We start from the raw sequence: 72,089 nt of genomic DNA on the forward strand, positions 1-72,089 counted from the left end.
GATTAGGGGTTAATAATATTTAACTAATGTTTTTTATGCTGGAGGGCGGCGGTTTAGGGGTTAATAGGTTAATAGGTTTGAAAGTAATTGTTTAGCATAATATTTATTTAACATATTAGAGAAGTGTCACAAATAATATTTCATTAAAGGGCCATAATACTCAAAAAAATTGGTGCTCTAATTCATTAGAACATTATATCAGCTTTACACTTAGAGCTAGAGAGCATTAGTTCATGTGTACCATATAGATAACGTGATCACTCCAGTGGAGTTACTTATGAATCAGCTCTGATTGGTTAAATGCAAGTCTGCCAAAAGAAATAAAAAAAGGGCAGTCTGCAGAGGCTAAGATACAAGGCAATAATAGAGGTAAAAAGTATATTACTATAACTGTGTTGATTATGCAAAACTGGGGAATGGGTAATAAAGGGAAATTCTGGAGTAGATTGTCTGTTTAACTGTGTTGAATAAAATTTACATATTAAAGGGACATGAAACCCAGATAGAACATGCAATTAAAAAAAACAAACCTTTCCAATGTATTTATATTATCTAATTTATTTGTTCTCTTGGTATGCTTTGTTTTTAAAACATATCTAGATAGGCTCAATAGCCTTCACCTCAGCTGTGCCATTGCTATGCAAACAGCTTGATTTTAAAAGCACCCCAGTCTTAATAAGAAAAAACAGACAGACCTTCACCTCAGCCGTGCCATTGCTATGCAAACAGCTTGATTTTAAAAGCACCCCAGTCTTAATAAGAAAAAACAGACAGACATTCACCTCAGCTGTGCCATTACTATGCAAACAGCTTGATTTTAAAAGCACCCCGGTCTTAATAAGAAAAAACAGACAGACATTCACCTCAGCTGTGCCATTGCTATGCAAACAGGTAGCCTGTGGAAGATAGTAATATCACTTTATTTTACCTACCCTGTTATTTTCTGATGTGTGTATTGCTATATATATATTTTTTTGTTATGTTTTTTTGTTTTTGCTAAGATAATTGTAAATGCATATTTTGTCACCATTATGTCTGACCATTATGTAAAAAGTTAGTTTAACCAGTTAAAGCCCTTATATATTTTTTGTACTTTGTTTAATGGTTTATTCCCCTGCATGAATGCCTCTGTCTTATCTCTGTAATTTTCAACTTTCCCTGTGTTTGCTTAAGACATAGTACCTCCCCATTCCTTTAAACTTTTGCAGGCCAATCTGACGCTAATATATCTTTTTCCTTCAGCTTGATTTTAAAAGCACCCCAGTCTTAATAAGAAAAAACAGACAGACATTCACCTCAGCTGTGCCATTGCTATGCAAACAGGTAGCAACAGGTAGCCTGTGGTAGATAGGCTCAGGAGCTTGGATTTAGCTGCTGATTGGTGTCTGAAAGTGTGTTCAGTTCGCTCCCAAGAGTGCATTGCTGCTTCTTTAATAAAAGATACCAACAGAATGAAGCAAAATTGATAATAGAAGTAAATTGGAAAATTGTTAAAAAATGTATATAATTATCTGAATCATGAATACAAAAATATTGGGTTTCATCTCCCTTAAAGTTTAATGTCTCTTTAAAAAGAACACTGATAATAGACGCTTGAAATATATTGAAACAGCATCTTTATTCCTTGTGGGTAGACTTGTGAGTATTTAGCATCTCTAACTATTGGAAATAATTGTCCACTTTGTAGTGGGGAAGTTTTGCAAGCAGTATGCACGCTTAAGAGAATCATATGCAGATATTACATTTTTATCTTTTACTTTAAATCATGACACTTCAGATAGTCAAATCAGCCAATAGAATTTCAGTAGCTCTCATCCTATTGACTGATTTGAATTTCAAAAATCAAATCAACCAATAGGAATGCAAGGGAGACACCATTTGGAAAAGGCTCCCTTGCATTGAAGATTCAGTATACGGCGGCGACAGTATGAAGAGGATGCTCCGCACCGGATTTCTTCAGGATGGACCCGCTCCTGGCCGCCAGGATGGCCTCTGGGATGAAGATAGAAGATGCCGCCTGGATGAAGATAGAAGATGCCGTCTGGATGGATGAAGACCTTCGCTGCCTGGATGAAGACTTCTCGCTGCCTGGATGTCAGGACTTTAGGAACTGTAAATGGATTGTCGGGGGTTAGTGTTAGGATTTTTTAAACTTTTTAAGTGTTTTTTTTTTTTTAGTTTAGGGTTTGGGCTTTTCTTAAAAGAGCTGAATGCTCTTTTCAGGGCAAGCAAAAGAGCTGAATGCCCTTTTAAGGGCAATGCCCATACAAATGCCCTTTTCAGGGCAATGGGTAGCTTAAGTTTTTGATAGAGTTAGGTCTATTATTTTGGTGGGTTGGTTGGGTGGTGGGTTTTACTGTTGGTGGTTCTTTGTGTTTTTTTACAGGTAAAAGAGCTGATTTATTTGGGGCAATGCCCCACAAAAGGCCCTTTTAAGGGCTATTGGTAGTTTATTATAGGCTAGGGTTTTTTTATTTTGGGTGGGCTTTTTTATTTGTATAGGGCTATTAGAATAGGTGTAATTCTTTTTTATTTTTGATAATTTCGTTTGTTATTTTTCATAATTTAGTATTTTTATTTTTTGTAATTAGATACTTTGTAATTTTTATAGTAGTGTTAGGATTTTTTTAATGTGTATTTTAGTTTTATTTAATTAGTTTATTTTTTGTTTAATAGTTATATTAGTTTAATTGCTAGTTTAAACTTAGTTTTTTCAATAAGACAGGTAAGTTTTAATTTAAGATAGGGAAATTGTAATTTTAATATAAAGTTAGGGGGGCATTAGGTTTAGGGGTTACTAGTTTAAATTAGTTTATTGTGATGTTGGGGCTTTCAGTTTAGGGGTTAATAGTTTAATTTAGTATATTTCATTGTGGGGGGCTTGCGGTTTAGGGGCTAATAGGTTTATTATAGTGGTGACGGTGTCGGGGAGCGGCGGAATAGGGGTTAATGAATTTTTGATGTTGGGAGCAGCATATTAGGGGTTAATAACATTATGTAGGTTTTGATGATGTAGGGGACGGCAGATTAGGGGTGTTTAGACGTGGTTTTTATGTTAGGGTGTTAGGTTTAAACGTAACTTTTTTCCCCATAGCCATCAATTGGCTGCGTTACGGAGCTTTTCATTCCGCAATCGCAGGTGTTAGTTTTTTCTAACATGATGTCTATGGAAAAAGTGTGCACGAGCACGTCAAAACAGCACTTGTTTTTTTTGGAGTATGGAGCTCAACGCAACCATATCGCACGCACAGGCCGGCTGTTTGAAAAAATAAAAAATAAAAAAACCCTAGCCTACAATAAAGTACCAATAGCCCTTAAAAGGGCCTTTTGTAGGGCATTGCCCTAAAGAAATCAGCTCTTTTACCTGTAAAAAAAATACAAAGACCCCCCCAACAGTAAAACCCACCACCAAACCAACCCCCCAAAATAAAATACCTAGCTCTAAAAAAAAAACTAAGCTACCCATTGCCCTGAAATTGGCATTTGTATGGGCATTGCCCTTAAAAGGGATTTCAGCTCTTTTTCTTGCCCTTAAAAGGGCATTCAGCTCTTTTTCAAATAGCCCAAACCCTAATCTAAAAAAAAAAAACACCCAAAAAAACTTAAAAAAACCTAACACTAACCCCTCTTTAGGTACTCACAGTTGCTGAAGTCCGGCTTGAACGATCTTCATCCCAGCGGCTCCATCTTCATCCAGGCAGATCCATCTTCATCAATCGCAGGACCGACATCTTCCTCATCCCTGCAGAGGCGTAGCGGTCGATGCACAGATGCGGAGGTCCAGGCGGAGGTCCAAGACGGAGGTCCAAGGCAGAGGTCCATCGATCCAACATCATGGGGGTCCTCTTCATGCGATCGTCCGCCGCACACTCAGGATTCAAATACAAGGTACCCCTTTTATACTGGGAGTATCCTTGCATTCCTATTGGCTGAAAAATTTAAAAACAGGCAATAGGAATTAGGGCTGCTAAAATTCTATTGGCTGTTCAAATCAACCAATAGTATTTAAGCAGCTCTCATTCCTATTGGCTGATTCGAATCAGCCAATAGGAATGAGAGCTCCTTAAATACTATTGGCTGATTTAAATTTTTCAGCTAATAGGAATGCAATGGTACCCCAGTATAAAAGGGGTACCATTGCATTTGAATCCTCAGTGTGCGGCGGATGATCCCATGAAGAGGACCTCCACGTCAGATCAATGGACCTCTGCCTGGACCTCCGCCTTGGACCTTCGGCTGGACCTCCATCTTGGACCTTCGCTTGGACTTCTGCCTTGGACCTTCTGCTGGACCTCCGCCTCCGCACATCGACCGCTTTGCCTCCGCAGAGATAAAGAAGATGCCGGTCCCGGGATGGATGAAGATGGATCCGCCTGGATGAAGATGGAGCCGCCTGGATGAAGATGGAGCCGCTGGGATGAAGATCGTTCAAGCCGGACTTCAGCAACTGTGAAAACCTAAAAAGGGGCTAGTGTTAGGGGTTTTTTTTAAGGTTTTTTTGGGTGTTTTTTTTTTAGATTAAGGTTTGGGCTTCTCTTAAAAGAGCTGAATGTCCTTTTAAGGGCAAGAAAAAGAACTGAATGCCCTTTTAAGGGGAATGCCCATACAAATGGCCTATTCAGGGCAATGGGTAGATTAGGTTTGTTTAGTTAGGTTTTTTTATCTAGTGGGTTTGAGGGGTGGGTGTTTGTAATGTTAGAGGGTGTTTGTTTTTATTTTTTAGAAAAAGAGCTGATTTCTTTAGGGTAATGCCCTACAAAAGGCACTTTTAAGGGCTATTGGTAGTTTATTATAGATTAGGGTTCTTTTATTTTGGGGTGGTTTTTTTTTTTAAACAGGGTATTAGAATAGGAATAATTATTTTGGATAATTTGTTTGTTATTTTGTGTAATGTTTTTTTTTTTTCTTTTTGGGGTGTTTTTTTTTTTAGAATAGCCATTTTATATTTTTAATGGTTAGCAAAAGAGTTTAATGCCCTTTTAAGGGCAATGCCCATACACATGCCCTTTTCAGGGCAATGGGTAGATTAGGTTTTACTTTATTATGGGGTTATAGTTAAAAACAATCAGGTACTTATATATGGCTGCTAGTATAAATATTGAGTCTAGAGTGTCCTTGAATCTAGTGTGATTCTAAAGGAGAACACTATAGTGCAATTAGACGTGATTCAATATTTGAACGTTCTATTAATAATTGTAGTTAAAGATGGTGTGTACCAATCTTGATATTATCAGGCTAGATATTATTATATCAATTATATAAGCTCCATAATCTTCTAATCTCATATAATACTATCTCTAATAAGGTTCAGTGTGCATGTAAAGTATGGTACATCCTATATGACTATAGTTATGTCAAGTTGCTTCCACGCTGTTCCAAGTGATGCACTGTTAATAAAATGAGTGATGGTTCTATGGGGCTTAAATAAACGTCACTGTGGAAGTCAAATTATTCATATGAATGTATGTGCTATGTGGCTTTATTCTGAAAACACAGTAGAGTATAGTATGGCATTAAGTAACTTATGCGAATCCAGCTTCACTCAATGTTATTTGAAGTTTCAGCTACTTGGTAAATAATTCTCAGCTGCTATTATACACATTTATCTTGGGGACAAGGAAATAATAGTAGCTTGTATCGACTATTGCTTATAGTCTTAAGTTGCTTTACTATTCGTCATATTGTGAAAATAATCAATGACGGTATCCCACTGAAACCGATTCTGCGGTGTGATTAGATCACTTGTGATGGTTTTGATTGGGCTGAGAATCTCTTGTAATTAGAGTTTACATCTTATACCTGTCAAACTATTTCTAACAGCAAATTGCAATAAAACAGTTATGATAAAACAGGCGATTGTATCAATTTAATCAACTCTGTACTTTTCTAATAGTGTGTGATACAGAATAGGCTCAGTGTGTTTGTTAAATATTGTGTGTACTATACGTTTGTAGCTCTAAATCAAGTTAGCAGATTACTCCACTTCCTCGAAATTCCAAATAATACACTGTAAGTGGGAAATATAGTAATTACATGACGCTTGAACACGCGTTATTTTTAAAGGTCTAATTCCCTAAGAAAATAACGGCTAGATTACGAGTTTTTGTCTGTAAGGCTGTGCGGTGCTAACGCTCCTTTTTTTCTCACCACTCACTTAAAGAGACACTGTACCCAAATTTTTTCTTTTGTGATTCAGATTGAGCATGACATTTTAAGCATCTTTCTAATTTACTCCTTTTATCAATTTTTCTTCATTCTCTTGGTATCTTTATTTGAAATGCAAGAATGTAAGTTTAGATGCCTGCCCATTTTTGTTGAACAACCTGGGTTGTCCTTGCTAATTGGTGGATAAAGTTGCTTAAAATTGCATGCTCTTTCTGAATTACAAAAGAAAATTTTAGGTACAGTGTCCCTTTAAGACAGTGCTAGTATTACGAGTTTTCTGCAAGCCGGCGTTAGCCTCAGAAAAGTGAGCGGAGAGCAAAATTTAGCTCCACATCTCACCTCAATACCAGCGCTGCTTACGGTAGCGGTAAGCTACATGCTCGTGCACGATTTCCCTATAGGAAATAATGGGGCTGAGATGGCTGAAAAAAACCCTAACAAAAAAGCAGCGTTCAGCTCTTAACACAGCCCATTGTTTCCTATGGGGAAAATACATTTATGTCTACACCTAACACCCTAACATGAACCCTGAGTCTAAACACCCCTAATCTTACACTTATTAACCCCTAATCTGCTGCCCCCGACATCGCCGATACCTACATTATATTATTAACCCCTAATCTGCTGCCCCCGACATTGCCGACACCTGCATTATATTATTAACCCTAATCTGCCGCTCCGGACACCGCCGCCACCTACATTATAGTTATGAACCCCTAATCTGTCACCCCTAACATCGCTGACACCTACATTATATTTATTAACCACTAATCTGCTGCCTCCAATGTCGCCACCACTATAATAAAGTTATTAACCCCTAAACCTAAGTCTAACCCTAACCCTAACACCCCCTAACTTAAATATAATTTAAATAAATCTAAATAAATATTCCTATCATTAAATAAATTATTCCTATTTAAAACGAAATACTTACCTATAAAATAAACTCTAAGCTAGCTACAATATAACTAATATTTACATTGTAGCTAGCTTAGGGTTTATTTTTATTTTACAGGCAACTTTGTATTTATTTTAACTAGGTACAATAGTTATTAAATAGTTATTAACTATTTAATAACTACCTAGCTAAAATAAATACAAATTTACCTGTAAAATAAACCCTAACCTAAGTTACAATTACACCTAACACTACACTACAATTAAATGAATTACCTAAACTAACTACAATTAAATACAATTAAATTAAATAAATTAAAGTACGAAAAACAACAAACACTAAATTACAAAAAATAAAAAAATAATTACTATTTTTTTAAACTAATTACACCTAATCTAATCCCCCTAATAAAATAAAAAGCCCCCCCCAAAAAATAAAATTCCCTACCCTATACTAAATTACAAATAGCCCTTAAAAGGCCTTTTTGCGGGGCATTGCCCCAAAGTAATCAGATCTTTTACCTGTAAAAAAAAATATACAATACCCCCCTAACATAAAAACTCACCACCCACACACCCAACCCTACTCTAAAACCCACCCAATCCCCCCCTTAATAAAACCTAACACTAACCCCTTGAAGATCACCCTACCTTGAGAAGTCTTCACCAAGCCGGGTCGAAGTCCTCCAAGAAGCCGGGCACAAGTGATCCTCCAGACGGCCAGAAGTCTTAATCCGATCCGGGCAGAAGAGGTCCTCAGAGGGGCAGAAGTCTTCATCCAGGTGGCATCTTCTATCTTCATCCTTCCGGAGCGGAGCGGGTCCATCTTCAATCCAGCCGATGCGGAGCATCCTCTTCCAACGAAGTCCACCAGACGAATGAAGGTTCCTTTGAATGACGTCATCCAAGATGGCGTCCCTTAAATTCTGATTGGCTGGATTCTATCAGCCAATCGGAATTAAGGTAGGAAAAATCCTATTGGCTGATGCAGGCGGGAGTGCGGTGGTTTAGGGGTTAATACATTTATTTAACTGGCGGCGATGTCCGGTCGGCAGATTAGGGGTTAAAAACTTTATTTAAGTGTTTGCGATGTGGGGGGGCTCGGTTTAGGGGTTAATAGGTAGTTTATGGGTGTTAGTGTACTTTTTAGCACTTTAGTTAAGAGTTTTATGTTATGGCGTTAGCCCATAAAACTCTTAACTACTGACTTTTAGGAGTCTAGACAGGAGAGGGTGTACCGCTCACTTTTTCAAGCAATCGTAATACCGGCATTAGGCAAATCCCATTGAAAAGATAGGATATGCAATTTACGTAAGTTGATTTGCGGTATGCTAAAATCGTGGAAAAAAAGTGAGCGGTACACCTGTACCTGCCAGACTCATAATACCAGCGGGCGTTAAAAAGCAGCGTTGGGACCCCTCAATGCTGCTTTTTAAGGCTAACGCAAGACTCGTAATCTAGGCGTATGTGTATTATGTGACTTTGTTTGGAAACCTAGGTACCGTTTAATTTGACATGAAGTAACTTGATTGAGTCAGGTTTCACTTGATATTATCCAAAATTACATCTGCTTTATAAATAATGCTCAACTCGTATTATTAACATTTATCTATAAGCAGAAAAACAGTATCTTTTATCAAGTCTTACTTATAGTTTTAAGTTACCTTACTCTTAGTCATATTGGAGTAATGATCCGTAATAGTATCACACTGAAGCTGCTTCTGCTTTTATGGATTTGAATGTACTGAAAATCTCTTATGATTGGATCCGCTTCTTCTATCTATCAAGCATTAGTTGCAATATTACAGAATGTTCTGTTCTTAAGTCATAGAGGAACTTGAGATTTAAAAATAAAAAGCTCCCACCACCCTCTCCTTTTCCCTTTACCGGCTTTATCAAAAAAGACTGATTTTGTAAATAATGCTATTCAATACTTAGCACCTAGAGTAAATACCACAAGAATAGTTAAATAAAGGCAAATCAATAAATTAATGCGGCAGTCTCCCTCATCATTGATAGCAGTAGTGCCATTGGTTTCTTATCATTCACGCCTCTGCATTTTGACAGTTTTTCTTAGCGCTAGTTCATGTGAGGTAAAAATATATTAATATAATCGTATTGGTTATGCAAAACTGGGGAATGGTAATAAAGGGGTTATTCAACAACAGAAAGTCTGGAGTAGACTGTCCCTTTAACAGAAGAGGTATTTACACAAGGGGGAGCTGTATGCACACAATAAAAGAAAAAAGACAGATATGACAATTATAGAGTCCTTAATTTCTTCAGATTTCCAGGCACTGTCAAATGAAGGCAGCTGATTCAAAACTGGCTGGGTAAAAGGAGTAAATTATTATTATTTTTAGTGTTATACTTTATTTATGAAGCGCCAACATATTCAGCAGCGCTGTCCTTAGGTACAATTAATTTAAATTAAACAATGATATAAGACTTTTAAGAGACAGGACAACATTTACAAAAACATACAGGAGGAATTGAGGTCCCTATTCCCGTGGGAACTTACAATCTAGAAGGGTAGGAGGTTGAGAAACAGGAGGTGAGGACTACAAGATTGAGAAAGATGTTAATGCAGAGTTAGGTGAGGGAAAAGTTGTTAGGTAAGTAAAATTAATTTATTATTGAGTTGGGTCGTAAATGAGTAAAATAAGATGTGCTTTATGGTGCATTAACAACCAAAGGGACAACGTATGTATCTGTCAACTTTATGCTCACAAACAGAAAGCACTGATCAGACTGGTTCCCCTAAATTTGCTGGAATATAAAGTTTTAAAATACCTATGGTGTTTAGTGTTACAGCACAAGGAGGAACCTTTTCTTTTTTTATTCTACTATTCTTTATCAGAAAATAAATGCAATAAAGGTATACTCATTATAAGATTTGTTTATTTTTACCTTTATGGAGATATGGGGGCCTATTTATCATGATGCGAGAGGACATGATCCGATATTGCGGAATATGTCCGCTGCACATCGATAAATGCAGACAGCATATGCTCTCGGCATTTAGCATTGCACCAGCAGTTCTGGTGAATTGCTTGTGCAATACCGCCCACCGGAAGATTTGCGGTAGCAGGGGGTGTCAATCAACCCGATCGTATTGGATCGGGTTGATTTCCGGGGATGTCTGTCCACCGCCTCAGAGCAGGCAGACAGGTTATGAGGCAGCTGTCTTTAGACCGCCGCTTCATAACTTGTGTTTCTGGCGAGGCTGAAGGCATCAAGCTCCATACGAAGCTAGATAAATAGGACCCAATGTCTCTAAAGGTCTCATCTCATCCCTACTGTGAGGTCCCTAAAATATTTTTATATTTAGCACACCAACAGGTTAGCACGTGTGCATAAGCCAGATTAAGGTTTTGTAGCACGCCCAATATAAGTCTATGAGGAGAGGGAGTTAGCACAGCCGCGCTATCCGACCTCCATGCATGCACTTCCCGTCTGATACCCGGCAGCTTTTAATTAATCACTTTTATTTTGCAAAAATATTTTTAATATGTTGCTGCTGCTCTTTTATATACATGTTAAAAAAAATGAGTAATATTTCCTTTTACATTCATAGTTAAAAAATAAAACAAAATGCTGAGAATAAAACTTTTGTAATTTGTGAAAGAAACAACAATTATCTACTTGACATAGCCATAGTAATTTTATAATATCATTTAAAGGCCTCTAGTTATCAAGCCATCAACCTCAAATACACTGGAATTCCGCAGCGTATTTGTGGCGAGGCTGATTCGCCTAAGTTATCAAGCCCTACACACCGGCAAAAGTAGAATTTTGTGACGTAAGCTACGATCCGCCAGACTCAGTCCGACACAGATCGATTCTTACGTCACTCCAGATGTGCCGAATGCAAGTTCGGCACAATCTGACTACTTTTGGAAGTTATCAAATGACTACCAGGTATGCTCGGCACTTTTCCGGCCCAGCGTACCTGGTTTTCAATCCGGCTCCCATAGGAATCAATGGGAGTCTGACCATAGCGAAAGTTCATGTTCGCTGCTGCCCGACATCCCATTGATTCCTATGGGAAATGTCTGCACCTAACACCCTAACATGTACCCCGAGTCTAAACACCCCTAATATGACCCCCTACACCACCACCACTTATATTAAACATGTTAACCCCTAAACCGCCGCTCCCGGAGCCCACCGCCACTCTAATAAACTTATTAACCCCTAAACCGCCGCTCCCGGAGCCCACCGCCTCTCTAATAAACTTATAAGATAAACTTATCAGATCAGCCAATATAATGCGAGCTCAATCTGATTGGCTGATTGGATCAGCCAATCGGATTGAACTTCAATCTGATTGGCCGATTGAATCAGCCAATCAGATTTTTCCTACCTTAATTCCGATTGGCTGATAGAATCCTATCAGCCAATCGGAATTCGAGGGACACCATCTTGGATGACGTCACTTAAAGGAATGTTCATTTGGCGAGTAGGCGTCTGTTGAAGAGGATGGATCCACGTCGGCTGCTTTGAAGATGGCTCCGTTCCGCTCCGGATGGATGAAGATTGAAGATGCCGCCTGAATGAAGACTTCTATCGGATGGAAGACCTCTTCAGCGCCCCTTGGATGAAGACTTCTATCGGATGGAAGACATCTTCAGCGCCCCTTGGATGAAGACTTCTATTGGATGGAAGACATCTTCAGCGCCCCTTGGATGATGACTTCGGCCCGGCTGGGTGAACACAACTCAAGGTAGGGAGATCTTCAGGGGGGTAGTGTTAGGTTTATTTGAGGGGTTTGGGTGGGTTAGAGTAGGGGTATGTGGGTGGTGGGTTTTAATATTGGGGGGGGTTGCATTTTTTTTTTACAGGCAAAATAGCTGATTACTTTGGGGCATGCCCCACAAAAAGCCCTTTTAAGGGCTGGTAAAAGAGCTGGTTACTTTGTAATGTAGTATAGGGTAGGGACTTTTATTATTTTGTTTTTATTTATTTTCTTAGGGGGCTTAAATTAGGTGTAATTAGTTTAAAAATCTTGTAATCTTTTTTTATTTTCTGTAATTTAGTGTTTCTTTTTTTTGTACTTTAGTTAGTTTATTTAATTGTATTTAATTGTAGCTACTTGTAGTTAATTAATTTAATTTATTTAATGATAATGTAGTGTTAGGTTTAATAGTAACTTAGGTTAAGATTTATTTTACAGGTAATTTTGTATTTCTTTTAGCTAGGTAGTTATTAAATAGTTAATAACTATTTAATAACTATTGTACCTAGTTAAAATAAATACAAAGTTGCCTGTAAAATAAATATAAATCCTAAGATAGCTACAATGTAATTATTAATTACATTGTAGCTATCTTAGGGTTTATTTTACAGGTAAGTATTTTGTTTTAAATAGGAATAATTTATTTAATGATAGTGTAGTGTTAGATGTAATTGTAACTTAGGTTAGTTTTTATTTTACAGGTAAATGTGTCTTTATTTTATCTAGGTAGTTATTAAATAGTTAATAACTATTTAATAGCTATTGTACCTAGTTAAAATAAATTTAAATTTGCCTGTAAAATAAAAATAAATCCTAAAATAGCTACAATGTAATTATTAGCTATATTGTAGCTATATTAGGGTTTATTTTATAGGTAAGTATTTAGTTTTAAATAGGAATAATTCATTTAATAAGAGTAATATTTATTTAGATTTATTTAATTAATATTTAAGTTAGGGGGTGTTAGGGTTATTGTTAGACTTAGGTTTAGGGGTTAATATCTTTATTATAGGTTGCGGCGGCATATGGGGGGCAGGATAGGGGTTAATTAGTTTAATATAGATGGCGGCAGTATGGGGGGGCAGGATAGGGGTTAATAACTTTATTATAGGTGGCGACAGTGTAGAGGGGGCAGATTAGGGGTTAATAAGTTTAATATAGGTGGTGGTGGGGTCCGGGAGTGGCGGTTTAGGGGTTAAACAATTTATTTAGTTGCGGCGGGGTCCGGGATCCGCAGTATAGGGGTTAATAACTTTATTATAGGTGGCGGCGGTATAGGGGGGCAGGATAGGGATTAATAGGTATTATGTAGGTGGCGGAGGGGTCCGGGAGCGGCGGTTTAGGGGTTAATACATTTATTATAGTTGCGGTTGGGTTTAGGAGCGGCGGTTTAGGGGTTAATAACTTTATTTAGTTGCGGGGGGCTCCGGGGGTGGTGATATAGGGGGTAGAATAGTATAGTATAGTGAGAGTGCTTTGTGACAGCTTATCAATAAAGCTGTAAAAAAGCCAAAGAGCAGCGAGATCGGATGAGTGATAACTATCACAGTCCGCTGCTCATTGCCCTTGGTGCGTGGCTTTTTGACAGCTTTTTTGATAACTTTTGCGAATGTATTCAGGTCCGTGGCGGCGATGTGAGGCGAGCTTAGGCGAGCGTATTAGGGCCGGCGAAGGCAGGTACGTACAGAGCTTGATAACTAGAGGCCAAAGTATGTTCTTTGGAAGTACATAGAGTATATTATTATAAGTATGAGACAATGTTAAAATAACATCACATTTTTTGTTCATCCTTATAGGAATACATTATTTTGCGCAAACAAAAATAATTTATCTGAAGTAATCTCCAAAGACTTTTAATACTTGCTTTTTATAAAACAATGTTGATGAGCTTTTCAGCTGGAGTGGTATGTATCCTATAGTTACTAAATGAATGAGTTAGATAGGCAATGCTGTGAACGATCAATGCACTGTTGGCATCATTTGTTTTACCCAGATCCTATACGTATGTGAAAAGGAAGCACTTAAAGATTTATAGCAGTTACTAGCTAATCTAAAAACTATTTAAAATCTCAGACTACTTCAATGACACACACAGATAACTTGTGTGGTTCACATATTATTGCTCATTACATGAATGGAATCAATCAGTGAACAATTAGTACTGGAAACACATTATACAAAATATATAGATTTTAAATTAGCCTATAATGCTGTTTGATTGAATGGTAATGAGTTTCCAATAAAACCTCTGATGTCTTTAATATAAAATCTCCTTACTGTAAGCAAACTTCTCCAGTAGGAATTGCAGTGTTGGTCAGTATGCTAAAGGTGTGCATGGTAACGTGCCAGCATCAGTAAATGTTACATATGCTGAAGGTGTGCATGGTAACGTGCCAGCATCAGTAAATGTTACATATGCTGAAGGTGTGCATGGTAACGTGCCAACATCAGTAAATGTTACATATGCTGAAGGTGTGCATGGTAACGTGCCAGCATCAGTAAATGTTACATATGCTGAAGGTGTGCATGGTAACGTGCCAGCATCAGTAAATGTTACACATGCTGAAGGTGTGCATGGTAATGTGCCAGCATCAGTAAATGTTACATATGCTGAAGGTGTGCATGGTAACGTGCCAACATCAGTAAATGTTTCATATGCTGAAGGTGTGCATGGTAACGTGCCAGCATCAGTAAATGTTACATAAGCTGAAGGTGTGCATGGTTATGTGCCAGCATTAGTAAATTTTACATATGCTGAATGTGTACATGGTAATGTGCCAGCATTAGTAAATGTTACATATGCTGAAGCTATGCATGGTAATGTGCCAGCATCAGTAAATGTTACACATGCTGAAGGTGTGCATGGTAATGTGCCAGCATTAGTAAATGTTACATATGCTGAAGGTGTGCATGGTAATGTGCCAGCATCAGTAAATGTTACATATGCTGAAGGTGTGCATGGTTATGTGCCAGCATTAGTAAATTTTACATATGCTGAAGGTGTACATGGTAATGTGCCAGCATTAGTAAATGTTACATATGCTGAAGGTGTGCATGGTAATGTGCCAGCATCAGTAAATGTTACATATGCTGAAGGTGTGCATGGTAATGTGCCAGCATCAGTAAATGTTACATATGCTGAAGGTGTGCATGGTAACGTGCCAGCATCAGTAAATGTTACATATGCTGAAGGTGTGCATGGTAACGTGCCAGCATCAGTAAATGTTACATAAGCTGAAGGTGTGCATGGTAATGTGCCAGCATCAGTAAATGTTACATATGCTGAAGGTGTGCATGGTAATGTTCCAGCATCAGTAAATGTTACATAAGCTGAAGGTGTGCATGGTAATGTGCCAGCATTAGTAAATTTTACATATGCTGAAGGTGTACATGGTAACATGCCAGCATCAGTAAATGTTACATATGCTGAAGGTGTGCATGGTAACGTGCCAGCATCAGTAAATGTTACATATGCTGAAGGTGTGCATGGTAATGTTCCAGCATCAGTAAATGTTACATATGCTGAAGGTGTGCATGGTAACGTGCCAGCATCAGTAAATGTTACATATGCTGAAGGTGTGCATGGTTATGTGCCAGCATCAGTAAATGCTACATAAGCTGAAGGTGTGCATGGTAATGTGCCAGCATCAGTAAATGCTACATAAGCTGAAGGTGTGCATGGTAACGTGCCAGCATCAGTAAATGTTAAATATGCTGAAGGTGTGCATGGTTATGTGCCAGCATTAGTAAATGTTACATAAGCTGAAGGTGTGCATTGTAATGTGCCAACATCAGTAAATGCTACATATGCTGAAGGTGTACATGGTCATGTGCCAGCATCAGTAAATGTTACATAAGCTGAAGGTGTGCATGGTCATGTGCCAGCATCAGTAAATGCTACATAAGCTGAAGGTGTGCATGGTAATGTGCCAGCATCAGTAAATGTTACATAAGCTGAAGGTGTGCATGGTAATTTGTGATGTTGCGAATTGGTCGCCGGAGAATAGTTCCCAGCGAACATAGCTTGTTCGCGTTCGCAACGGCGGGTGAACATATGCGATGTTCAATCCGCCCCCTATTCGTTGTCATTGAGTAAACTTTGACCCTGTATCTCACAGTCTGCAGACACATTCCAGCCAATCAGCAGCAGACCCTCCCTCCCAGACCCTCCCAGCTCCTGGACAGCAGCCATTTTAGATTCATTTGGAAGCTGCATTCTTAGTGAGAGGAGGGACAGTGTAGTTGCTGCTGATTTAATAGGGAAATTGATAGCTAGGCTAGTGTATTCAGTGTGCACTACAGTCCTGAAGGACTCATCTGATCTCTGTTGTAAGGACAGCACCCCAAAAAGCCCTTTTTAGGGCTAGAACATCAGTCTGTTTTTTTTCCCCCTGTGTATTCTAATTGCAGTTGCCTGCCTGCCAAGCCACTTGCCCAGTGCCACCACTCATATCTGGTGTAACAGTAGTGTAAATTTAAAAAAAAAAACTTTTTTGACTGTGAAACATCAGTCTGCTAGTGTAATCTAATTGCAGTTACCTGCCTGCCAGCGTGTGTGCCAGGCCCACTTGCCCAGTACCACCACTCATATATGGTGTAACAGTAGTCTAAATAAAAAAAAAAAAAAAAAAAAAATTTGACTGTGAAACATCAGTCTGCTAGTGTAATCTAATTGCAGTTGCCTGCCTGCCAGCGTGTGTGCCAGGCTCACAGTGTATACTGTGCCCAGTTGCCCAGTGCCACCATTCATATCTGGTGTAACAGTAGTGTAAATTTAAAAAAAAAAAAACTTTTTGACTGTGAAACATCAGTCTGCTTGTGTAATCTAATTGCAGTTGCCTGCCTGCCAGTGTGTGTGCCAGGCTCACAGTGTAAACTGTGCCCACTTGCCCAGTGCCACCATTCATATCTGGTGTAACAGTAGAGTAAATTTAAAAAAAAACTTTTTTGACTGTGAAACATCAGTCTGCTTGTGTAATCTAATTGCAGTTGCCTGCCTGCCAGAGTGTGTGCCAGGCTCACAGTGTATACTGTGCCCACTTGCCCAGTGCCACCACTCATATCTGGTGTAACAGTAGTGTAAATTTAAAAAAAAAACTTTTTTGACTGTGAAACATCAGTCTGCTTGTGTAATCTAATTGCAGTTGCCTGCCTGCCAGCGTGTATGCCAGGCTCACAGCGTATACTGGGCCCACTTGCCCAGTGCCACCACTCATATCTTGTTTAATAGTAGTGTAAGTGTACATTAAAAAAAAAACTTTTTTGACTGTGAAACATCAGTCTGCTTTCTTGTGTCAGGCTCACAGCGTATACTGTGCCCACTTGCCCAGTGGCACCACTGATATCTTGTTTAATAGTAGTGTAAGTGTACATTTTAAAAAAAAAACTTTTTGGACTGTGAAACATCAGTCTGCTTTTTTGTGTCAGGCTCACAGCGTATACTGTGCCTACTTGCCCAGTGCCACAACTCATATCTTGTTTAATAGTAGTGTAAGTGTACATTTAAAAAAAAAGAAACGTTTTGGACTGTGAAACATCAGTCTGCTTTCTGTATACTGTGCCCACTTGCCCAGTGGCACCACTCATATCTTGTTTAATAGTAGTTTAAGTGTACATTTAAAAAAAAAAAAACTTTTTGGACTGTGAAACATCAGTCTGCTTTTTTGTGTCAGGCTCACAGCGTATACTGTGCCCACTTGCCCAGTGGCACCACTAATATCTTGTTTAATAGTAGTGTAAGTGTACATTTAAAAAAAAATGACAGACAGAGGTAGGCCACCCCGCAGGTGCTGTCGTGGTCATGTTGTTGTGATTCCCTTTGGCCCTAGAATAATGCCCAGTGTTCAGAGGCCACGTACCATGAACTCGAAAAGTTCTGAGGACATAGTTAACTTTTTAACACAGGACACCCAATCTTCTATAGCTTCCGCTCTGAACCTTGACGCACCATCCTCCTCCAGCTTATCTTCGGGCACCTCTCAAGTTACCACTCGCCCGCCTGCCGGCACCACCAACACTAGCACCACAGCCGCTTCACTTGATCTGTCAGAGGAGTTTTTTACACATCAGTTTGAAGAAATGAGTGATGCGCAACCATCATTGACAGAGGATGTAGATAACAGTGATATGTCTCAGTCAGCATTACAGACATGGACGTATGGTGTGATGATGATGATGTTGTACCTGCTGCTGCTTCTTTTGTTGATTTGTCAGATACATAATATTCATGTTTCATATTTACCACATTGTAAAAACTATAAAAAAATAATCTTAAAAAACAACAGTATTAATAATGGTAAAGATCCCATCATGGGGCTAGTTTACCAGTGGAGAGCAAATCAGTTCTCTCTCTCCCTCTCTCTTTTGCTCTCTCTCTCTCTCCCCCCTCTCTTGCTCTCTCTTTCCCCCCTCTTTTGCACTCTCTCTCTCTCCTCTCTTTTGCTCTCTCTCTCTCTCCCCTCTATTTTGCTCTATCTTTCTCTATACCCCCTCTCTTTTGCTCTCCCCCTCTTTTGATTTCTCTCCCCTCTCTTTTGCTCTCTCTCCCCCTCTCTTTTGCTCTCTCTCCCCCTCTATTTTGCTGTCTCTCTCCCCCTCTCTTTTACTGCCTCTCCCCCTCTCTTTTGCTCTCCCCCTTCTCTTTTGCTCTCACTCTCTTTTGCTCTCTCTCTTTCCCCCTCTCTTTTGCTCTCACTCCCCATTCTCTTTTTCCCTCTCTCTTTCCCCCTCTCTTTTGCTCCCTCTCTCTCTCTCTCTCTCTCTCTCTCTCTCTCTCTCTCTCTCTCTCTCTCTCTCCCATCTCTTTTTCTCTGTCTCTCTCCTGCCCTCTCTTTTGCTCTCTCTCTCCCCCTCTCTTTTGCTCTCTCTCCCCTGGACACCTCTTTTCTGGGCTCTCTCTCTAATGGCCATGGACACTGCCGGCCCAGCCCCCATCATGCCCACCCCGCCCCATCACTCCCATCCCATCACACCTACTGTTCTTGCGGCCAACAGCGGATCAGGTGCCAGGTCTCTACTGTGCATGACAGCTTCAGACAAACACATACGAGTGGAGAGCAAATCAGTTCTCTCTCTCTCCTCCTTCTCTTTTGCTTTCTCTTTCTCCCCCTTTCTTGCTCTCTCTTTCCCCTCTCTTTTGCACTCTTTCTCTCGCCTTCTCTTTTGCTCTCTCTCTCCCCCTCTATTTTGCTCTCTCTTTCTCTATACCCCATCTCTTTTGCTTTCTCTCTCCCCCCTCTCTTTTGCTCTCTCTCTACCCTCTCTTTTGCTCTCTCTCCCCCTCTCTTTTGTTCTCTCTCTCTCCCCCTCTCTTTTGCTGTCTCTCTTCCTCCCTCTCTTTTACTGTCTCTCCCCCCTCTCTTTTGCTCTTCCCCCCTCTCTTTTGCTCTCTCCCCCTCGCCCCTCTCTTTTTCTCTCTCTCCCCTGGCCACTTCTTTATTGTGCTCTCTGTCTCTCGCAGCCACGGCCACTCCCGGCCCTGCCCCACCATGACCGACCCTTCCCTGACACGCCCGCCCCGTCACTCCTGTCCCACCCCACCATTCCTACTGTTCTTGTGGCAGACAGTGGATCTTTTATATTATAGGATAGTTAGGGCATTTACCATTTTATTGCATTATCCAATACATCCATGTTGGTAACAATGAATGAGGATGTTACCTGATGTAAATGTGTCAGTAAACAAATATACCAAAATGGTGAAACTCCTTTAAATTCTTATGTCAAGATAATTTGACACAATATTCATGTTTCATATTTACCACATTGTAAAAACTATAAAAAAAGAAACAACAACAGTATTAATAATGGTAAATATCCCATTATGGGGCAAATTTACGAGTGGAGAGCAAATCAGTTCTCTCTATCTCCCCCTCTCTTTTGCTCTCTCTCTCTCTCTCTCCCCCTATCTTGCTCTTTCTTTCCCCTATCTTTTGCGCTCTCTCTCCTCCTCTCTTTTGCTCTCTCTCTCTCCCCTCTATTTTGCTCTCTCTTTCTCTATACCCCCTCTCTTTTGCTCTCTCGCCCCCCTTTTGCTCTCTCACCCCCCTTTTGCTCTCTCTCCTCTCATTTGCTCTCTCTCCCCTCTCTTTTGCTCTCTCTCCCACTCTTTTTTGCTGTCTCTCTCCCCCCTCTCTTTTACTGTCTCTACCCCTCTCCATCTCTCTCTTGATCTCCCCCTCTCTTTTGCTGTCACTCCCCAATCTCTTTTGCTCTCTCTCTTTCCCCCTCTCCATTGCTCTCACTCCCCACTCTCTTTTGCTCTCTCTCTTTCCCCATCTCATTTGCTCTCTCTCTGTCCCCCCTCTCTTTTGCTCTGTCTCTCTCCTGCCCTCTCTTTTGCTCTCTCTCTCCCCCTCTCTTTTGCTCTCTCTCCCCTGGCCACCTCTTTTCTGCGCTCTCTCTCTCATGGCCACGGACGCTACCGGCCCTGCCCCAGCACGCCCACCCACCCGGCCCCGTCACTCCCGTCCCGTCACACCTACTGTTCTTGCGGCCAACTGCGGATCAGGTGCCAGTTCTTTACTGTGCATGACAGCTTCAGACAAACACAAATGAGTGGAGAGCAAATCAGTTCTCTCTCCCTCTCTTGTACTCTCTTTCCCATCTCTTTTGTACTCACTCTCTCCCCTTCTCTTTTCCTCTCTCTCTCCCCCTCTATCTTGCTCTCTCTTTCTCTATACCCTATATCTTTTGCTCTCTCCCCCTCTCTTTTGCTCTCTCTCTCCCCTCTATTTTGCTCTATCCCCCCTCTCTTTTGTTCTCTCTCTCTCCCCCTCTCTTTTGCTGTCTCTATTCCCCCTCTCTTTTACTGTCTTTCCCCCCTCTCCCCCCTCTCTTTTGCTCTCTCCCTCTCACCCCTCTCTTTTTCTCTCTCTCCCCTGGCCACCGCTTTATTGCGCTCTCTGTCTCTCATGGCCACGGCCACTCCCGGCCCCGCCCCACCATGACATGCCCTGCCCCATCACGCCCGCCCCGTCACTCCTGTCCCGCCATGCCTACTATTCTTGTGGCAGACAGCGGATCAGGTGCCAGGTCTCTACTGCGCATGACAGCTTCGGACAAACACACTTGGCCTTTTATATTATAGGATAGTTAGGGCATTTACAATTTTATTGCATTATCCAATACATCCATGTAGGTAGCAATGAATGAGGATGTTACCTGATGTAAATGTGTCCGTAAACAAATATACCAAAATGGTGAAACTCCTTTAAATTCTTTTGTCAAGGTAATTTGACAAAATATTCATGTTTCATATATACCACATTGTAAAAACTATCCGCTAGATTTAGAGTTTTGTTGGTAAAAACCTGCGTAGCTAACACTGCTTTTTTCCCAGCGCACCCTTCAAACAACGCTGGTATTTAGAGTTGTCTGAGGGGCTGCGTTAGGCTCAAAAAAGGATGCGTTGAGCCTAATTTAGCTCCCCTTCAACCCTCAATACCAGCGTTGCTTACAGTAGCGGTAAGCTGGAAAAGCGTGCTCATGCACGATATCACCATAGGAAACAATGGGGCAGTTTGGGCTGAAAAAAAACCTAACACCTGCAAAAAAGCAGCGTTCAGCTCCTAACGCAGCCCCATTGTTTCCTATGGGGAAACACTCTCTAAGTCTGCACCTAACACACTAACATGAACCCCGAGTCTAAACACCCCTAATCTTACACTTATTAACCCCTAATCTGCCGCCCCCGCTATCGCTGACACCTGCATTATATTATTAACCCCTAATCTGCCGCTCCGGACACCGCCGCAAACTACATTATCCCTATGAAACCCTAATCTGCTGCCCCTAACACCGCCGACCCCTAGATTATATTTATTAACCCCTAATCTGCCCCCCCAACATCACCGCTACCTTACCTACACTTATTAACCCCTAGTCTGCCGACCGGACCTCGCCGGCACTATAATAAATGTATTAACCCCTAAACCGCCGCACTACAACCTCTCAAACACTATAATAAACGTTATTAAACCCTAATCTGCCCTCCCTAACATCGCCGCCACCTACCTACAATTATTAACCCCTAATCTCCCGCCCCCACCGTCGACGCTACTATAATAAAGTTATTAACCCCTAAACCTAACTCTAACTCTAACCCTAACACCCCCTTAGCATAAATATAATTTAAATTAAACAAAATAATATTCCTATAATTAAATAAATTATTCCTATTTAAAACTAAATACTTACCTATAAAATAAACCCTAAGATAGCTACAATATAACTAATAATTGCATTGTAGCTATTTTAGGATTTATATTTATTTTACAGGCAACTTTGTATTTATTTTAACTAGGTACAATAGCTATTAAATAGTTAATAACTATTTAATAGCTACCTAGTTAAAATAAGTACAAAATTACCTGTAAAATAAATCCTAACCTAAGTTACACATACACCTAACACTACACTATCATTAAACTAATTAAATAAATTACTTACAATTAGCTAAACTAAAATACAATAAAATAAACTATTCTATAATACAAAAAACCCCCACTAATTTACAAAAAATAAAAAAGAATTACAATCTAAGCCCCCTAATAAAATAAAAAGCCCCCCAAAATAAAAAATTCCCTACCCTATTCTAAACTACCAAAGTAATCAGCTCTTTTACCAGCCCTTAAAAGGGCTTTTTGCGGGGCATTGCCCCAAAGTAATCAGCTCTTTTACCTGAAAATAAAAATACAATACCCCCCCAACATTACAACCCACCACCCACATACCCCTACTCTAACCCACACAAACCCCCCTTAAAAAAAACTATTGCTAACCCCCTGAAGATCATCCTACCTTGAGTCGTCTTCACCCAGCCAAGCACCAAGGTGCGCAGAGGAGGTCCTTGATCCAGTAGAAACCTTCATCCAAGCGGCAAAGAAGAGGTCCTCCATCTGGTAGAAGTGTTCATCCAGGCGGCGTCTTCAATCTTCATCCATCCGGAGCGGAGCGGAGCCATCTTCAACGGAGCCGACGCGAAGCCATCCTCTTCAACTGACGACTTCCCGAAGGAATGAAGGTTCCTTTAAGGGACGTCATCCAAGATGGCGTCCCTTCAATTTCGATTGGCTGATAGAATTCTATCAGCCAATCGAAAATTAAGGTAGAAAAAATCTGATTGGCTGATGCAATCAGCAAATCAGATTGAAGTTCAATCTGATTGGCTGATCCAATCAACCAATCGTATTGCACTCACATTCTATTGGCTGATCGGAACAGCCAATAGAATGCAAGTTCAATACGATTGGTTGATTGGATCAGCCAATCGGATTGAAGTAGTTAGCTCTTAACTACTGAATTTTTTTTGTCGGTAGGAGTCTTGTCGGTAGAGGGTCTACCGCTCACTTCTCCCAAGACTCCAAATACCGGCGTTAGGCAGATCCCATTGAAAAGATAGGATACGTAATTGGCGTAAGAGGATCTGCAGTAGCCTGGAGTCGCAGTAGGGAGGTGAGCATTAGACCCTTTCCTGTCTAAATACCAGTGGGCGGTAAAAAGCAGCGTTAGGACCCCTTAACGCTGCTTTTGACGGCTAACGCCAAACTCTAAATCTAGGTGTATAAGAATAAATCTTAAAAAGTAACAGTATTAATAATGGTAAAGATCCCATTATGGGGCTAGTTTATGAGTGGAGAGCAAATCAGTTCTCTCTATCTCCCCCTATCTTTTGCTCTCTCTCTCTCTCTCCCCCTCTCTTGCTCTCTCTTTTCCCTCTCTTTTGCACTCGCTCTCTCCTCCTCTATAATACAGGGAGTGCAGAATTATTAGGCAAGTTGTATTTTTGAGGATTAATTTTATTATTGAACAACAACCATGTTCTCAATGAACCCAAAAAAACTCATTAATATCAAAGCTGAATAGTTTTGGAAGTAGTTTTTAGTTTGTTTTTAGTTATAGCTATTTTAGGGGGATATCTGTGTGTGCAGGTGACTATTACTGTGCATAATTATTAGGCAACTTAACAAAAAACAAATATATACCCATTTCAATTATTTATTTTTACCAGTGAAACCAATATAACATCTCAACATTCACAAATATACATTTCTGACATTCAAAAACAAAACAAAAACAAATCAGTGACCAATATAGCCACCTTTCTTTGCAAGGACACTCAAAAGCCTGCCATCCATGGATTCTGTCAGAGTTTTGATCTGTTCACCATCAACATTGCGTGCAGCACCAACCACAGCCTCCCAGACACTGTTCAGAGAGGTGTACTGTTTTCCCTCCTTGTAAATCTCACATTTGATGATGGACCACAGGTTCTCAATGGGGTTCAGATCAGGTGAACAAGGAGGCCATGTCATTAGATTTTCTTCTTTTATACCCTTTCTTGCCAGCCACGCTGTGGAGTACTTGGAAGCATGTGATGGAGCATTGTCCTGCATGAAAATCATGTTTTTCTTGAAGGATGCAGACTTCTTCTTGTACCACTGCTTGAAGAAGTTGTCTTCCAGAAACTGGCAGTAGGACTGGGAGTTGAGCTTGACTCCATCCTCAACCCGAAAAGGCCCCACAAGCTCATCTTTGATGATACCAGCCCAAACCAGTACTCCACCTCCACCTTGCTGGTGTCTGAGTCGGACTGGAGCTCTCTGCCCTTTACCAATCCAGCCACGGGCCCATCCATCTGGCCCATCAAGACTCACTCTCATTTCATCAGTCCATAAAACCTTAGAAAAATCAGTCTTGAGATATTTCTTGGCCCAGTCTTGACGTTTCAGCTTGTGTGTCTTGTTCAGTGGTGGTCGTCTTTCAGCCTTTCTTACCTTGGCCATGTCTCTGAGTATTGCACACCTTGTGCTTTTGGGCACTCCAGTGATGTTGCAGCTCTGAAATATGGCCAAACTGGTGGCAAGTGGCATCTTGGCAGCTGCACGCTTGACTTTTCTCAGTTCATGGTTAGTTATTTTGCGCCTTGGTTTTTCCACACGCTTCTTGCGACCCTGTTGACTATTTTGAATGAAACGCTTGATTGTTCGATGATCACGCTTCAGAAGCTTTGCAATTTTAAGAGTGCTGCATCCCTCTGCAAGATATCTCACTATTTTTGACTTTTCTGAGCCTGTCAAGTCCTTCTTTTGACCCATTTTGCCAAAGGAAAGGAAGTTGCCTAATAATTATGCACACCTGATATAGGGTGTTGATGTCATTAGACCACACCCCTTCTCATTACAGAGATGCACATCACCTAATATGCTTAATTGGTAGTAGGCTTTCGAGCCTATACAGCTTGGAGTAAGACAACATGCATAAAGAGGATGATGTGGTCAAAATACTAATTTGCCTAATAATTCTGCACTCCCTGTAAACATATAAACCCCTAATCCGCCGCACTCCCTCATAGCAAACACTAGTTAAATATTATTAACCCCTAATCTGCCGACCCTAACATCGCCAACCTCCAATTTAATATACTAGACCTACCTAACATGGGCTCAGCCTCTAAATTCCATTGCACAGGCACATATATAACATACTTCCGCTATTAAGTTAACACTAAACCAAGGAGAGCTTACCTTGCACCTTTGAGCCTTTGCAAACGTTTGATTTGTTTTTTCATGATCTTTTTAAGTTCCTTGATTAATTTTAACCATTCTCCATTACTCACTACTTCCTAGGTAATAGGTGTCGGCGATGTCGGGGGCGGCAGATTAGGGGTTAATAAGTGTAAGATTAGGGGTGTCGGGGTTCATGCTAGGGTGTTAGGTGTAAACATAAATTTTGTTTCCCCATAGGAATCAATGGGGCTGCGTTACGGAGCTTTACGCTGCTTTATTGCGGGTGTTAGACTTTTTTTCAGCCGGCTCTCCCCATTGATGTTTATGGGGAAATCGTGCATGAGCACGTAAAACCAGCTTACCGCAGCTTTCAGCAGCGCTGGTACTGGAGTGCGGTATGGAGCTCAATTTTGCTCTACGCTCACTTTTTGCCTGCTAACGCTGGGTTTTTATAAACCTGTAATAACAGCGCTAAAGGGAAGTGAGTGGTGACAATAACTTGCAAGTTAGTACCACACCGCTCATAACGCAAAACTCGTAATCTAGCCGTTTATTAAATATGAATATTGCATAAATATGATTTTTCATGTTTTCAGCTGTACATTTATATATATATATATATATATATATATATATATATATATATATATATATATATATATATATATATATACAGTATATATATGTGTGTCTATATATGTATACATAAGCTTTTTTTGTCTCTATTTGCATACATATGTTATAGACATATAAATACATAAATACATATGTACAAATAAAAACACATATATATATTTTCTAACACCTGACACCTCATATCTTTGAGCCCTTAGAAATGCTGAATGCAATATTTTTTAAATTATTTTTTTATCAGACAGTGTTATTATGAGTGTAACTGTACTTTTAAACATATTTTTGATGTGTTTTGTGCCACTTTTTCTTTCACGTAACAGTTAACGAGAGCTCTGAAGTAGCGTAACTTCCTGCATGTTAAATTCAGTTTTGAACACTTGACTTCACATTTACTTCTAACATCATACGAGTGCTACTTATCACTCGCATGCAACAGTTAGCATGCCACTTGTCTTATCTAGCCCTAAGATGAGCTGTCATTTTTAATCAACACTCAAGCCTCCAGGCAGCCATCTCATTTTGATTAGGTAACCTCACACTACAACAACTGACCTAATTCCAAACCAGTAGTACAATAAATCAATAATGAAACAATATTGTATATGCAAGCTCATATTACATTATGGTCTGTATGCCCAACTGTCTCCTCTTTTAGACGAATGACCTACTAGATTTTTCTAAATCTACTCCAGTGAGATATGGAAAAGAATGAACCAAATATTGAGTAGTACTGTAAAGATCAGGTTAGACTAGGGTGACCACATATCCAAACTGCCATTCAGGGACGCCCCCCCCCCCCCGGGCTGCCCCCCCCCTCTGGACCGCAACCCCCCCTGGGCCGCCCCCCCCCTCTGGACCGCAGCCCCCTCTGTGTGAAAACTTCTTCATGTATACATTGTCACATTATATTGCATGTGAATATTTATATTTTACTGAGCAATAGAAACAGTGCAAAGGCCAAGTAAAGACTAATAAAAGTGGTTTAGATTGTGTATTAAATATATAATCACTTGAGACTTATTATATAATCATATTATGGATATTACTACATGTAGCCCCTGCTGGAAGCTTACTAAACATGGTGAGGTCATAAAGGAAACAACTTAATTATTCATTAGAATGCATGGCCCAATAAATGGTCAGAAAGCAGTGATAGAAGTAATAAAAGCCAAACACATATCTGTAATACCGCTTAATCTCAATAATGTTAGACATCTTTCAGACATCATTAGCACTCCACTGAAGTTTTGTGACAGTGGAGGAACTAGATATCCTATCAGAGGGTCATCATATTTCCAAATGTAGATTATACCAACTTCCTCACATGATTTTAGTGAGCTCACAGGCAAATACAAAGTGCAGGACAGTAAGCACCACTACGAGAGGTGTACGGGCAATACTTGGTGTGGGCTGAAAGAGTTGGCATTGGGGTGCATACAGGCCCTGTATTACCCTTTTACAAACAATGACAACATTTCCTCCTAAGGTAAATCAAATGGTTATCGGTTGGAGAAAACCGTTTGAGTTACCTTAGGTTAGGAGGAAATGTTGTCATTGGAGCGACTGCAAACTGCAAAGCTGTAAATTTTGCCGGCATGAATCAGCGGTCATGGCGTTACTTAACTTACCTAATGATTAGCTCCAGTCCAACGGAGTGTCACAGGCACAGTCAAGTCAGCAACAGCAGTCACTCTCTCCACCGGTCTCGTCTCGACTCGACTAACGTCCTCCATGGGCCAGTAGTAGTCCATACCGCTGGCTGTATCGCTCGCATTATATAGAGCTAGAAAGAGTGTAGAGACTAGACAGCAACCCAGAAGGGGGCGGGTGGGTCCGCTGGGGAAATCTTGCATATAATAAAATAAATTCATATCCGGCGCCTCTGGTCTGCAGTCTGGCCCCCTGCCCCCTGGGATGATGTTGTCTGGAGTCTCACCTCACTATCTATCTTCTACGCTGCGGGAAGCCGCTTGTTACCCGCCCTGGAGACTAACTTAGTCTAAGACCAGTGAGAGTGAGTCAATCAGCTGGCTGTCAGTGCGGCTGTCAGTGCTGTCAGTTTCAGCAGTCAGTTAGTCCGGGACAATGAATGGAGGCACCCGGGACCCAGGACAGACCTTTAAAATGCGGGACTGTCCCGGGCAATACGGGACACGTGGTCACCTTAGGTTAGACCCGTATACCTACAAGAGTCAATATGTGAATAGCATTATTTTCCAGAACAAATACTTAAAAGTGACCCAGCATGCCTCAGCAAACACACTTTCCCTAAAGAGCCAAAAAGGAGTGTTATCTTATTACAGTCCTAAAGATTTTGGTGAATACTGCCACACTCAGGAGCTCATGTAATGGGAGACCCAGGTATTAGGGGAGTATTGCATTTGGGGAGTCATGCATGGTAGTTAAGGTGATCCTTTGAGTGTTAAATGTTTTGATGGGGAATTGGGTCATGTTCCAGGACAGGACAGTTTGTCAGGCCAGGAAGAACTAATTCTGAGCTTGACAGTGGTTAGGTATATTATGGTGTGATAAGTCAGGAACAGTAGTAGTTCAGAGCCAGGTGGCAGATGAAGACATACGGAATATGCTTTCATCAGACTTTAGAGGTTAACCAATCAAGATTGCTCTAAGGTGTTGTGAATTTCTCATCTACACCTTGACTAAGCCTGCAAAATTCATAAAGACGCTATGCCTTGCAACGTATCTTGTATCAACGTTGCTTTGTTTTTATTTTTATTTTATCTCTCTTTAACAATACTCAAGTTTTCTTTTGTACACAAGTTAGTTTGATCTGTTTTAAAGAGGGATTTTTTTTTTCATTTGTTCGTTCTGTGTTCGTAAAGGAATTTCTGGGATGCTTAGCACTGCGGAATCTGTTGGCGCTCTATAAAAAACTGATACAATGCTTGTATTCTTCCCAGTGAAACTCATTCTGCTGAGAAGTGAGTGGTTACAAGATAGATGCTCCTGTATTGATTATAATGGTGAATGAATCACAAACCATTATTGTGACATTGGGTGTACAGTTATTTATGAACTGTGATATTTTTAAAACTTTTGATGTTACCGCTAGTTTCTTACAAGGAGAAATTCGTTTTACAAATTATTTTTTTAATCTAGTCAAATGTCTCAGTTTAATAATTGAGCCCTCACTCCACAATTGTGATTAGATAATCTCTTAAACAATCAGGATTTATAAGATACAATAAATAGGAGGTAACCCAAGACTATGCCCAGACAGTGACGAAGATTAGCAAATGGTTGAAGATACACAACGCTGGAAAGACAAAATTTCTGCAAGTTAAGAATTGGGCATTTTTTGATTTGGAAGTTAGTGGTTAAATGGGGTCCTTGTGTTTTTTAGAGGATTGTGATGGGGGTTGTATGGAGTCCCTTATATGTTGGCGGCTTTTACAGTTGGGTATACATAGTAGGGTTCCTGGTGAAGGAGAGACAGGTCAGTTTGGGTTAATTGCTTTTGGAAGTTCAATTTGCCATGGTCAACTATGGTGGAAAGCATCACATAAAGAGTTTTGATCTGGACTAGTGCTGGTATATTGTCTTAAAAGGTCACATAAAGGGTACAGGTGTGGGGGACTTTGCAGCTACAGTTATTGTAGCTTGTTATTGTTTTTTTCGAAATGTTTTTATAAGCTACTCCATTAAATTTCAAGGCTAAAATATTGCTTCAATTATTTGGCCCTGAGAGGTTATTAGATAATATAAAAATATTATAGTTATTATAGCAAGTAGAGATGTGCATTTGTTTAATAACACATGTAAAAAATGCTGTTTTTCTTTTGTTATTTGTGATACTTGTTAATATACGATTAGCAAATATCATAGTTAATGAATAAATGAATATTGATGAACGAATATTTATTCATTAAATTAGTTTATTCATTTATGTTTCTATAAAAGCCTGCTGTTAAGATTAGGGATAGGCAAATGTTTTGCAACATTCGAAAAAATTAAATTAGTTTTAACATTTTCATTGTTCATTTTGAATTTCGAATATTTGCACAACATTCTAACATTTGTTTAATGTAACAGTATTTCTAATGCTTTCTTTAAATGTAATATTCAATTCAAATATTTTTAATAATTCTATTCGAAATATGCAATATTCAAATTTGAAAAATATGAATCTTTATATTTATAATAGTATTTCTAATGCTCTCTTTAAATGTAATATTCGAATTATGCAATATTCCAAATTGATACATTTAAATTTATATATTTGTATCTATTATTTTCAAAAAGTAAGCTTTATTGAATGAACACATATATAATTACATCTTTTACATTTGAGATGAAACATAAAACCAAAGCGATCAAGATCGCCATATCAGATGAACATAAACATATCCTGGTAATAGGCTGATAAAGAGTTATAATATTACAATTGGCGTGTTCATTGTTTATCATTCCACTTTGCAATATGCCAAAAATACACATAAATTCCTTCGGTCGACAGCACCGGACCCGGACATCCAATGGCCAAAAAACAACAAGGCTGCTAATATAGTGTTAGATGCGGGTAAGTCCGGCAGTGCCAACCCCATAATGTCTCTGAAAATTTCAGTGGAGAAGATGATAAGAAAAAAATAGATTCAGGAAGCGGATGGGAAGATGAAAAAAAGGGGAATGTTGGGTTAAGATAGTGTGGAGGTAAGAGGGAGGGGAAGAACAAGTATTGGGAGGTGGGGGGAGGAGAGAGGGGAGAAAAAAAAAAAGGGAAAAGGGGAGGGGGGGAGGGTAAGGGAGGAATAAGTTCCAATGGTCACAGTAAATTTAAACTAAATAATCCAGATCTTTCATAAGTTTCGCCTCAACTGGCCACCCAATCTCCAAAGTTTTCCCTGGCAGCTATATACCCCTACCCTCCCAGATCAAAATCATATATTCATGAGTCTCAAGTCTCCCAGTCTTTAGGTAATGGAACCTCTCCAGGCTCAAAAGATCCCAGACCCCAGCCCTCCACTCCTCCAGGCTAGGTGTGTGTATTGATTTCCAATGTCTTGGTATGAGTCCTTTTGCACAGTTCAGCATTAGGAGGAACAAATGGCGTTTCGCGGCCATGACAATTTTAGGTAGTTCATGAAATATAAGATATTTAGGGTCTGGCGGTAGAATGATCTCCAGTAACCTGCTACACTCCCGAAACACCTCGTTCCAAAAGGGTTGTATATGAGGACACTGCCACCAGATATGTAGCATGGATCCCTCCTCCCCGCAGCCCCTCCAGCACTCACCACCTGTGTGTGGGTATATTTTTTTTAACCTCTGTGGGGTGAGGTACCAACGACTCAGAAATTTAAAATGTGTTTCTTGCAGTTTCATTGAGACCGACACATGTTTCGCTTTGCGAAACATGGATAACCATGCCTTGAGGTCAGGCTCAACGCCCAGTTCTTGTTGCCATGCTGTTATGTAAGAGGGGAGCGCATCATCGCCCCCCCCCAACAGCAATTTATACAGAATTGAAATGAGATGACGTGGTAGAGTTGGCGAGGTGCAAAGCACTTCAAATGGCGTTTTCTGTCTTTTCAGTAACTCTCTGTCACGCAGAGCACTGTAGTAATGATGGAACTGCATTGCCCTGAACCAAGAAGAAAACAAGTCACAATCCCATTCAGCCAGTTCCATATGTGACTTGATTTTGCCCCCCGACAATGCACCTGAAATCGCGGTCTCCGCTAGAGTATAGCAGGATCCCAGAGAGTAGGCTTTATTAGCTAATCCGTTATCTGGATTTTCACGAACGGGCATCACAGGTGATATGGAGGTAGAGATATACGGTTTCACCTTAATTAATTTATCCCATCTACACAACACGTCCTCAATCAGAGGATACCGTGCGAGCCAAGCAGGGCGTTGGGCAGGGCTGATCCACGCAAGAGATCCCACGTTACCCCTACAGAGGATCTCCCTATCCAAGCCTATCCAAGCTTTGTTGGGCGAACCATGGCACCACTCAACTATTCGTTGTAGCTGGATGGCCTTAAGGTATTCGCTTAGTCGAGGGACACCTGCCCCCCCCGGTCTCTGGGCAGGTACATCGTCCTTTGGTTGATCCGTGGTCTTAGATCGTTCCAAATGTACGATTCAAGTAGCGACTGTATTTGATGGATTAGATGGTCAGCAGACGACAGAGGGATGGCCTGCATAATATATAGTACTCTGGGTAAAATGTTCATTTTAGCCACTTGTATTCTGCCCATCCAAGAGATGGTCTTATTTTTCCATGCCGCAAAATCCCATGTGGTCTCCTCTCTGATACGTTTATAATTTAGGGACACAATTTCCCCGACCGAAGGTGCTAGTGTAATACCTAGGTATTTAAGGTGTTTTATAGCAATCCTCAGGGGGCAACCGTCGCTATGTAATTCAAAAGCTTCTCTAGGCATTGAAATATTCAAGATTTCAGACTTGGAAAGATTGAGTGAAAAATCTGACATCTGCCCAAATCTCTCAAACTCGGTTAGCGATTCCTGCAGAGACCCACCATTATCGGCTAGGGTCAACAGCACATCGTCGGCGTACATAGCCAATTTGTGCTCGATTCCCCCTGTTTTAAATCCACGTATCTCTGGGTTTTTGCGTATCTGACAGGCTAAGACCTCCATGATCAGAGCAAAGAGCAGAGGCGAGAGGGGGCACCCCAGTCTTGTTCCATTAGAGATCTGGAATGTATCCGAGAACAGTCCGTTCACACGAACCCTGGCGTTTGGGTTGGAGTATAGTGAAAGTACATTGTTTATAAAGTGGGCTCCGAAGCCCATTTTTTCCAGGGTAAATCGCATAAAAGTCCAATTGACTCGATCAAAGGCTTTTTCCGCATCCGTCGACACAAGGACTAACGGAGCGGAAGCAGCCTGCGCATGAGAGATCAGCTGGATCACTCTGAGAGTGTTATCCCGTGCCTCTCTTGCCGGAATGAATCCTGTTTGATCTGTAGAGACCAGATGTGGCAAAAATATCTTGAGGCGGTTTGCTATGACTTTGGCCAAGATCTTGATATCAGAATTAAGCAATGATATCGGCCTATAACTGCCAGGCAGGTTCTCTGGTTTATCCGGTTTAGGGATCACCGAGATGAATGCTTCCAGCATCGAGTTTGGTAGAATAGGAGCTTCTGAAAGCCGGTGGAACACCTTAAGCATATGAGGTATTAAAATGCCTGCAAATCTTTTATAGTAGCGCGTACCAAACCCATCAGGGCCCGGACTTTTCCCAGCTGGAAGGCTTTTGATAGCTGTTAGAATCTCCTCCGCAGTGAAGGGTGCATCTAATTGACATGCCTGCTCAGCGGTCAAAGATGGTACTCCCGCTTTTTCAATATAGTCAGATACCTTTTGTTCAAAATTCCGTCTGTTGTGGGACTCTACCCGCGGGTTTTCTGCTGGGCGTATGTTGTAGAGGGTTTTATAAAAATTGCCAAGGGTATTCGCTATGGATTGACCATCTCTATGCGTCACTCCATATTCATCTGTGATTTCATAGATATATGAGCGCAGTCTTTTCCGAGCTAGTGCTCGGGCCAATAACTTCCCTGCTTTATTACTTTGCTCAAAAAAAGTTTGTCGCATAATTAGGGCTTTTTTGTCTTGCTCCTCTTGTAGATGGCGTAACAACGCCGATCTGGCTAAGGCCAGCTCCACATGAAGGGCCTGGTCAGCGGGGCGGTCTTTATGCGCTAGTTCTTTTTGTGAAACCTGTGCCAACAGCGCGTTGTAGGTTTCCCTTTTGGATCTGCGCAAAGCTGCGCTGTGTCCGATCAAATGGCCTCTGATCACACTTTTGTGAGCTTCCCACACAGTGGATTCAGCAGTAGCCCCGTCCGCGTTTAGGAGGAAATATTCCTCAATGTTCTTTTGTAGCTTTGATATTAAGAGTTTATCGTCAAAAAGGCATTCATCAAGCCTCCATACATGTGAAGTTACCGGGGCGTTTGGCCAGTTGATAGAGCATTTAACAGGAGCATGATCCGACCATGTAATCACGTTGATACTGCTTCCCGCTGTAACCGTAAGGCCCATTGAATCTGTAAAAAGGTAATCGATTCTGGTGTACTTCCTGTGGGGGTGCGAATAGAAAGTGAAATTTTTGTCTGTTGGGTGGAAGGTACGCCAGATATCGTGCAAGTTCAAATCTCTAAGAGACCTAATTAGATGTTTAGATACTTTATGTGGAGCGCTGGAGAGGCCGTCCGAGGTGTCCAGGCACGGGTTTAGGGAAATAATGAAATCCCCTCCCAGGAGGAGGATACCTTTCTGTGATTCCAAGATCAACTGTGTGATTTTCTTAAAAAACACATCTTGAGCCTTATGTGGGAGGTATAGGTTGACCAGGGTCACGGATCTACCATATAATTTGCCTATCAGAATTATATATCTACCATTGGGATCTTTAGTAGTTTGCTCCAGTTGGAATGGGACATCACGGCGAAACAAAATGCCAACTCCATTTTTTTTGGAGGGCCCAGATGCAAAACAAGCCTCTGGATAATATCTGTTATACCATTTGGGTTCTCTGTGTTTAGAAAAGTGTGTTTCTTGAATAAAAATGATGTCACCACCCATTCTGTGTAGATCTCTCGTGATAATCGAGCGTTTCTCTGGGCTATTCATACCCTTAACGTTAATAGTTAGAAGATCCAGATTGAGGGATTTATTTAATGGTTGTGGGCGCGCCATGGATGAAGTAAGGGAGGGGAGAAAAAAAAAAAAAAAAGGGGAGGGGGTTTAAAAGGAAGGAGGGAACAAGGAGGGGAGGGAAGGATAAGAACAAAGAGAGGAGAGTCTCAAAAGAAGTGGAGAGGTTCTAGGCAGTAGTGGGGAAGGTGCGTTAAAGAGAAGGAGCTAAGGAGAAGGGTGAGTTAAGATTGCTAGAGAAAAGAGTGGGGAATGTAGAGACAGGAAGAAGTGGGGAGAGGAAAGAGAGAGTCCAGAGCGAATCTAGCAGACACAAGCTAGATCCTCACACGTAATACAGAAGGATGTAAGATTGGAGGGGAAGGAGAAAGGGGGCAAAAATCTACGTATTAAGTACACAAATAGGAGGTAGTAACCCCAAAACTCTTGCATAGAAAAATTAACTGATATTTGAACTTTGTAGGTAAAGTAACTCAATACATATCAATAACCATTGTCAGAACTAAAATATAGACTGGTAGCGGGAACACATAACTCTCTCCCATGCCAACCCTACCTAGAATCCCATGTTCTCTAGAGAATACCCATTGATAGCTCACTCAATTTGCTTAATTAAAGACTAGTGCAGACTCTTCTCTACCCATCCCCCAGATTTTTTTTTTTTTTTTTTTTTTTTTTTTTTTTATTTAAGATTTCTTTTATTTATACACTCTGTAAATATGGTGATGTTTACATCCTATTACACCTAGGGGGGCCAAAAAATAGATTTGTTAATACCTGATGCTAGTCTTAATTGTTGATAAAACGTATTACTGTATGTGAGAGATTAAATATACACACAACATTGTAAAAGTAGCTGCAGAAAACATTTGGATAAGCAACATAGAGCAAATGAGATGCAAACTCCCAAATGAGAGATTGGTTTCCAACACCTGCCGAAGTCTCTCAGTGTCCAAATGGCTTGTCCAAGGTGTCGGAAATGCATACTGTTAATTCTACAATTATATAGCCAAAATAGAAGGTTATGCATATAACATGTGTCTAGAGTTGAAATATATATTTATAAACTTATCTGTCGCAGAGGGTGGTGGAGTTTTCATTTCCAGGCAGGGTGTTCCATGGGAGATCAGTTCCATTAGCGTGCCAGATATGACACGGCAATGCGAATTGTCAAGGCCTCCAGTAGCCTAGTCAGGGCCTCGGTCTGCTACCCCATGATTAACATTAGGGCCAGGTTGTACAGGAACAGCAGGTATGTTTGGTGGTCTAATTTGTAAACCAAATGTCTGATTTAGGGTGGGAAGATCTTCCAGTGATTTATAAATTGCTGTTGAGCCATTTTTAGATGCGATGATACAAGTGGGAAATCCCCACCGGTATTGGATGTGGTGGTCTCTAAGGCTGGAGGTAATGTAGCGCAGATCTCTTCGCTTCTGTAAAGTTGCAGGGCATAAATCCGAAAACACCTGGGGATCAGTACCTTCATAGGTAAGGGGGTGCTTATTTCTAGCCAGCCGAAGAATTTCTTCTTTATCCCTGTAGGAGAGAAGTCTGATGACTATATCCCTTGGTGGGGCCCTGGCCGGCGGTCTGGGCCTGAGAGCCCTATGTGCTCTTTCAACTTGTATATCAGCTGCGTCTGGAGCATTTTTTAGGAATTTGAAGAAATCCTGAATGTAATGACCTATCTCAGGAGGATTCACTGTTTCAGGGATGCCGCGCAACCTCAGGTTGTTGCGCCTGCTCCTATTTTCAAGGTCTTCTATTCTGTCGGTCAAGGACTGGACCGTGGCATCCTGGGATTGCATACAGCTGGCCTGGTGTTGGAGGTCTGAGCGTATTGTTTCCTGCATTTCCTCAATCTGGGAGACTATGTGATCCACTGCCACTATATCTTTTTTCAGATCCCTAAACATAAGTTTGACATCTGTCATTGCTTCCTGTATATCCTTTTTAGATGACAAGTGTGTAATGTCCTCTCTAGTGAGATAACAAGGCTGCAGGGGATCTAGATTGGAAGTCTGCGCAGCAGCAGCTTGTTTACTACTGTCTGGTAGTTCTTTATTGATGCCAGGAGCATTTTCAGTAGAAATTAAGTAGTTTTCCATATTGGAAGATTGAGATCCCTTCACTGGTTTGGTTATGCGTCTGTTCGCCATTTTTGTTTACTGAGCAATAGGGTAGGGCAAGTGGAATTATCCTATGTCTGGCTGTATAAAGTATATGGACTGTCAGTTATGTCTCTGTATAGGGAGCCAGTTCAGATCAGACAAGCCTGTGTAATTCAGCAATGCTTCAGTTGAAATCAGCCAAGGGTTCTCCCTCACATCTATTAGGCTTATTTAGCTTAAGTATTCAAAGTGCCTGTTAATAAACTAGTAGACCTCAGCAAACGATGCCCCTTCAATTATGCGTGTATTAAGGCCACAGGGTTTGCTACTTTGGGCTTGCTTCTGCGGTCACAGCCTTGGCTCTTTATACCGGTATGGCATTTGTCAGCTTTAAAGACAACACAAAAAACAACACCGAGCAGCTCCGAGCAGCTGAATGCACCTCCCTGTCTCCCACCACAGCTTGTAGGGTACCTGATTGCTTTTACCCAAGTCCTGCAGAGGTCAGTGATGTGGCAGATAGTGGGCCCGTTACCGCTCAGTGTCTTTACCCTCCGGTGCAGCGATCCGCTACTGCGCACTTATCTGGGCTGTCAGGTCACAAGCACACCAAACTCCCGTTTGTCTTGGCCTTACTTTGTGTAGTCACTGCTGCTCAAATGCGGTATCCGTTGATCTTTCCTTTACGCGGTCAAAGTTTTTACCGCTGCGGCTGGTTCCCAGCCCGCTCAGGCCTTACTGCGCACTAGTCTAAACACAGGTCTCCGTTATTGTTCCGCTCTTCAAAGTGGTTGTCATAGGCGCTCAGACCCTTTATAGTTATGGGTCTGGGTTTTCCAGTTAGTTCTGACTTGTTAAAGTCTGCTTGTTACCTGTAGCAAGAGTCTTGGGGCTTCAGAGCTAATTCAATGTGCGGCCATTCACAGTCTTGGCCAAGCTCCGCCTCCATATATTTGTATCTATTATGTATCAATTTACAAAATTCCCTACCAAAATAATTATTGAACTTCTGAATAGTATTTGTTAAATTGAATGTTACATTTGAAATTTCAAATGTGGAAATTCGATTTAACTATGAACATTTGAAAATGAAAATAACATTTGATTACCAAATTTTAATGGATTTTCTTTCTTAGCAACATTCGATTGCAAATTCCAAAACGAATGTCCACAGGATTATTCGTTCTACCAAATGAATTACAGTTTCAGCACATTGGCCCATCCCTAGTTATGCTGCAATAAAAAGTAATCAGGAAGAGCAGGCAAATAGATTGAAGTTTTCACTCAGCCTGTCAGTGGAGCCTGTAAGGTTTTCTAGCCAACCAAGATTCTCAGGTGGAAGGATAGAAGTGGAAGTTATTGCCTGAGGCTCTGAGGCTCAGATCTGTTTGCAATCAGTGAGTTAAGGGACACTGAACCCAATTTTTTTTTTCTATCGTGATTCAGATAGAGCATGAAATTTTAAGCAACACACTATTTTACTCCTATTATCAAATTTTCTTTATTCTCTTGGTATCTTTATTTGAAATGCAAGAATGTTAGTTTAGATGCCGGCCCATTGTTGGCGAACAACCTGGGTTGTTCTTGCTGATTGGTGGATAAATTCATCCACCAATAAAAAGTGCTGTCCAGTGTTCTAAACTAATAAAAAAGCTTAGATGCCTTCTTTTTCAAATAAAGATAGCAAGAGAATGAAGAAAAAATGATAATAGGAGTAAATCAGAAAGTTGCTTAAAATTGCATGCTCTGGCCTCTATTTATCAAGCTGTCTACTTACCTGCATTCGATGGCCCCAATACGCTCGCCTAAGATCGGCTAACATTGCCGCCGCGGACCTGAATACGTTCGCCAAATTTATCAAGAAAGCTGTCAAAAAGCTGCGCACCAAGTACGGTGCGATGAGCAACGGACTGTTGTTAACTAACAGTCATCGATCTCGCTGCTCATCGACTTATTTGCAGCTTTCTTGCTACCCTGTCACTAAGCACCCACACTATACTATACTGTTTTACCCCCTAAACCGCTGCTCCCGGAGCCCCCGCAACTAAATAAACTTATTAACCCCTAAACTACTGCTCCCGGACACCGCTGCAACTATAATTAATATATTAACCCCTAAACCGCCGCTCCCGGACCCCGCCGTGACCTACATAAAGTTATTAACCCCTATCCTGCCGCTCCTGGACCCTGTCGCCACCTACATAAAGTTATTAACCCCTATCGTGCCACTCCCGGACCCTGCCGCCACCTACATAAAGTTATTAACCCCTATCCTGCCGATGCCGGACCCCGCCGCCACCTTCATAAAGTTATTAACCCCTATCCTGCCGATCCCGGACCCAGCCGCAACTAAATAAATTGTTAAACCCCTAAACCGCTGCACCCGTAGCCCGCCGCAACTAAATAAAATGTTTAACCCCTAAACTGCCTCTCCTGGAGCCCGCCGCCACCTACATTATATATATTAACCCATATCCTGCCCCCCTACACCGCCGGTACAATAGTTATTAAATAGTTATTAACTATTTATTAACTACCTAGCTAAAATAAAGACAAAATTACCTGTGAAATAAAACCTAACCTAAGTTACAATTACACCTAACACTACACTATAATTAAAATAATTACATAAATTAACTACAATTAAATAAAACTAATTACAATTAACTAAAATTAACTAAAGTACAAAAAACCCCCACTAAATTACAGAAAATAAAAAAAAATAAAAAAATTTAAACTAATTTCACCTACTCTAATCCCCCTAATAAAATAAAAAAGCAACCCAAAATAATAAAATTCCCTACCCTATACTAAATTACAAATAGCCCTTAAACGGGCCTTTTGCGGGGCATTGCCCCAAAGTAATCAGCTCTTTTACCTGAAAAAAAATACAATACCCCCCCAACATTACAACCCACCACCCACACACCAAACCCTACTCTAAAACCCACCCAAACCCCCCTTAAAAAAAAACTAACACTAACCACCTGAAGATCACCCTACCTTGAGCTGTCTTCACCCAGCCGGGCACAAGTGGACCTCCAGAGGGGCAGAAGTCTTCATCCGATCTGGGCAGAAGAGGATGTCCAGACCGGCAGAAGTCATCCAGGCGGCATCTTCTATCTTCATCTATCCGGAGCGGAGCGGGTCCATCTTTAATCCATCCGACGCAGAGCATCCTCTTCCATCGACGTCCTAACGAAGAATGAAGGTTCCTTTAAATGACGGCATCCAAGATGGCGTCCCTTGAATTCCGATTGGCTGATAGGATTCTATCAGCCAATCGGAATTAAGGATTCTATCAGCCAATCGGAATTAAGGTAGGAAAAATCCTATTGGCTGATCCAATCAGCCAATAGGATTGAGCTCGCATTCTATTGGCTGATTGGAACAGCCAATAGAATACGAGCTCAATCCTATTGGCTGATTAGATCAGCCAATAGGATTGAACTTCAATCCTATTGGCTGATTGGATCAGCCAATAGGATTTTTCCTACCTTAATTCCGATTGGCTGAATCCTGTCAGCCAATCGGAATTCAAGGGACGCCATCTTGGATGACGTCATTTAAAGGAACCTTCATTCTTCGTTTGGACGTCGATGGAGGAGGATGCTCTGCGTCGGATGGATTGAAGATGGACCCGCTCCGCTCCGGATGGATGAAGATAGAAGATGCCGCCTGGATGAAGACTTCTGCCGGTCTGGATGTCCTCTTCTGCCCAGATCGGTTGAAGACTGCTACCCCTCTGGAAGTCCACTTGTGCCCAGCTGGGTGAAGACGGCTCAAGGTAGGGTGATCATATCAGGGGGTTAGTGTTAGGTTTTTTTAAGGGGGGTTTGGGTGGGTTTTAGAGTAGGGTTGGGTGTGTGGGTGGTGGGTTGTAATGTTGGGGGGGTATTGTATTTCTATTTTTTACAGGTAAAAGAGCTGATTACTTTGGGGCAATGTCCCGCAAAAGTCCCTTTTAAGGGCTATTTGTAATTTAGTATAGGGTAGGGAATTTTATTATTTTGGGGGGCTTTTTTATTTTATTAGGGGGCTTAGATTAGGTGTTATTAGTTTAAAATTCTTGTAATTTTTTTTTATTTTCTGTAATTTAGTGGGGTTTTTTTTTTGTACTTTAGCTTATTTTATTTAATTGTATTTAATTGTAGGTAATTGTAGTTAATTAATTTAATTTATTTAATTGTAGTGTTAGGTGTAATTTTAACTTAGGTTCGGATTTATTTTACAGGTACTTTTGTATTTATTTTAGCTAGGTAGTTATTAAATAGTTAATAACTATTTAATAACTATTGTATCTAGTTAAAATAAATACAAAGTTGCCTGTAAAATAAAAATAAATCCTAAAATAGCTACAATGTTATTATTAATTATATAGTAGCTATCTTAGGGTTTATTTTATAGGTAAGTATTTAGTTTTAAATAGGAATAATTTAGTTAATAATAGTAAATTTATTTAGATTAATTTAAATAATATTTGTTAGGGGGGGTGTTAGGGTTAGGGTTAGACTTAGGTTTAGGGCTTAATAAAATTAATATAGTGGCGGTGGTGTGGGGGGCAGATTAGGGGTTAATAAATATAATGTAGGTGGCGGCGGTGTAGGGGGGCAGATTAGGGGTTAATAAACATAATGTAGGTGGAGGCGGGGTCCGGGAGCGCCGGTTTAGGGGTTAATACGTTTATTAGAGTGGCGGTGGGCTCCGGGAGTGGCGGTTTAGGGGTTAATAAGTTTATTAGAGTGGCGGTGGGCTTCGGGAGCGGCGGTTTAGGGGTTAATAAGTTTATTAGATTGGCGGTGGGCTCCAGGAGCAGCAGTTTAGGGGTTAATAAGTATAATGTAGGTGGCGGCGGTGTAGGGGGGGGCAGATTAGGGGTGTTTAGATTACATTTCCCATAGGACTCATTGGGATATCGGGCAGCAGCGAACATAAGCTTTCGCTGCTGTCAGACTCCCATTGATTCCTATGGCATCCGCCGCCTCTAGGGCGGCGGATTGAAAACCAGGTATGCTGGGCCGGAAAAGTGCCGAGCGTACCTGGTAGGATCTTGCTAACTTCCAAAAGTAGTCAGATTGTGCCAAACTTGCGCTCGGAACATCTGGAGTGATGTAACCATCGATCTGTGTTGGACTGAGTCCGGCGGATCATATGTTACGTTACTGAATTCTACTTTTCCGGTCTCTAGCCTTTGATAACTAAGGCGAATCAGGCTCGCCACAAATACGCTGCGGAATTCCAGCGTATTTGTGGTTGACAGCTTGATAAATAGAGGCCTCTATCTGAATCACAAAAGAAAAAATTTGGATTCAGTGTCCGTTTAGCAGATGGTTTCCTTTCTGTTCCACTGTGCCTACCCCCCCCCCCCACTCCCCCTGAGAGTTACAGAGCTTTTGGAGAGAGATGTTTTGCCTTGGATTGCTGATCATCATTGCTGCTTTAGAGAATAATAAATAATATACCAGCAACTAGTGTATCTGTGGGTATTTTTCCCCCCAACTTTTTATTTGTATTTTAAAAGAAATATTAAGACTTTTAGCTGAAGATTTAAAGAACAAAAACAAATAAACCCTTTAACTGCTAAACTAGAGATAAACTAGTAGTACTTCGATTTAATATAGTTTAGTGCAATATAATATTATAGAAAATACATGTTGTTTAGTTTTTACCTAACCTTTTGTTGCATTGCTGTGATAGTGGTATGCTGAGTGACTTTTTATTGGAACTCCCAATAGCCTCCGGTGGGAGTTCTGGTAACTAGAACATGGCCTCTTTAAATCTATGCAGCGAGCGCCCATGTGCACCTAGAGACTAGGGATGGGCAAAAGTTTTGCAACATTCGAAAAATGAAACAAATTTTAACACATTTGTTTGCTTGTTTTGAATTTCAAATGTTTGTACAACATTCTAACAATCGTTTTAATCTAATACTATTTCTAGAGCTTTCTTTAAATGTAATATTCGATTAAAATTTTTCTAATAATGGATTTTCATACTTATCAGCATTCCATTGTCCAAAATGAATGTCCACAGGACTATTCGTTCTACTAAACGAATTACACTTTCAACACATTCGCCCATCCCTACTAGAGATCTGCCGCAGCAGGTGCAATAGTTGAGTCTCAGCATCCCGCCATGTGGGATGGCCGAGATTAAAGAAATCACTCTCTGCATTAGTCGAGTCTGGGAGCCGGGCTGGGACCAGGTAAGTCCTGACAGAGTTTTTATTTAAAAAATAAAGCTACAAACTAATTATTATTATTATTATCATTAATTTGTATAGCGCCACCAAATTCCGTAGCGCTGGGTACAATGATAGGGGTATACAATGACAAGGATTTGTGATAAATACAAAACTAAACAATCTAGTACAGGAGGAAGAGGGCCCTGCTCCGGAGAGCTCACAGTCTACAGGTTTAGGAAACAGAGACATAAGGTTGCGGTAGCTTGTCACATCGGTTGTAGTTCCAGCAGTGAGTCAGGCAGTTCATGTATTAGTTTGGCTAGGATGAGAGATGAAGGAGAGATGGTAAGCCTCTCTGAATAGGTAGGAGACAGTCTTATGGAGTGGGGTAGAAAGTTCCAGAGGACAGGAGCAGCACATGAGAAGTCTTGGGGACAGGAGTGGGATGTAGAAATAACATGAGTGGAGAGACGTAAGTCAGAGGTTAATCAAAGATGACGGGATGGGGAATATTTCACAATGAGAGAGGAAATATTGTTGGAAGTTAGACTGTTGAGTGCTTTGTAAGTTAAGATTAATACTTTAAATTGTATTCTGGAGTGTTTGGGGAGCCAGTGTAGAGATCGGCAGAGCGGAGCAGCTGATGTAGATTGGTGACTTAGGTGGATGAGTCTAGCAGAAGCATTCATAATAGATTGGAGGGAGAAGAGGCAGTGTTTTGGAAGGCCATTTAGAACTAGATTGCAATAATCAATGTGTGACAAAATAAGGTAATGAATTAGTATTTTTATAGTTTTTTGAGTAAGGAAGGTACGAATTCAGGAAATGTTGTGTAGGTGTGAATGGCACAATTTGGTAAGCGATTGAATATGTGGGTTGAATATGAGTTCTAAATCAAGTGTGATTCCAAGACAGCAGACCTGGGGTGAGGAGTTGAGAATAGAGTCTCCAACCGTCAGAGAAATGTCAGGTCTCGAAGAGGGGGGAATAAGAAGTAGTTAGCAAGTATCTTACAGCGCTAAAAAAAGAGATGACCTCTAGCTCCTTAACAGAATGGGTCCCTAGTTCCCCACAGTATAAGTAAATACACAAAGAGAAGCTGAAGGAGCGCCTAATCAAAGGCAAGGTATAGGGGCAAATAAAAAGTCTAAAAGCAGAGGATAATGTAGATGTGATAAATAGTTAAAAAGTATGTATATTTAATGACATAAAATGCATAAAGTATATCACAAAAAGGTGCACGGATCCATGACTTAATTAATACAATCTTAAAATGAGAAAAAAAACATATATTTAAAATATGACAGTCAAATGAGACAAGTTAGATAAAAATACCAGTAAAACATACCATTAATACCATCAATCAATCAATTAGATATAAAAAATAAAAAATAAAAAATAAAGACAAAGGGAAAAAATGGTGGTGGTAATTAGGCAGTCAGTGCCATGTGTAAATTAAAGTGCGTCATGTAATGTCTCAGTTCTCCTCCTAAATATAATCCAAAGTACAAGTGCATAAAAGGAAATAATGACAAGACCACAATGTAGATGCTGTGTCCAAAAATCCAAAGTGTTGAAAAAATGTGAAAAAATGTGACATTAAAAATACAAAAAGAAATTAAAAAAAATGTAAAAAATGTGACAAAAATAAGACAAAAATAAGGTGCTAATGTTTCAAAAATGTTTTTGAAATGACCAAAAAACTGTGAATGTGAAGGTCCTCAAATCCTGTGGAAAAAAATAATAACAACATAGAGCAGTACTGTTTGGATAAATAACAGATGATTGAAATATGTCTCACCATATATTGCCAACGCGTTTCAGCCCACCTATAGGGCCTTTCTCAAGACTAGTATATGGTTGGTGAGTTTGCTCTTATATATCTATATCTATGACTTATGTTCAAAACAATCAACCTTTGGCGCCAAAAGCATTGGTCACCGGAAGTTTTGCGCCAGATCTGCTGACCCTGTGAACCGGATATGCTATACCAGAAGTTCCTATGTGTCCAAACTTGTTTACTTATCTATACGAATAAAATTGTGCCCAAAGTGTAAAATTTGTAAAGTTTGTGTAATGTCTCCAACTATATACAGTGTTATGACCTAGTATCATACATTTAGATTCTAACCTAGAATAGTTAGCCAGACCGGAGGTATTACCCGTTACCGTTGCTTGTAGATCTAACCGGAAGTGGTTAGTATCGCCAAACCGGAAGTCTGCTGGTATCGCCAAACCGGAAGTTGGTGTGACTCAGACTTCCGGTTGGTTGCCGAATGTGCGGTACCTTTTACCATCCGGTGTGAACAGAAATCAGATCTATTTAGAATGGTTGGCATATATATATTAGAATAGGGGCATAGTAGCATACCTATTATGAAGATAATGATCAGGCTTTGCAATCGACTCTAGACCAGTTTAAAAGATGCTATGGTGAAAACTGATTAAAAGATGTAATAAAAAAATTATTAATTAAAACGGTTGTTAATTAATGTGTCTATATATGAATACTTGTTAAACGACTTGATTAAAAAAAATAAAAAATATATAAAAGATCTAAAATATAAAATATAAATATATATCGCTATGTTAATCCATTTTGAGGATATATATTATTCAGGATCGGGCTAAGTGTATCATATCAAGTGTATCATATCAAGTGCCTAGAATGGAAGATGTTTTATTTAATGATGTTTAAATGTATCAGTTAGATTTCAATACAGAAAAGGTTATAGTTATTTCAAATCCGAATGAGAGTACATCAAAATTTTAGCATAACTTGCTGTTTGTCTAGGCTGACCATATTGCCGCTTTAAGAAGGAACACATATGAAAAATACATATGTGAGGGTTCTTATACAAAACCATTTCTTTAAACAGCCCTGAAAACAACCCTGACATATGTATTTTTCATATGTGTCCCTTTTTAAAGCGGCAATATGGTCAGCCTATGTTTGTCACAATAAAACATGTCATGCAATATATACAATATATATACCCCCTACAGTAGGAATTGGGATATATACATAATATGCCATTTGGAGTGTACCATTTATTGTTCAAAAGGTGGTAATAATAATCTTACATCAAGATAAGGGTACACAAAACTCTGGCAATAATGTCTATATGTCACAGTGAGGTATATAAGTAGTATATGTGCATAACCCTCACAACAACAGCGAGAATTGAGATCAATATGAAATGCAAAGATCTGGATCTATGCAATTATGTTGGTGCATTGGAAGATGTGGATTTTATTCTTAGACAGGCTGAGCATAAAATACCAGATATCCAGAAAGGAGGGTGTATTATTAAACCTTCATCAATATCTGAATATTCTATCATATTAGAACACACTTATAATGATCTCGTATCTAGATGCGGATGTATCGGATAGAGTGTGGATATTAATTACAATAGAGTATATAAATAAAAGTCATGCGTGACCCCTAGAGATAACACCAAAATTGAGAAGTATTCTAAAGTCGGATATGTAGTATAGGGGTCTGGTTGTGTGCATTGTATTTGTATAATAAAGGACTTTAGATAGTCTTTAGACAAAGTGAATATTTGTCACCAGATATCCATGGTGAAAGATGTATGGTTAAGCTACCATTAGTACCTGAAAATTTCAGTGTGAAAGTGAGAGAGCTGATAATAATAATCAATATTTGGGTAAAGGTACCTTTGTAATGTGCGTAGACCCATTCTGTTAAGGAGCTAGAGGTCATCTCTTTTTTAGCGCTGTAAGATACTTGCTAACACTTAATTATCTCTCATCCCTGGTGTATCTGATAGCAGCTAATTGTAGTTGAATACATTTACTTTACATTTTTTCACCAACTTCTCTATTCACTTCTCCATTTCTACAAACACATCTTTTCTAACATGATGAACATTACCCATTCTATGAGAAAAGACATCACATTAGACATAAATGTCACATCTGCCTCTGAAAATCCAATTGGCTCAGATGCAGTAGATTATATCTCTATCTTTAAAAATTTGGAGAGACTTCTGATTCAGGAAGTGAAGTACAAGGCAGAGATCACCTTTCTTAAAAAATGCCTAGAGTTGAATATCATCCTGAAAGGGTTGGTACGTAAGAAAGAGTGTGCTTTTCAAACTGATAACCAAGATTTTACTAAGAAATGGTCCGACACACTTATTACAGCATCTAGGTCACTCACGCAGGCTATTATAGAACACAGAGAATCTATACTCAACCAGGTTGATATAGATATTAAAAAGAATGAAGATGACCTGATCGGATCAGATGGTCTAGTAATAGAAACCAAAGAAATTTTGGACAAAAAAGAAAACCTGGATAAAAGAATTACCAAAATTAGGGATGACATTACCAACAAAAAAATTAAGAAATTGAATAGTGAACTTAACCTCATTAGGAATACTAACAATAATGAAAGTAATACTGCGACTGACCCAAATGTGGGGAATTCACAGCCGGACAGTACCAATGTGAGAACACACAATGATGAAGGGGAGTGGACCATGGTTACACATAAAAAGAATAGACCACAACCGAGAACCCTAAGGAGGGGGGGACATACCCACAACAATGATCAATATATCCAGAGAGAAAGACATGATCAATATGACCATAGACCATTCATCAACAACTATAGATGGGATACAGATAGGTATAACCACGTGCATAATGGAAATGATAACAGGGGTCAATGGAATACTCATCACCATTATAGACAAAACAACAACTGGGAAGGGAATAGGAATACCAACCCGTTCGAGAGAACGAAATATATCAATAGGGAGCAAGATCATTTCAGCTCCGAGAGACCATACCACCAAAGGGAGAGTTTCCGACCCCCAGATGGAATTCAAATAATAGATCCACATATGGTTATAACCAATCCCCACGATGGAACACCAATGATAGATTCTTCAATGAGAATAAAAATAACCGACAATATCATGGTGGATACCGAGATGAAAGATATGACGGTGACTCATCTTCTTTTAGGAACCATTATGAACCACAACATCGTCAGAATTTGAAATATCAGAATTATAATTCCAATTATGGTTCTTACCATCAGAATCACAACCCCAATTATAACAAAGGACACTACCAGGGGTATAAGAATACACCCCAAACTCACAGAACAAGACCCAATGATGAAACACCCAATTGGGCCATCCCTCAATCAGATCCCAAACAGGGAAACACGACTCCTACAAACAGAGTAGCCTTCAGAAACCCTAATGATACTCCATCTGCCTCCACCTCTGAACACTGTTTTTTAGAGACACATCTAATAACCACCAAGGAGTTAGAAAGGACATCCACGAAAAGGAAGAACTCAAATACAGACAAGTCCCAGAACCCTAAAAAAGAAAAAACACAGAAAGAAGAGAGGTGGAAAAAGAATAAATGGAGAAAAGAAACAGAAACACGCCAAGACGTCAAACGATAATACAACTACTAAGGGAATTTATAATCTGAGTTCAACCACTCTGACAGACAAAGAGAATTCCATCTTGAGCTATGGGCTATCCTTAGCCCCTTCTAAAGGCCTCAACAAATTTGAGACATTTATCAACATAAAATAATTTGTGAGAAAGCTAACGCTAAAGCGACATTTTATGAGACTGCCTCTTGAACATGAACAAAGGGTTTCAGCATTAAGGAATCGTATACAATCCAGCACAGATTTGTATCAACACTCCAACCTCAAGCTGAAATCAACTTTTTACCCAATAACAAGCAAGGGTAATGCAATAGAGTCATTCAAAACTATCGTTTGCAGTGAGCTGAAAAATATCAACCAGAATAAGCTAACCAAACACAAACAGAATCTATCGAAACGTCAAATACAAACCATTAAAACCCTAGAAAGCAACAGGGGCCTTGTCATAAAACCCGCAGACAAGCATGAAGCCTGATGAAACAGCCTAGAGCTGAGAAACGCGTTGCCCTGTTTTTTATGATTTTAATAAAACTTTTATACATATCTGGAACACTTGCTATTATTTGTTTGCTGGCCTGCTATCCCTCTGTGTGAGAGGGGACACCTTTTCCTGGTATTCCTGACGAATGGTGGTTCTACCTTCATCTGTATCCAGTGAGCCTTTGGTTAAGTCTGGTGGGTGACCATATTGATCCCATCCTGCCTCTATAGCATCAAAGGAGATGCTACAACTATTGTGAGTACCATCTTATCTCAATATCCTGCTATCTTTGCTAAGACAATACTAGGCCATATAGGCACCTTGTCTTTTTTGTCATTTGATACAGACAACACACTACTACCAGAGTTTGGTCCCCTGGGTGACTGTTAGAGATCCCAGACTGCCTTTATAGCACTAACTGAGGTGCTATAACAAATGTGAGTTCAATCTATGCACATCTCAATATATTTTTGGACCAAACAATATTGGGCCATGTGGCGCATCTGTCTTCCTTTGTTTCAATAGAGACATAGAAGAAGTCAGAGGAAGAGACCGAAAGGAGCTCCTCAAATACAAAGACAAAAAAAACAAGACTACCTTTTTATGATAACTCTATAGACGTCGCGTTTACAACACAATACAGCAAAAACAGACGTCTAATAGAAAAAATAATAGAGAAACATTGGCCTCTGCTAAAAAACGACGACACCATAGGAGAAATGCTTGCAAACAAACCAAAATTTATTTGCAGAAGATCTGACAACCTGAAGAATATACTATCTCCTAGTATTCCACGATTGAAAACAACGCGAGTGAAAGATGTGTTTGGTAAGAATATAAAGGGTTTCTTCCCATGCCCCAGCTGCAAGGCGTGCAAGAGAGGCCTAAAGATCAAAAACTTTCTGTCTCATAACTCAAACACGAAACATGAAATTAAGGACCTGATAAGATGCAGCAGCAAAGGTGTCATCTACATAGTCCAATGCAGCTGCGGATTACAGTATGTAGGTCAAACCTCAAGGTGCCTGAGAGACAGAATTCACGAGCACCTCCTACAGGTCGAACACGGCAATACCAACACCGCTATGTACAGACACTTTACCACTAACCACAAAAGCAACCTGAAAGACTTTAGCTACTATGGGATCCAATTGGTGAAACCAAATTGGAGGGGGGTAATTATGAGAAGAAGCTACTCATATCAGAATCAAGATGGGTATTTGAGTTAGACTATCTCTACCCTAAGGGCCTGAACAATAAGAAGGATCTTTCACATCTACTGAATCTGAAATGAACAGATCCCTATTAGGTTCTACGTATTTTAACATAATAAAAAAAACATTATCTTACATAACCCATCTGGGACACTCATGATCACACAGTAACATTCTCGCTCCAATCTGAACTAAATGGGACACATTACATAGACCTGCATTAGGTAATCTAATTACCACGACATTCACAGAAGTTTACAGACAAGTCCTACTCCTAATGGTTGACATCACCTATAGGTTTCACGTACTCCACTCCCATTGGTTGACACCATTTATGAATTTCTTTAAATTCAAACAGTGTACACCATCAGTAAACCTGTTATGAGAAGTCAACTAGGGTCTATTCATACCCAAATAGCCATATATAACCAAGGTCATAATTCCCAAATAGCCACATATAACCAAGGTTATAATTCACAAACATTATTACGGTACACTGGTGTCTACGCACATTACAAAGGTACCTTTACCCAAATATTTATTATTATCAGTTCTCTCACTTTCACACTGAAATTTTCAGGTACTAATGGTAGCTTAACCATACATCTTTCACCATGGATATCTGGTGACACATATTCACTTTGTCTAAAGACTATCTAAAGTCCTTTATTATACGAATACAATGCACACAACCAGACCCCTATACTACATATCCGACTTTAGAATACTTCTCAATTTTGGTGTTATCTCTAGGGGTCACGCATGACTTTTATTTATATACTATATTGTAATTAATATCCACACTCTATCCGATACATCCGCATCTAGATACGAGATCATTATAAGTGTGTTCTAATATGATAGAATATTCAGATATTGATGAAGGTTTAATAATACACCCTCCTTTCTGGATATCTGGTATTTTATGCTCAGCCTGTCTAAGAATAAAATCCACATCTTCCAATGCACCAACATAATGGCATAGATCCAGATCTTTGCATTTCATATTGATCTCAATTCTCGCTGTTGTTGTGAGCGTTATGCACATATACTACTTATATACCTCACTGTGACATATAGACATTAATGCCAGAGTTTAGTGTACCCTTATCTAGATGTAAGATTATTATTACCACCTTTTGAACAATAAATGGTACACTCCAAATGGCATATTATGTATATATCCCAATTCCTACTGTAGGGGGTATATATATTGTATATATTGCATGACATGCTTTATTGTGACAAACAGCAAGTTATGCTAAAATTTTGATGTACTCTCATTCGGATTTAAAATAGCTATAACCTTTTCTGTATTAAAATGATATATCTAACTGATACATTTAAACATCATTAAATAAAACATCTTCCATTCTAGGCACTTGATATGATACACTTAGCCCGATCCTGAATAATATATATCCTCAAAATGGATTAACATAGCGATATATATTTATATTTTATATTTTAGATCTTTTATATATTTTTTATTTTTTTTAATCAAGTCGTTTAACAAGTATTCATATATAGACACATTAATTACCAACCGTTTTAATTAAGAATTTTTTATTACATCTTTTAATCAGTTTTCACCATAGCATCTTTTAAACTGGTCTAGAGTCGATTGCAAAGCCTGATCATTATCTTCATAATAGGTATGCTACTATGCCCCTATTCTAATATATATATGCCAAACATTCTAAATAGATCTGATTTCTGTTCACACCGGATGGTAAAAGATACCGCACATTCGGCAACCAACCGGAAGTCTGAGTCACACCAACTTCCGGTTTGGCAATACCAGCCGACTTCCGGTTTGGCGATACTAACCACTTCCGGTTAGATCTACAAGCAACGGTAACGGGTAATACCTCCGGTCTGGCTAACTATTCTAGGTTAGAATCTAAATGTATGATACTAGGTCATAACACTGTATATAGTTGGAGACATTACACAAACTTTACAAATTTTACACTTTGGGCACAATTTTATTCGTATAGATAAGTAAACAAGTTTGGACACATAGGAACTTCTGGTATAGCATATCCGGTTCACAGGGTCAGCAGATCTGGCGCAAAACTTCCGGTGACCAATGCTTTTGGCGCCAAAGGTTGATTGTTTTGAACATAAGTCATAGATATATAAGAGCAAACTCACCAACCATATACTAGTCTTGAGAAAGGCCCTATAGGTGGGCAATATATGAGACATATTTCAATCATCTGTTATTTATCCAAACAGTACTGCTCTATGTTGTTATTATTCTTTTTTCACAGGATTTGAGGACCTTCACATTCACAGTTTTTTGGTCATTTCAAAAAAAAAATTGGAACATTAGCACCTTATTTTTGTCACATGTTTTACATTTTTTTTTATTTCTTTTTGTATTTTTAATATTTTATCACATTTTTTCAAATTTTTTCAACACTTTGGATTTTTGGACACAGCATCTACATTGTGGTCTTGTCATTATTTCCTTTTTTGCACTTGGACTTTGGATTACATTTAGAAGGAGAACTGAGACATTACATGACGCACTTTAATTTACACATGGCACTGACTGCCTAATTACCACCGTTTTTTCCATTTGTCTTTATTTTTTATATCTAATTGATTGATTGGTGGTATTAATTGTATGTTTTACTGGTATTTTTATCTAACTTGTCTCATTTGACTGTCATATTTTAAATATATGTTGTTTTTTTTCTCATTTTAAGATTGTATTAATTAAGTCATGGATCCATGCACCTTTTTGTGATATACTTTATGCATTTTATGTCATTAAATATACATACTTTTTAACTATTTATCACATCTACATTATCCTCTGCTTTTAGACTTTTTATTTGCCCCCATACCTTGCCTTTGATTAGGCGCTCCTTCAGCTTCTCTTTTTGGAATAGTACAAACTGGAAACTCTGTGACTATGTGTCACAGATAACCTATAGGAGGCGCTTACTTAACAGGTGGTGTGGGTGGCCCTAGTGTAAATATATAATAATAATAAACCCATATAAAAATAAAAGCATAACTAAAATACAAAATTGCTATAGAATTAATATATAAATTGTTGAAATCAAATATAAACTTAATTAAAAAATGATTATGATATGTAAATAAAAAAAAAAAAAAAATGCAAATACAAATGTATATATGTGAAAATACACACGTTACACTGGAAGATGTCCAATATAAACGGTGCAAATAAAAAGTCCCAAAATAAGTCCGTCTGAGAAAGGGAAAAGTGGAAAAGGCAGCTCTCGGTCTTCACTTCACAAGTGATGTAATTTTCTTATATGGACAACTGTAAAAAACAGAAACAGAGGCGCCACATGTGTAGATCAATAGATACCAAGACGTGAATCTGGACAAGACACAGGATACTCACAAACGTGAAGGCACTCTCTTGTGCCAGTTAGAGGCAGGCTGGTATTCTAAACAGCAAACCAGCTGGCTGTGTATACGAATCCCCGTCGTGATGTCCCGGAGAGGTGGATGTCCTGCAAGGCAGTCCTTGCCTGGATAGTATCCTAAAGGTTGGAACAAGGGAGAAAGGCTGGAAAGCCTTTGGGTTACTTAGAAGAGATTGATGCACACACCAGACTTCGTGAATCATAAAACTAGCATTTATTATACAGAATAAAATAGCCAGTAATGTAGCACATTACAGCTGGTGTGTTAAAATCAAATCTCTTATGGTATATAGAGAAGTAAAGCGACGCGTTTCTCGGGGGTAACCCCGTTTCCTCAGGCTTGTATGCTCTATCTATGTCTTAATCACCCTTAAATAGGCCTAAGTAACCACATGTTTACAATAAACACTCCCCTTCCTTCCTTTGCTTAAACCAATCAGAACCTTCCTTTCCCCCCACTCCCACTTGTTGCAGTAATTAGTTATTGTTTACTAGATAAATTTGTCATTGAGGGTGTGCTACTTGTTCCTTAAGATTCATGTTATATATACAAATGATCTTGAGGTTTGTTAACAAAATTATTTTTGCGATCGTGTAGAAAGTTACGACCGGGATTATATACACAAATCATGTGATGTATGTCTAACCCACCAATGATGGCGAAAAACTAAGGGGCTTGTCTTAAAATCTGAATCCGATTGGTGGGAGTCTATTTGTTAATGAACTACATTTCCCATGATTCCTGTGAACTCATTTTGTGCGATCGTGTAGAAAGTTACAACCGGGATTATGAAAACAAATCATGTGATGTATGTCTAACCCACCAATGATTGCGAAGAACTATGGGGCTTGTCTTAAAATCTGAATCCGATTGGTGGGAGTCTATTTATTAATGAACTACATTTCCCATGATTCAATACAGGTACACACCCATGAATCTGATAGGTTGGTATGGCGTAAACAGGCTGACGTCAAGTTAACCAACACTGTTCAATATACGATCAATAATGGACTCAGTATTATGCCCCAAAAAAGTTTGAATGTCCAATGACATTATGCGTGATAACAAATATGTATATATAAAAACGGTATGTAATAACAATTAATGTATACGGAACACCAGTGTTATAAAACTATATTCTAAATTCTAAAGACCAGGGACCCACTCCTAACTGTCCCTCTTAGCTTATGTGGTGAAGTGACAATATCTCTATGTTTGGAAATGTGCACTGGTGTACCAAACGCATTGCATAGATTAACGTGACTATGTCTGTGTGTATTTTTATATCCCCTATAAATGTCAGAGATAGTAATCTCTGGACATGGTGTTAGTGAAATTAGAATGGGAAAAACCTTTTTGACAATATTTTATAAAAATGGGTGAGATCTAATATATGTGAGTGCATATCGTGTTAACGATATGTATAGTGAATGTCAGCGAGATTAATTTATTAGAAGTATTCTGTGATAATTTGGTGCTGCTAGCGAATGCCTTTAAAGCTAAGTGCAAACGTGTTAATATAATATAAGAAAAGATAATAAAAAATATATATGGTAACCAATGAGATCCGTGATGCAGGTGTTGGTGTTTGTTAGAAGTGACCTACAATATAATATTGATTAGTTCATCCATAAAGATGGGGCTGATAGAGGACCATAAATGCAAAAGGGGATAAAAATGATGCCTCATAATTATGCTGCTTATAATCACTAAATATAATATGGTTACGGTGATCGTTCTAATATATGTTGTTGGTACTAGTATATATGCATTTAAGGTACTCACTATCATATATGATTAAGCAACAAGTGGGGGGTGAAAGTCCAGTGTACAAAATCGCTAAAACCATATATAAATATATATTTCTGTATGTTACTCTTCAACCACATTAAAATAAAAATACTGTAAATGATATACCAAAAACAGATGAAATCTATACTATTGATATTCATATTGTGATTTGTCTCAAGATTTACCAAACAATGACATATGCTATGTGAATACAGCTAAATCTATAACCTCGTTTATACCTATACTATTGATATTCATATTGCAATTCATCTCAAGATCTATAAAACAGTGACTTATGTTATGTGAATACCGCTGAATCTATAACCTCGTTTAAGCCTGTGGGAAACAAACTGTTGAATTTAAAAATCCAATAGGTTTCCCTCTGTCTGAGTTTGGTGAACCTATTGTATGTATTGCTTTTCGGAATGTTTTCTAAAGGGGTTATTTTAAATGGACATTTTCCAGATATATAGTGTTGACAGGTATGTCTAGACACACTATGTTTGGGTGATTTTGCTTTTATGTTCCTCAGATGTTCACTCCATCTGATGCGAACCTTCCTACAGGTCCTGCCTATGTATTGTATGCCACACTTGCAGGATAGTGCATATATGACATATCTGGAGTCACAGGTCATTTTGCTTTTAATAGTAAATTTTTTCTTATTGCTATATGACTCTATACTAGTTGTTCCATGGGAAATATATTTACACATGTAGCACAGTCTCTTTCCACATTTATATGTTCCCTTTTTACTAAAAATATGGTTTCCTGTCTTCTCTCCTAATTTTGGTGTATTCATTACCTTTCTTTTTGTCATCACCACCTTACTTGGGGCTAGTTTTTGTTTATAGGAGGGTGCTCTTCTGAAAACTACTTTTGGTTGTAATGGAAGTGTTTTATTCAAAATCGGATCTTAAGGAACAAGTAGCACACCCTCAATGACAAATTTATCTAGTAAACAATAACTAATTACTGCAACAAGTGGGAGTGGGGGGAAAGGAAGGTTCTGATTGGTTTAAGCAAAGGAAGGAAGGGGAGTGTTTATTGTAAACATGTGGTTACTTAGGCCTATTTAAGGGTGATTAAGACATAGATAGAGCATACAAGCCTGAGGAAACGGGGTTACCCCCGAGAAACGCGTCGCTTTACTTCTCTATATACCATAAGAGATTTGATTTTAACACACCAGCTGTAATGTGCTACATTACTGGCTATTTTATTCTGTATAATAAATGCTAGTTTTATGATTCACGAAGTCTGGTGTGTGCATCAATCTCTTCTAAGTAACCCAAAGGCTTTCCAGCCTTTCTCCCTTGTTCCAACCTTTAGGATACTATCCAGGCAAGAACTGCCTTGCAGGACATCCACCTCTCTAGGACATCACGACGGGGATTCGTATACACAGCCAGCTGGTTTGATGTTTAGAATACCAGCCTGCCTCTAACAGGCACAAGAGAGTGCCTTCACGTTTGTGAGTATCCTGTGTCTTGTCCAGATTCACGTCTTGGTATCTATTGATCTACACATGTGGCGCCTCTGTTTCTGTTTTTTACAGTTGTCCATATAAGAAAATTACATCTTTTTTGGAATAGTAAGTAGCTCAGTTTGGACAGATTGAGTTGGAGGTAGTGTGAAGACATCAAAGAGGAAATTGCAGAGCGGCAGTTGGAAATCTGGTTGATTAAAGAGGAAGAGGAGCATACTATGGTGGGCAGTCCTTCAGTCATGGAAGAGGGGCATACAAGTCAGGGCCACAGGCAGATGTTGGTGGTAGGAGACTCTATTATAAGGAAGGTTGATAGGGTAATTTGTCATCCAGACCCTTTACATAGAACAGTTTGCTGTCTTCCAGGGGCTCGTGTTAAGCATATTGTGGAGCGTATTGATAGATTGTTAGAGGGATGCGGGTCTGATCCTGCAGTCATGGTGCATATTGGTACTAATGAAGAAATCAGTGGGAGATGGAGAGTCCTAAAAAATGACTTCAGGGAGTTAGGTAGCAAGCTTAAAGCAAGGACATCCAAAGTAATATTTTCTGAGATATTACCAGTGCCGTGTGTTAACTCAGTAAGGCAGAAGGAGCTAAGGTCTGTTAATTCATGGCTAAAAACATGGTGTAAAAATGAGGGGTTTGACTTTTTAGAACACTGGGCTGATTTTTCACTAGGGTACAAATTGTACAGTAAGGATGGATTGCACCTGAATGACATGGGTGCAGGTGTGTTGGGGGAAAGGATGGTAGCATGTTTAGAGAACCTTTTAAACTAGGCAAAGGGGGGGAGGGTCAATTTGAACAAAATAGAACAGAGAGATCAATGTCTGAATATGTCTCTCCATTAATATCTCAAGGAAGGGATGACTTAAGAAATGTCACATTAGAAAGTATAGAGGAAAGTACACCAAGTAGCAGCAGAAAGCACATGAAAATTAAATGTATGACAACAAATGCAAGAAGCATGACAGGTAAAATGGGGGAGCTGACGCTCTTAGTTGCAGAAGAGGACTATGATGTTATCAGTATAACTGAAACTTGGTGGGATGATTCACATGACTGGGCAGTTAACTTAGAGGGGTATACATTATTTAGGAGGGACAGGAATAATAAAAGGGGTGGAGGAATCTGCATGTATATTAAACCTGACCTTAAACCTACAATAAGGGAAGATATTTATGATACAAGTGACAATGTAGAGACCCTGTGGGTTGAAATAAAGAGTGGGGGGAAAAATCCTAAAAAAATATTACTAGGAACATGCTACAAGCCTCCCAACATTAGTGACCCAGAGGAAACTCAACTACTAATGCAAATAGGTAAGGCTGCTAATAACAGTGCTGTAATTATGGGAGATTTTAACTACCCTGATATAAACTGGGCCAATGAAACTAGTAATTCAGCTAAGGGGGATAGATTTTTAAATGTTCTCAGGGATAACTTCTTGTCACAATTAATAGAGGAGCCAACTAGGAGTAAAGCTATATTGGATTTAGTGCTATCAAACAATACAGATATAATATCAAACATAGAAATCAAAGAACATTTGGGTAACAGTGATCATAACATGGTCACATTTGAAATCTCTTTTCATATGCAGTGTTTTAAAGGCTTAACTAAGACTTTTAATTTCAAGAAAGCAAAATTCAACGATTTAAGGAAATCATTAAATAATATAAATTGGGACAATGTATTTTCTAATAAAAATACAGAGGATAAATGGATAATATTTAAAAATTTGTTAAATAAATATACATATCAATACATACCATATGGTTATAAAAATAAAAATAAAAAAAATAAGCCGTTATGGCTAAATATAAATGTGTTAAAAGAAATTAGGAAAAAACGTAGGGCATTTAAATTATTAAAAGAAAATAGTACAGACTCAGCATACAATATTTATAAGGAATGTAACAAAGCATGCAAAAAAGCAATCAAATTAGCCAAAATTGAATATGAAAAATTAATTGCCAAGGATTCTAAGTCTAACCCTAAAAGGTTCTTTAAGTACATAAATAGCAAAAAATCTAAGAAGGATAATATAGGTACATTAAAATGTGTGGAGGGTAGCATGATAAATAATGACAGGGAGAAGGCTGAGGTACTAAACCAGTTTTTTTCTTCAGTATACACAATAGAGGAACCATTGAATGATACTTTGGAACAGAATAGAACATGCCAGTCCATACCACTAACTGGGTTTTGTTTAGAGGATATCAGGAAAAAACTAAAAAATATTAAGGTAAATAAAACTCCAGGCCCAGATGGAATACACCCAAGGGTGTTAAGGGAACTTAGCACTGTTATAGACAAACATTTACTCTTAATTTTTCAAGACTCATTATCCTCAGGCATGGTACCCCAGGATTGGCGTAAAGCTGATGTGGTGCCACTCTTCAAAAAGGGAAGCAGGGATGATCCAGGAAGCTATAGACCAGTTAGTCTGACATCAATAGTGGGGAAGATATTTGAAGGGATTATAAGGGATTATATTGATGAGCATATTCGTGAAAACAAGATTATGAGTTCTAATCAGCATGGCTTTAGGAGAAATAGATCATGTCAAACTAATCTAATTAGATTCTACGAGGAAGTAAGTAAAAATATAGATAAAGGGGAATCAGTTGATGTGATATACTTAGATTTTGCAAAGGCATTTGATACAGTGCCACATGAGAGATTAATGCACAAAATTAAGGGACTGGGAATAGCTGAAAATGTTAGCTCATGGATAAATAACTGGATAAAAGATAGGGAGCAACGAGTAGCAGTAAATGGATCATACTCAGATTGGACAAAGGTAATCAGTGGCGTCCCCCAGGGATCAGTACTGAGCCCTGTTCTTTTTAATATTTTTATAAATGACTTGGAGCAAGGATTAAATAGCGACATCTCTATTTTTGCAGATGATACTAAGTTAAGTAAGGTCATTAGGTCAGAGCAGGATGAACTCTCTTTGCAAAGGGATTTGCTAAAATTAGAACTATGGGCAAGTGAATGGAAAATGAGATTTAATACGGAAAAATGTAAGGTTCTACATTTTGGAAGTAAAAATAAGCAGGCTATGTATTTTTTAAATGGGACAAGACTTAGCCAAACACAGGAGGAAAGGGATTTGGGAGTAGTAATAGATAACAAGCTAAAGATGAGTGCACAATGCAGGGCAGCGGCTTCAAAGGCTAATAAGATACTAGCATGTATTAAAAGAGGCATTGATTCAAGGGAGGAAAGCATAATTCTGTCATTATATAAAGCCCTGGTAAGACCTCACCTTGAGTTTGGAGTGCAGTTCTGGGGACCGATTGCTAAAAAAGATATTGCAGAACTAGAAAAAGTTCAGAGAAGGGCCACAAAGCTAATAAGGGGATTGGAGAAATTAACCTATGAGGAGAGGCTAGCCAAACTGGGTCTGTTCTCTTTAGAAAAAAGGTGCTTGAGAGGTGACATGATTACTTTATATAAATATATTCAAGGCCCATATACAGAGATGGCAGAAGCTCTTTTTATTCCAAGAAAATTGGTTCTGACAAGAGGTCATAATTTAAGGTTGGAGGAAAGGAGATTTAATCTCCTGCAACGGAAACGTTTTTTCACTGTAAGAGCAATAAAATTGTGGAACTCATTACCAAAGGAGGTAGTGAATGCCAATACCATAGATACATTTAAAAATAGTCTGGATAAATTTCTGTATATAAACAAAATTCATGGATATGATTGCTAGTATTAAATGGGTCACATTTTAATGGGGTTATTTAAGCTTAACTGGAGCTTTTTGTAAGTATTTTAGATTTGTATAGGTTGAACTCGATGGACTTCAGTCTTTTTTCAACCTTATCTACTATGTTACTATGTTACTATGTATGTTAGATATCAGGAGAGGAAAAATAGATTTTGGTATCATCAGCATAGATATAAGTGGTACTGGAATCCAAAGGAGGCTATACATTTTCCAAGGGAGGATGTATATAGAGAGAAAGGCAAGGGACCCAAGACAGAGCCTTGCAGTACTCCAACTGAGAGAGGCATAGGATCAGAAGATATGTTGTTAAAGCAAACTGAAAATGAGCGGTTTGAGAGATATGAAGCAAACCACAAGAGGGCTGTGTCTCTGATGCCAAATGAATGTAGTATTTTTAGGAAGAGAGGATGGTCAACTGTGTCAAAAACAATGGACAGATCAAGAAGAATTATTAATGAGTAGTGGCCTTTTGCTTTAGCCGATAACCAGTCATTTCAATCATTTTGAAGCAAAGGGAAGTAAGGAGACCGGTCGATAGTTAGAAGGGGCGGAGGGGTTAAGTGAGGGCTTCTTTAAAATTGGTATGATTGACGCATGCTTGAATGTTTCAGGAAATGTGCCAGTGGTGAGCGATTGCTTAAAGAGATGAGTTAGGGAAGGGGTTAGTGAAGCAGAGAGCGAGGGAAGAAGTTGTGAAGTAATAGGGTCAAGATGGCATGTTGTGAAATTAGCCAAAGATAGGAGTACAGAGACTTCTTTCTCTGTTACAGGAGGGAAGTAGCATAGTGCTTTGTTAATAGAAGGGGTGGGTAGTAGTGCTGGGTTTGAGTGGTGTGAGGTGCAGAATTATCTTTTCTAATGGTGACAATTTTGTTTTTTAAGTGATCAGCAATAATTTAAGTAGTGAGGATGGTAGTGGGCAGGGGTGCACGCTGACGTATAAGGGAGCTAAAGGTTGAGAATAGCTTTCTGGGGATATATGTGTGATATGACACAAGGGAGGAGAAATAGACTTGTTTGGCCAGGCTGAGGGCAAAGTTGTAGGACTTCATCATTGAGAAGTGTCTTAAGATTGCTGGACACTTCCACCACAGTATGAAGGCTAGCCAGTTGCTGAGGGAAGAACAAGAGAGGGCAGGTCTGGCCCAGCAGATGTGGCAACATTGTGGAATTACACTTTGGAAATACTGGAGTGGATCTTGGAACAGCAGAGGGAACTATACTTTATGTCTTCAGAACAAGACATAGGGTAATGTGCCCTGTGGGTAGAGAGGAATGGATGACAATCAGGAAGGTAATCACAGTTAAGCTACTGCAAACCTTGGTCGGGTAGTAGCACTCTTTACTTACCTGATCAGAAAAACTTGACATTGATAGCCGTGAGACTCTACCCAGTGGCAGGCCCTATGCTGAGGTAGCCTCTTTGATGAAGAAGTTGAAGGAGGAGTTGAAAACTTGCTTGCATGATTTGCTTGACAACAGGCCACAGTTCATTCTGACTACCCTGCTTGATCCAAAAGTGATAGGTACACTAGCAAACCTTATTAAACGTCTTCCATTTTGGAAGGAGAATCTAATGCAAATGGTGCAAGAGCTTCAAGGAAAAAGCGGTATGTTGAGAGAGGGAGTAGAGGATGAGCATGAGAAAGCTGCAGCAGCTGCATTAGTACACAACTTTCTTCCACCTTATCTTCCATTGCTCATCCTCACGAACATGGTTAGATCCAAAAGACTGGAGCAGCAGCATTTTGGGCCAAGACCACTCATACCCCTACAAGCAAGAGTAAGGCTTCTGAGATGGTGAAAGAATACTTCACTGAACCTCCATTGCCTAATACTTCTGATCCATTAGTATACTGGGTCAGAACACTACTGTCTGGCATGCCCTCTCTTAAGTTGCCCAGGAGCTGCTTTCATGTCCACCTAGCAGCAAGTGGGAGAATTTTCTCTATCCCTGGCAACCTCCTCAACCCTCAGCAGTCACAGCTTTTCCCAAACCTTGTTGAGCAGATGTCCTTCTTGAAATTAAATCTGTCCATGCGAGGATACTCTGCATTACATTTCCAGGGATATTGAATTCAGGACTCGCACTGGTAGTGTCCAGTCCACTATTCTTAATCTTTACCTGTATAGTCATATGAGATAGATAGAGTTGTGGTATGTGTTTGGTTTGTGTTGTCTTGCACCTGATGCTGGGTATCCTTTTACCATCCAAGAAAATGCTGGGACATCACCAACCATCCAGTTTGGTCAAATTGAATAATTGTACATTTTTTCCTAAATATTCAGGGCCAGATTACAATTGCAGCATTATTAATTGCTCCTGCTCGAGCGTCAACTGCGCTAGATGTACATTTTTTGGGTTGCACTCGTATTACAAGTTGAAAGTAAACTGTCTTTGCTTGCAAGGTAACCCGATGAGCGTAAAAAGCCGAACTTACACTATTGTACCTGCGATAACCTATTCCCCCATAGACATACTTGAAACATACTTGATAACCTATTCCCCAGGACATACTTGAAACCCAGGACATACTTGAAAAATGTATCCTTCCTGGTAAAATATTTTATAAATAAAAAGTCAATAAAGCAAAAAACACCATATTGGTATGAAAACATGATTGCATATTCTCAAGTGTGCTATCCCGACATAAAAATATGAATATTTCACATTCCAATATTCTTCACATACAAGAATATGTTCTATTTATTCATAAATACATATTTCTACATATATTTAATGGCTTTTTGCACAAATATATATTTATACCTATATATATATATATATATATATATATATATGCATGATTATAAATAGGTATAGATATATACAGATATATATTTCAAAATACTTAGACCATATTCCCCTATGTGAAGAACATAGGAATGCCAAATGTTCACAGTAAATACATAGTTAAAATCTTTATTAAATATGAATATTGCATAAATATGATTTTACATGTTTCCATCTACTTAAAGGGACATGAAACCCACATTTTTTCTTTCATGATTTTGAAAGAGAATTCCATTTTAAACATCTTTCTAATTTACTTCTATTGTCTAATTTGTTTTATTCTCTTGATATTCTTTGCTGAAAAGCATATCTAGAAATGCTCAGTAGCTGCTGATTAGTTGCTGCACATAGAAGCCTCATGTGATTGGCTCACCCATGTGCATTGCTTTTTCTTCAAATAAGGATATCTAAATGAAGCAAAATAAATAATAGAAGTAAATTGTAATGTTGTTTAAATTTATATTCTCTATCTGAATCATGAAAGAAAGATTTTGAGTTTAGTGGCCCTTTAACTGCAAAGGGCTCCAATGTATTTATGTGTTTATATGTGTATATATGTATGTTAATACATATATACACTTATAAATACATATATATATATATATATATATATATATATATATATATATATATATATATATATATATATATATATATATATATATATATATATATATATATATATATATATATATATATATATATCTTTAGAGTCCTTTGTCTGCCGTTTTTTCTAACACCTGAGAGACCTTATATCTCTGAGCCCCTATATCTCTTTGATGGAGTATTTTTTTTTAAAATAATTTTTATTAGATAGTATTATTATGAGGGTAATTCTACTTTGTGATGTATTTTTTATGTGTTTGTGACACTTTTATGTTTTTCAAAAACAGTTACACTAACCCAATGCACGTTAACTTGAATTTGAGCTCAATCGATCACATTCACTTTCAACTTGTGATACGAGCAAACAAAACGAAGCAAGCAAACAGCCATGATGAACCCTTTTTTATTTGCATGTAACTGTTAACGCAACCCCTCCTAATCTGGCCCTCAATAGTTGTATGCCCTTTGTCTGGTCTGAGATCGTGCCTGGGTCCTGCACTATCATAAGACTTGGCCTTATTATCACTTTTCATCTGTTTGTCCCCGTCATGTTAGTATATGGGACACAATAACAAGATAGCAAGCTGAAAGCATGATTGTAAATGTGACTTTTGTTTTGGATTGCTCCTTTTTGTTGCATGTCTGAACCTGAGCATTTATGTGCGTTCATCATTTATTGTTTAATAATAAATTGTGTTAATTCTTTTATATATATTTATTAATTTTCTTGCAAGTTCCCACAGTTGTACTGCCATTCTCCTCCTGTTACATGAGTCTTGTCTCATAGTCTAGGCCTCACTCACAGGATTTTTTTTTTAATATCTTTGTCACCTGGGACTTTAGGGCTTAGGCCTTATAGGGGGGGCTCATTGATTTGTTTTTTTTTTACATTCTCTTCCACTAGTAACTCAGCTAACAAATAACAATCATTTTCCTAGTAACTACATCAAAATTGATTATACCAAGCAATAAGTGGTCAGTCAGTACAGTAATCTGGTTACACTTTGTCACCACACTCAACAACACAACTGCAGGCAGGTCCATGACAGGAGGGCAGAGCTGACATGCCGTGAATGGGACATGCTGTGGGCAGGACCAGGATGTCCAGGCACAGTTGGAGCTGGAACAAAATAGCAACACACAAACACTGTTGTGGCGGGGAACATGGCAAGAGGTAGAAAAAATGGTTCACTAAGCATCAGAATTTGATATAGCTGACATAGAATACTGTGTATATTCTTGAATTGTGTATTGTTGCCAGTAGAATGAAAATAATGCAAGTTTCTGTGCTTATGTAATATTAAAAAGGGCTGCAGGATGCAGGGTTTTGTAATCACTGTCCCACAGGTTATAATCTCTGTCAACCTTTGATTAAATGCTCAGTGACTTCATATACTGTAAAGGTCAACCATAACATTTCTGTCTTATGTTTTCATCGGGCCCACACATAAATGGCAAAGGGACAAAAATAAGGCAAAAAAACCCTCACATAAACTACTTGGTATTGGAATACAAGGAAAATGAATGTGATTTAAAGTGTATTGATTTACACAAATTGCTTTGAATGCAGGTAAATCGTTAAATGTAATATCACTGCTGTTTTTGGTCAATTGAATAGAAAATCCATGATAACAAAAATGTGGTTATTTACAGCATATAAAACGGACTGACAATGCGATTTTAGGTCTGAGGCAGGATGGCCAACCAGTTACTCTCTCTTTATTGCAGTACATCAGTCAAGTTCTGTTTATTGTTAAAATAAAATGTTATTTTGCTTAAAGTGACAGTCTGCTTGATTTTTTTGTTATTGTTTTAAAATATAGATAATGCCCTTACTGCTCATTCCCCAGCTTTACATAAACAAGATTGTTATTTTAATATACTTTAAAACCTCATAGATTGCCTTTTCCTAAGCCCCTACAGTCCGTCCCTTATCTCAGTGCTTTTGTTTAGCGTTTTACAATCTAACACATAGCCAGACCATGCTAATTCATGTGTGCCTTATTGACAACATTGTGCTCACTCCTATTAAAGGGTTATACAATAATCAGCACTAATTGGCTAAATGCAAGTTTGTAAAAAGCACTGAGATAAGGGAGCAGTCTTCAGAAGCTTAGATTCAAGTAATCATAGAGGTAAAAAAATATATCAATATAACAGTATGGGTTTATCTATCTTCCTTTTTAACAATAACAATTTTCAAGTAGACTGTCCCTTTAAAAATAATATATTCTTTGGCACTATAGGCAACTAGTTGTTATAGCTCTTTCTTAAGAGACTAAAAGCAAATAAGGAAGGAGGTGCAAAGGTTGTAGTAATGCTGAGAATAAAACTTATTTTCTAAATTTGGAAGTGAAAGGCAGAAAAGGACTAGGGAAGTATCTTTGATGAAAGTGAAAAGGAATGATTTTTGGCTAACTGGAGAGAGTAAGATTTATACATTAGTCATATTGAGGGAACTTTGTGTATTTGAGTTACTGTAGGTACTAGAACAGTGAAGGGGAAAGACATAAGAATTGAGTAAACCTTCTGTTGAGTAGAAGTGGGAATATTAAGGAGACCTTTGTTGGATGACTAAAGATTAGGGTGACCATATTGCCGCTTTAAGAAGGGACAAATATGAAAAATACATATGTTAGGACTATTTTCAAGGCTGTTTAAAGAAATGGTTTGTATAAGAACCCAGCATTTGCTGCAATCCGATGCATGCTACAGGGGTCCTGCATATACCCCTTCAATCAATGCCAAATATTCAGTAAGTAGCAGCACCACTCAAAGTAATGTTCAGTTCTTGTTTATTGGGACATCACATAAACAATAAGCACAACGTTTCGGTCTAACTGACCTTAATCATGTTGCGCTGTGCTTATTGTTTAGTGATGTCCCAATAAACAAGAACTGAACATTACTTCAAGTGGTGCTGCTACTTTCCGAATATTTTTCATATGTGTCCCTTTTTAAAGCTGCAATATGGTCACCTTAAACTGAAAAAAATCAAAATGTTATCAAAGTCTTTGCTACCTTTCTTGCAAATTATTGCTTGGCAGTGTGCAGACTTGTTGAATGGTATAGATAGTTACAAGTGTACTCAGTTTGTGTGGCTTTGTGTCAATCTGGTTATCTTTGGGTGGGCTCATATATGCACACGGTTTAACTACTCTGCACATTTTACAGTGGGACATCACACTTTGTGCTCATCATCTTTCAGTAGGTTTTGTCCCTAGCATCATTTCTTGGAAATGCCCATGTGTGAAACATTTTTTTTTAAAGCTTAAAGGAAAATTATGCACAATTTTTCATATAACTGCATGCAAGAGACACTACTATAAAGAAGAATATACTTAAAAACTTACTTAGAAGCCCAGTTTAGCACTGCTGATGAGGTTAGGTTGGGACACCCACTGAACAGGGCTGGGAAACAGACAGAAACTCTTCTTCCCCTGCATATGAAAAGACCCATTACACAACCAGGAGTCTGTAGACATCAGTATAAATCTAAAACTTTGGGGCTTGGTTAGGAGTCTGAAAATCAGCACAATGTTATTTAAAAATAAGCAAAACTATAAATTTTTACAAAAACACTCCCAAATGGACTATATAAATCGATCATCTACAAAATATTTATGCAAAGAAAAATCTAGCGTACAATATCCCTTTAATTACTAGCATAGGCTATTAATTGATCACCAGTTCTTTATCACAGCTAACACAAAGGTAGTTATTAATCTTGATAATCAAGTTATTAGGTTTAAACATACTGAAAACAGTTTTTCCTATGATCGGACAGTTTTGAATGCTATATTGGATTGCAAATCAATTCAAGCTATCAAATATCCCTATCCAGGCCATGGGGCCAATTTATCAAGATACGCTGTCAGCATTTAACATTGCACAAGCAGTTCTGGTGAACTGCTCGTGCAAGGCCACCCCCTGCAGATTTGCGGTCAATCGACCGCTAGCAGGGTTGTCAATCAACCCGATCATACACGATCAGGCGGATTGCAGACCGCAGACTCAGATGAGGCGTATGAGTTAAGACCACTGCTTCTTAACTCCTGTTTCCGGCGAGCCTGAAGGCTTGCTCGGAAATAGCTGCATTGGGGCCGTTTCGTGCAATGATAAATCGGCCCCTATATGTCAAATATTTTTGTAGCTTAGCACATATGATTCAGACAACATTTTTTAGAGGACCTTAAAAGGGGCACTAAACCCAAATTTTTTCTTCCATAATTCAGATAGAGCATACAATTTTAAGCAACTTTCTAATTTACTTCTATTATTAATTTTTGCTATCATTATTTAAAAAAAGGCATCTAAGCTAAGAAGCCAGCTAATTTTTGGTTCAGCAGGAATCTAAGATGGCCCATTTTTGGTTCAGCACCTGGGTAGCTAAATTAGCAAGCGCTACCCAGTGCTGAACCAAAAATGGGCTGGCTCCTAAGCTTAGATTCCTGCTTTTTCAGATAAAGATTGCAAGAGAACAAAGAAAAATTAACAATAGGAGTAAATTAGAAAGTTGTTTAAAATTGTATGCTCTATCTGAATCATGAAAGAAAAAAATTGGATTTAGTATCCCTTTAAGATGTTTAAAAGCTTAAATTGTTATTTCTTTTCTAATTCTTTGATATCCTTTCTTAGATCCTTGTAAGATGACTTTTATGAAGTGTTTACTTTATTTTTATTATTATAGCCATTCTATTTTTTAATTCGGCTGCAAATTTTTTATTAAATGGACAGTAAACACCTTGAGAGTGTAATAATAAAAATATAAAATAATAATAAAATATTAAATTCTGTAAAGTACAGAAACTTTGCAGTACACTTTCATTATTTATTTTGCAACATTTTCCTGTAATTTGAGCTTGATGACTGTGAGTTTTCCAGTTCTAAGAACTCAAGGTGCACATGGTAGGTTTTACAAGCCCAACCCTGCCATATATCTGTCCCTAACATGTTTTGCTAATAAAATTATAGTGGCTAGGTGTATTTACTCCATTAACTAGTTTAGATTGGCTCCTCCAAATAAGGAAAGTGGTAGGTAAAGTTTTCCTGTTAATAAACAACTGCAGCAAACAATGGCCTAGATTTGGAGTTTTGTCGGTAAAGACCCGCGGTGCTAACGCTGCTTTTTTTCCCAGCGCACACTTAAGACAACGCTGGTATTTAGAGTTGTCTGAATGGCTGTGTTAGCCTCAGAAAAGGGAGTGTTGAGCATAATTTAGCTCCACTTCAACCCTCAATACCAGCATTGCTTAAGTCAGCGGTAAAATGGAAAAACGTACCCGTGTACGATATCCCCATAGGAAACAATGGGGCTGAGCTGGCTGAAAAAAAACCTAACACCTGCAAAAAAGCAGAGTTCAGCTCCTAACGCAGCCCCATTGTTTCCTATGGGGAAACACTCTCTAAGTCTACACCTAACACCCTAACATGAACCCCGAGTCTAAACACCCCTAACCTTACACTTATTAACCCCTAATCTGCCAGCCCGCTATCGCTGACACCTACATTATATTATTAACCCCTAATCTGCCACTCCGGACACCGCCGCGACCTACATTATACCTATGAACCCCTAATCTACTGCCCCTAACATCGCTGACACCTATATTATATTTATTACCCCCTAATCTGCCCCCCCCAATGTCGCCACCACCTACCTACACTTATAAACCCCTCATCTGCCAACTGGACCTCGCCGCCACTATAATAAATGTATTAACCCCTAAACCGCCACACTCCCGCCTCACAAACACTATAATAAATAGTATTAACCCCTAATCTGCCCTCCCTAACATCGCCGCCACCTACCTACAAATATTAACCCCTAATATCCCGCCCGCAATGTCACCGCTACTATAATAAATTTATTAACCCCTAAACCTAAGTCTAACCCTAACCCTAACACCCCCTTAACTTAAATATCATTTAAATTAATCTAAATAAATTTACTATCATTAAATACATTTATCCTATTTAAAAATAAATACTTACCTATAAAATAAACCCTAATATAGCTACAATATAACTATTAGTTACATTTTAGCTATTTTAAGATTTATATTTATTTTACAGGCAACTTTGTATTTATTTTTACTAGGTACAATAGCTATTAAATAGTTAACAACTATTTAATAGCTACCTAGTTAAAATAATTACAAAATTACCTGTAAAATAAATCCTAACCTAAGTTACAAATACACCTAACACTACACTATCAATAAGTTAATTAAATAAATTAACTACAATTAGCTAAACTAAAATACAATTAAATAAACTAATCTATAATACAAAACAAACTAAATTACAGAAAATAAAAAAAAATTACAAGAAGTTTAAACTAATTACACCTAATCTAAGCCCCCTAATAAAATAAAAAAGCCCCCCAAAATAATAAAATGCCCTACCCTATTCTAAATTACAAAGTAATCAGCTCTTTTACCAGCCCTTAAAGAGGCCTTTTGCGGGGCATTGCCCCAAAGTAATCAGCTCTTTTACCTGTAAAAAAAATACAACCCCCCCAACATTAAAACCCACCACCCACATACCCCTACTCTAACCCACCCAAACCTCCCTTAAATAACCCTAACACTAACCCCCTGAAGATCTCCCTACCTTGAGTCATCTTCACCCAACCGAGCCAAATTCTTCATCCAAGCGGAGCAATAAGATGTCCTCCATCCTGTAGAAGTCTTCATCCAAGCGGGGCAAGAAGAGGTCCTCCATCCGGTAGAAGTCTTCATCCAAGCGGGGTCTTCTATCTTCATCCATCCGGAGCAGAGCAGAGCCATCTTCCAGCCAGCCAATGCGGAGCCATCCTCTTCAACCGATGGACTAACGACAAATGACGGTTCCTTTAAGGGACGTCATCCAAGATGGCGTCCCTTGAATTCCAATTGGCTGATAGGATTCTATCAGCCAATCGGAATTAAGGTAAGAAAAATCTGATTGGCTGATTCAATCAGCCAATCAGATTGAAGTTCAATCCTATTGGCTGATCCAATCAGCCAATCGGATTGACCTCACATTAATTAATTTATTGATAGTGTAGTATTAGGTGTATTTGTAACTTAGGTTAGGATTTATTTTACCAGTAATTTTGTAATTATTTTAACTAGGTAGCTATTAAATAGTTATTAACTATTTAATAGCTATTGTACCTAGTTAAAATAAATACAAAGTTGCCTGTAAAATAAATATAAATCCTAAAATAGCTACAATGTAACTAATAGTTATATTGTAGCTATATTAGGGTTTATTTTATAGGTAAGTATTTATTTTTAAATAGGATAAATTTATTTAATGATAGTAAATTTATTTCGATTAATTTAAATGATATTTAAGTTAGGGGGGTGTTAGGGTTAGGGTTAGGGTTAGACTTAGGTTTAGGGGTTAATAAATTTATTATAGTAGCGGCGACGTTGCAGGCAGCAGATTAGGGGTTAATATTTGTAGGTAGGTGGCGGCGATGTTAGGGAGGGCAGATTAGGGGTTAATACTATTTATTATAGTGTTTGTGAGGCTGGAGTGCAGCGGTTTAGGGGTTAATACATTTATTATAGTGGCGGCGAGGTCCAGTCGGCAGATGAGGGGTTAATAAGTGTAGGTAGGTGGTGGCGACATTGGGGGGGCATATTAGGGGTTAATAAATATAATGTAGGTGGCGGCTATGTCCGGTCGGAAGATTAGGGGTTAAAAAAATTTATTATAGGGTTGGCGATGTGGGGGGGGCCTCGGTTTAGGGGTTCATAGGTAGTTTATGGGTGTTAGTGTACTTTATAGCACAGTAGTTAAGAGCTTTATGTTCCGGCGTTAGCCCATAAAGCTCTTAACTACTGACTTTTTTTGGCAGTAGGAGTCTTGTCGGTAGAGGGTCTACCGCTCACTTCTTCCAAGACTCGAAATACCAGCGTTAGGCAAATCCCATTGAAAAGATAGGATTCGCAATTGACGTAAGGGGATCTGTGGTAGCCTCGAGTTGCGGAAAGAAAGTGAGCGGTAGACCCTTTCATGCCTGACTCTAAATACCAGCGGGCAGTAAAAAGCAGCGTTAGGACACCTTAACGCTGCTTTTGACGGCTAACGCCAAACTCTAGGCGAATGTGTTTATCTGTTCAGAAAATTCTCACTCATTATCCAATATGTTAATTTATTGCACTACTGCTGAAAAATCATGTAATTACAAAGTGTATAATGTCCCTTTAAGTGAT

Source organism: Bombina bombina, chromosome 3, assembly GCF_027579735.1.
Source record: "Bombina bombina isolate aBomBom1 chromosome 3, aBomBom1.pri, whole genome shotgun sequence".
Classification (NCBI taxonomy): domain Eukaryota; kingdom Metazoa; phylum Chordata; class Amphibia; order Anura; family Bombinatoridae; genus Bombina; species Bombina bombina.